The sequence below is a fragment of the Tauraco erythrolophus genome, chromosome 12, assembly GCF_009769465.1.
Source record: "Tauraco erythrolophus isolate bTauEry1 chromosome 12, bTauEry1.pri, whole genome shotgun sequence".
Lineage (NCBI taxonomy): Eukaryota > Metazoa > Chordata > Aves > Musophagiformes > Musophagidae > Tauraco > Tauraco erythrolophus.
In genome coordinates, this window is record NC_141476.1 from 18,608,322 (window position 1) to 18,674,996 (window position 66,675).

At 45.1% G+C, this 66,675-nt stretch overlaps 1 protein-coding gene and 1 long non-coding RNA gene across 2 annotated transcripts; one reads left to right on the plus strand and one right to left on the minus strand.

Moving 5' to 3' along the window:
• The first annotated feature begins 36,667 nt into the window (after nt 1–36,667).
• Nucleotides 36,668–51,358, plus strand: LOC147527997 (uncharacterized). The gene is made up of 2 exons (XR_015222476.1): nt 36,668–36,985; nt 50,893–51,358. It is a non-coding gene; the product is annotated as an uncharacterized LOC147527997 (long non-coding RNA).
• A 1,670-nt stretch (nt 51,359–53,028) lies between these two features.
• CISH (cytokine inducible SH2 containing protein) lies at nt 53,029–59,617 on the minus strand. The gene is made up of 3 exons (XM_009978924.2): nt 58,899–59,617; nt 54,401–54,627; nt 53,029–53,916 (listed from the first exon to the last, which is right to left on the minus strand). Exons 1-3 carry the CDS (start codon nt 58,946–58,948, stop codon nt 53,414–53,416), a joined length of 780 nt encoding a protein of 259 aa, XP_009977226.2. The 5' UTR covers nt 58,949–59,617; the 3' UTR covers nt 53,029–53,413.
• Nucleotides 59,618–66,675: the final 7,058 nt, after the last annotated feature.

Below are 66,675 nucleotides of genomic sequence, written 5' to 3' on the forward strand. Positions count from 1 at the left end.
GTGCATACAACAAATGCTGCTCAGTAAGAAGCTGAAAGCCTCAAGAAACCATAACTAAGATGAATCTATCTCCTTCTGAGATCTTCCACAAATACTTTTGTACTTTCTGTTAATTTAACATAGAAGATATTCTGTATAATGCATAGTCAAAACAAATTTCTGTATTTCTTTCTGTTTCCCTTTCTTCCTCTGCCACTCCATTCTTTCTCTTCTTTCTGTCACAGCTGAAATGAAACCAAACGAGGTGTTTGGTAAGTGTTGTACTGTTTTAATTCAGTTTCTTTGTCACTCAGTTCATGTACGAAACTTTTGTGCACTGAGGAGTTATTTTTGATTACATTAGTTCCAGCAAAACAGCAATAACAGAAACAAAGGTCTCAAATCTTGATTACCTTCCTGTTTTGTTATTGCTTACTCCAAACCAAAGCAGTGGATGTAATTGCAGTGGATGTAAGAGAGAACTGGAAGAATTCTGAAAAATGAGTAGTTGTAAATTTGTGGGTTTTGCCCTGAGTGCATGCTCAGTTTTGAAACTTTCATTTTTGCAAGGTGTTTGAGCTTAGAACAGCAGGTCCTCAAGAGTTTGTGTATTCAGAGTGTTCAAGGCCAGGCTGGATGAGGCTTTGAGCAACCTGATCTAGTGGAAGGTGTCTCTGCCCATGACAAGGGGGTTGGCACCAGATGATCCTTAAGGTCCCTTCCAACCCAAACCATTCTATGATTCTATTCCTATAAATTGTATTGAGAATCTGTCTCAACTATGGATGTTCCAGAATGGCAGCGACCTCAGAGTAATGGAAATGTTTGGAACATGTTTGCTGTGTCTTTTTACCTTGTGTCACTGCCACACCTCCTGTCTGCTGCCTGTACGAGATAGATAGCCACAAAATCATGTTTAGCCTGGCTTACACAACCACAAGGGCTGCCCCACAGATTTGAGAGCTTGTAGAAACAACAGTGGGTGTCAAACCCCACCCTCAGTTGGACAGAAAAGCAGACATCCATGGAGAAACCCACGCAGACTTCTCCAAGAAGAAAAGAAAGTTGAATGGTATTTGCTAGTTAGTAGACATAGCTGGGTTGAAAGAAATTTCAACGTGGGTTTTTTTCTGATCAAGGGATCCTTTTTTGATGCACAAAGAGTCCTGCTTATCCTGTCAGAATTACGTGCTCAACACCTCCCCCAAGCTGAGTTTCAGTCTTTCCACTTAATTGTGCCAGTGGTGAGGGTCATTGCAAAGAGGCTTTTCTTGAACCTGTTCAGCTCTTGTTGCATTAGGTTCAGTCTGACAGTAAGTAGTGAAGTTAATAAAATGAGGAAGAAAGCTGCAGGCAGTGGGGATTGCCCCCATCTTCCCCTTTTCCTGGTTAGATGTGGGCTTCTGCAGTCTTCGGAATACAGAGTTCAGTGCCTAGCTGAGATGTATGGTCCAACTACCGAGGCAGATGTAGTTTTTAGTTTTCGCTTCTCTATCTAGGATTATGGATAATGATACTTCTTTTTAACATCTGAATGCACTCTGTACTGTCTACTGCCCAAAGGTTAGGTTTAAATGTAGCTGAACAGTCAGGGAGGAGGAGGAAGGAATGTTTGTGTGATGCTGAAGTCTGTTCAAGGCAGTAGTGCCTGACTCTGGAGAGGAAATCCGCTTGAGGAAGTGAACTAACATGATGTAATGCTCTGAGAAAAAACGATACCAATCAGGAACTGCACTGGCTTCAGTGTTCTGCCTTTTGATCTGAGTCTTTGCTGCTGTTGACCAGGAGGAGCAATACTAAACAGTCCCTGCAGGTGATGAGGCATTTGCCTTTCATTTCACTGGATGAGGGTAAGGGATATTGATATTGTAGAAGCAGGACATCATCTAGTGAAAGTTAGGTTTAGCTGCAAATATCATGGCATATCACAGTGATGTTTGTGCGAGGTGCTTCTCTTCTAACCTGTTGCTGTGAAGGTGTAGTGTTTCTCATTTTAGCTGCTTTTCTGAAGTGCTTACACCTTCACCATGCTTGAGCCATTCACATTGACCCCTGTTGGAAGTAGCTGAAATGCAACCATGCAGACTGACCTGTTACACAACCTTGGTCTACAACACACCTGTAATTTTCCACCTTAAATCCTAACACTGCTGAGAGGGGTTAATGGTAGTGTGACTCATGACCTGCCTGTTGCTTACCCAGCTCTGATAAAATCTCTGCAAAGAGGGTTTGGATCTTGCTCTGATGGTACCAGCTTATGTGGGCGATGGTCTCCAAACTCCTGTCTCTGCTGGCAGACATCTTATTTGAAGATTTCAAGTTGACAGCTCACACTAAGCTTATGGACTTTTCAGTGACTTTAGCAGAAGGACGTCCAAGAGCTGTATTTATGATGTAACCTATTGTGTCATAGGTTGAGGAGCATAGTTCGGGATTTTTTTTTCATTCTCATCAAGCAACAACACAATGACCAGATGATTTGAAAATATTCTGGTTCATGAGCTTGTGTCTCTTGGGTTCTGCCACAGCTCTGCGGTGAGCGTGGTCCATATTGGGGATGCTTGACCTCTGTAAAGTATTTAAATGATTGGGTTGGTAGCTGGGGGACACCTGTGACAAATGGCCTTTTTACCTGGCTGGTGAGGGCTGCTAAATGCTTGCCCTTCATGCAGGTGTCACTCAGAACCAGGCAGGTCCTCGGTGTAAATCAGGAGCATGTCTCCCGCAGGGAGCACATGGAGCAGCTTGGGCACAGGTCTGCTTTGGAGTAGTGCTTCTTTACATCTCTCTGGCAGAGTAACGGTGTCTCAAAGTAGGCATGAATTAATTTTTTTAATCTCTTTGACCTCCTTTCCTTGCTGACAGAGTAGTAGAGAGGCACTGTGACATGAGGACGAAGCAAATTGATCAGTTCAGGTCAGCACAATGCTGGTGATGAGGCTGCAACAATGTGCTGACAAAATGGTGCTGTATTAATTTTGTGTTGATTTGTTCCAAATGCTAGCACTGCTTGTTCCCGTGTAAACAAGGAAGGAATAAGTGAAAAATTGTGCTTAATATTAATTTTTGGTGTTGCAATTAATTGTAGAGTTCTCTGAAAAGTTAATATATTCGCTTTCTTAGTGTTCCTCCCTCTCTAAGCATGGGTGAAAGCATTAGCTTCTCAAGATAACTGTATCAGCAGAAGGTCATTTCTGGTTTGTCTCACTGTTCGGTGTGTATTAAAAGGAAACAAATCCAGCCTTACTTGTGTGCCTGAAGGATGAGACTTAAATAGGGTTCTCACTTCTTTCTTCAGAAAGGAAAGTCGGACCAACCCTGATGGCCTTTGAAAGCTGAAATGTTTGGGGTTTAATATGTGTAAAAAGAAAAGTAAATCTGCACAAGAAATAGAAAAATAACCATAGTCCTCAAAAATACTGGGAGAGAAAATGATTTTTCACAGAATTGAAAACATTCGATTTGATTAAAAAGGCCATTATTTAAGGCAAAGTTATGATTTTTTATTTTTTACTTGAATTGATTCCATATTATTGCTAATTTGTGGTTTGAACAGCACATTATGTGTTGCACTTAACTGTAAGATGCTTATTGCAGCTTAGATCACTCAGATCTCTGCTTGTCTGTATGTAATATCGGTACCTCAGCCTGGTTCAGACTCACAACAGGCATTTATTTGATAGCTGAGATCAACTCTTGATTCTTTGTGATCTAATAAGAGATATAGAAGAGAAAGGATAGTGTGTTAAATAATAATATACTATAATAATATACTCAGTACAGCTTTTATGTAACAAAAATTGTACAAGGTACGCAGTGATCCAGTTTAGAGTGGAGCATGAAAATGGGGCTATGCTGAAAGCTTTGGGAAGGGAAGAGTATCTGTAGGAGAAAGTAGACACTTACCAGGACTGTATGACAAAGTTACCAATTTCACTTCTGTAGCAGTGGAATGACAATATAAATAGCCATTTCTTTTCTTTGAACAGTGTTGCTGGGTTTTAGCAAATGAGCATGTTTTGTTTAGAAGTAGTCCCAGGTTTCAAATAATATCTCAGACATCTGCGATGAAATGAGGACCTCTGAGCTGCTGATTTCCTGTCTTAGTTCAGATTAGATACTGTGGCCCCGTAAGCCTGGGCAGGCTCAGTCTGTGCTCTCTAAGTGAGCAGTGCTGGGTCTTAGTCTCGTTCACAAAAATGTACATAGTCCTCGCATGGGTTTGTTATGCGAAAGATGCACTGAAATGCCAAACCGGGAGGACTTTACATTATGTTTGTTTCCCAAGAAAGTGCCTCTTTGTGCTACAGGCTGCTCTGTGTTCAGTGGTGTTCATGCCTGACGCACACGAGTGAAACTCTTCCCCAGCGAGTGATCCAGCTGCGGCCTGAGCCCCTCCTGTCTTTCCACTTCCATATGTATCAGCACCTGCTCTCTGTGTTATTTTCTCACCAGAGGCATCTGTAGATAAACTGTGGCTCTGTTTGAGTACTACAGTCATGTTTGCAGGGTGTGGATTGAACATGGAAACAAGAAAGGGCAAAGCACCTGAGCAGTCCTGTACAGTGAGGCTTGTAGGACTCATAAAAATGGGAAAAACTTCTCCTGTCTTTTTTTGGGGTTCATCAGTCTCCACAACAGTAGACAGCAGAGACCCTCTGCTGGCTCAGGACGCTGTGTCAGGCACAAAAGCCTTTGTGGTGGCCATAAGTGCGCAGCCATTGAGACACCCCGCAGCACAGAGGGCACTAACCGTACCTGCCAGTGAACTGCATGGCATGTCTCAGTGCACCACTGAGCGAGGACCACAGCTCTGAGCAGAAGAATTCATTCTGCATGCTGCTTTTGGGAAGTTGCCAAGTACAGTTTATCCTCTTAGGATTTCACCAGGCACAGCAGAGACAGAATGAAAGGGAAGGGAAAGTTGGGAGTGTGGTTCCAGAAGCATTGCAACTCCTTCTTCACAGCACATCAGCAGGTTCTCACCTTTGAGGTGGCAACAGTTCCTGGTTCTCACTGGATGCCTGCAAGGTCAGGAGCTGCTGGCTCACCCAGGAACAAGTGTTTCATTCTTTCCACTTTGATTAAGCAGCAAGAGAAGAGTGTTCTGGGTTTCAAAATGAGGCAGTAGCCATTGTCCGTATCATACAGCAAACTGCAATGTGGGTCATTCTTACCTCCCAGTCCTGGGGGGAATACGTAAGCTCTAGATAATGCAGAATCAGGCAGTGAACAAGGAGCTGCTGAAAATGGGCTTAGCTGCCATGGAGAAAGGAGCAGAAAGAGGATTAAAAAGATTTTTTTTTTTGACTAACAGACCAGGTAGATCAAGCCCTTTGCCTCTGATCTTTGAAGGGACAGCAGGATAAACTTGGTAGTGTCATAGAACATGAGCCTACAAACCTGAGAAACGCTGGATCCTGCAGCAGAGCAGTCTGGGCACTGACAAATGATGACAAAGTCAGATTCAGGTGGAATGTGCCTTTCTGTCACCATTGACTGTCAAAGAAGTTCCTATTCTAAGAATTTTGGTTACGTGTCTGCGTTTAACTGGGTCAATATGGAAAGGACCTATACTAGTCTTGTGCTGAACTAGTTTAAAAAAAAAAAGTTCCATGTGTTGTTTAGTGAATCATTTTTTCCTGGAAGAAGAGATTCCCAAAGAGTGAGATTACCTGTTTTTTACTTTCTTTAAACCAGTTTCAGTGACATGAATAGAGCCAAAGTGGTGCACAAGTCTGGACAGAATCCTCTGTCAGCTGCGAATTTCACTCAAGGTAAGTCATTCCTCTGCTTTAAGATTGTTACTTGATCAGTGTTGCGCTCTGTGCCCGGTGGTAACAGTGTAAAACCCGCAGTCCTGGGGAGAGAGAATGACTCTTTTATGCATTTTCTATTCCAATGGGCCCAACAGGCCTAAGATACCTTGAGGTACCAACCAAATGAAACACAGTGTTTGGGGCGAGCTTTGGCAGGTGGGAATTGCCGAGACTGTTCCTAATGTGATGTATGGTGGGTACACAGCTCCTGCCTGGCATGCTGCTCTCTGAGTTGGAGCTTGCTAGAAGAGACTCCTAGGAGTGCCTTAATGATAAGGGAATGGCGTGCGAGGAAAGAGGGAGGGGATGCTCAAGGCTCTGCTGTCCCCTTCTGCTGTGTGCCAGAGGAGTTCTCTTTGGCCGTTGTCTCTTGCTTTGTTTTGTGTTTTTTATAGTGGGTTTAGTGAAAACACTGCCCTCAGAGTTGTTTCCTGTTGATATGACAATGAAGTAGAGAGATATGGATAAAACACGGATATTCCTTCCCAAGCACTATTGCTGTACACAGGAGAATTCAAGGCAGCAGCAAAGCATCACAAAACCTACAAGATTCTGGTGCTATGTTATAGTATCAGTTGAACGGTAGTTGTTAGTTGTGTTTGGTTGGCTGAGGAGCCAGGAGTTAGCAGCAAGTGGTAAAAAGCCAATCTGACTGAAGGCTAATTGTTTTTCTGAAAAATAAAATAAATTAGAGCACTTATGTGTTTGGCTGGGACTCTTTTGGCTGAAAAAAGAAATCCAATTTGCATTTAATAAATCTGTTTATTCTCCCAATTTCTCAAAAAGCTCTTTAATTTTTAACAAATTCTATGTGTGTATGTATAGTTAAAAATGAATGCGTAATGTTCATTTGAGGTTGGAGTTCATATATTTAAGCTGTAATATCCTTGGGTATCTGGTAAACAGTGATGTAAATATCTCATGAACAAAAAAGTTCACGAGAATAACTTTTAGAAGTAGCTGCAGCTCTCAAGTCTGCAGAGCTCCATGAGAACAGGAGGGATCCATGTGTGACAAGCTGAAGAAACGGGCCCTTTGACTTTAGCCTGACTTCTCAGGATTGGTTAGTGAATGCTGCTTAAAGAATCTGCCTCCTCTTGGAAGTCAGCATTTCAAGTTAAAACTTATTTCAGTAAACACTGAGTAATTTTAAATGAGAAAAAGGACTGTGGCTGTCATTGCTGAAAGCTAAAAGTGCAGCTAGAGCAGAAATAAATAGTCATATCCCCTAAAGGCTGCATGCTGCGGCTCAGTAAGCTCCCACAAAACCCATCTTTCCTCATAAATGGCTTTTTTGTCCCTGACTTCTTCCGGAAAGCCTGGGTAAGTAGGAGACTATGCAGCACATCTCAAAGTTCATCAGACCCAGTTACTGAGAAGAGAAAAGATAGGCTCCAGAAAGAAGGACAAAAGCTCTTTGATTTCCTCCAAGAGGCTTCCCATTATGGCAAGCATTCTCACACCACCTCCTCCTCCGAGTTCCCTCTGCGCAGAAGGGAACCTAACAAAGCGTTGGAACTAATGGCCTTTCTTCTGGATGAGGGGTCAGGGTGCTGATCTAGGAAAACTTATCCACAAAGACTGCTTTTTTACTCTGGGCAGCAGCACGGAATCCCCTGATTGCTGTCGGTAGTGTTTCATTCCTGGAGACCTCCGTGGTCTGTAACTAAGCCGTGGCCGGTGAGTGGAAAGGGAAGATGCCTTGTGATTTTTGTGGTGAATTTGACCAGTGGTGAAAACAGCTCTTTACGTCCTGCGGAGTGATAGCACTGCAAGTAAGGACATATCACGGGTAATGTGTCAGCCAGCTCACCTGACCTCAGTGGTGGTTCCTGGCTAAACCCAGACTATCGTCAGAGTCTCAAGAGATGAGGAGCATTGGGATTTTTAAGGCTGTGGGACAGAGTTACTTGTCTTGTCTCAGATAATAGAGGTTAAGTGAGACCCAAATGACCTAAGCATTCCTCACAATGTTTTTACTGTGTAGGTGAATGTTTCCAGTAGATAGGAACAGCCCTGAATACTAGTGTTCCTGTTCACATGTAGGTAGAAGAGCATATGGCTGTGTTCATGGACACTGGTGTTGCCACAGTTACCCAGCTCCAAGTCACTCCACTGCAAAGCCTTGAATATATTTCAACCATACGTTGAAATCACTCCGAAACCGAAAGCAGCGCAAAAGAAGAGCTGCTTGTTAAGCAGTGCGTCATGGAGAGAACATGTGGCAACAACTTCTCAGAACTCCTACTGGCTTAAGTGATATCTAAGAGGGATTTAGCCTGTGGTTGTAACCTGTGCCAGGGCTTCCCAGATTTGTGCTTCTCTGAGGCACAGGCAGCAGCAATAGCAACCATAGATATTAGCAACAGTCATCATTAGCAGTACTGGAGTCAAGGGCAGATCATGAGACAGTGGCCACTGGAAATGTTTTCTTTCATGCGTATAGGAAGGTGCGCCTCTAGTTTCCTGTTTGCACCCTCCTGTCATATACTTTTCTAATCCTGAAGCTACCGTATTCCTTCCCAGAGGGACCCATCCTCCCTGTCCTGAGTCAAGACCTGCACTGCACCCTTTTGTTTACCAAACCCCATCTCCATCAGCTTTAACTGTGCTCCTGGAGGTGTTTGCCCTGTGGCCTGGGTAGTTCCTCCTTCAATGATTCCAGTACCACAGCTTAGGAACCACTGGTATATGTTTTCATAAGCATATTGAGATGATCTCTTGGCCTCTTCACTTTGGGAGAGTACGTCTTTCCCTGCAACAGGTGGATCCAGCTGAGACACGTTTCTCCGTGGGTTTACACTGAGCCCTTGAGTCCATTGCTGAGAGACACTCACAACTGAGTGCCAGAAATGTAACCCTTGTAAACCACATTGTGTTAGTAGTGAATTAAATGGATCGCTGAGATATCGAAACAGTGCAGAAATATTTGGGAGAAATAACATTTATAAGTGGAAAAGACAGTGGTTAATGGAAAAAGTCTTCAAAATAAATCAAGCCACGTTGCCCTTTCCTGATTTTCTAGGTCTGTTCTGTTCTTTAACACCTTTGTTAGATCTATACAGGTGAGCTGACACCAGCACAGAATTGAAATAAAACCAGTGGTTAGGCACTAATGCTCTGATGCAAAGGTCATGACAGCTTTGGAGTTTGTTGGTGTTCAATCCATGTAAAGCAGATTGCAGTGAAGGCAACTTAAGTGCCTTCATAAAATATATACAAGCAATTACCTTTAGTAAAGCATGAAAGAATTACAGAAATAAGGCAGGAAAGTCTGTCTCTCTTGTCCTGGGGCAAGACCAGATCTTTCCAGATAATCCCTGCCAGATCTCTGACCTAACAGCCTCTCCTGCATAGGTGAAAAGACAGTGTTTGAGTGAAGAAGGACACATTGCAAAGCAGACTCCTGCAAAGAACATCTGCAGCTTCAAAATACCACAGAGTGAACATCTCGGGTGTTTTGTGCTAAAGTTAACCTTATTTACTCTTCATAAAGCTACTGGTGGTGTACTGTTTGGTATGTCCTTGCTTCCAAAGGTAGAGTAGTGCAGTATTCTTCTCCATCTTCTTTTTTTTGTCCTTTTAAGGTTACCTTTGATAATGTAGGCAACTAAGCCAGGGAAGAGCGATGTTCTAATAAGTTGTGAGGCTAAATGACATCCTGAAAGAACCTGAAGATTTGGACTGAAGCACTGGTAGGAGTTAACAGATAATGACTGCAGGACCTACGTACTGTAGGATATACATTGCGTGTGAGTGAATGTGTGCAGCATCCACAGAACATACCTGGGTGGACTATGCATAGAGAGGACTGGATGCTTTATCTTCTGCTGTACTTAACACTGTACTTAGTTCAGGGAATTAAAATCCCAAAGGAAGGTCTTACCTCTTGGCATCCATGGTTTCGATAGTTTAGTCAGAATACAGTGTCACCAAACGTGGGTTTATTTCTCCACTTAGTTCTTTAGTAAAAAACTATTGAAAACCAGTCATATCAGGGTGGTAAAAGACTTACTCAGTTTTGAACAGTTCTCCATTTGCATAGTATGGGATGGAGCTGAAGAGGTTTTAAAAGAAAGGTGATTGTGTAATATGTTGATCTGAGATAATTCTGTAGTGACTTTGTGCTGCTTCTGTAACTCAAATGTATCTAACATTGAAAAGATAAACTTTCAATTTTATTTGATACTATATTATTGCATGGGTTGCCTGTGAGCGTAGTGTACCCTTTGGGAACCACTTACGGAAGCTGGAAAGTCATCAGCGAGCCCTTGGCTGTTCTCCCTGCTGGTAGACTGCCTCCTCATCCAAGAGGAAACACCAGTTTGACTTTTAAGAATTGCAGTTAAACAGTTGTCCTGGTTTGTAGCAATGCTTCCACTTTACAAATAGGAAAAGCCCATTTGCAAATGCAGCAGTTTATTCCAGTATTTGGTCTGTTTGTACATGGCTCCTCTTTTGCAGCCCTAGCGTGTCAGAGCTCATACAGACAAAGTCCTGAGCAACCTGGTCTGACTTGGAGGTTATCTCTGCTTTGAGCTAACTTGATGGACTAAATGAAACCCAGAAATCCCTTCCAGCCTCAATTATATTATGACAGACATCCCGAATTGCTCTGGTGCTTGTTGTAGCACTCACTTCTTAGTGGTTGGTTGTGTAGTGAGAAGGCTGAGAGCCTTCGTTTAGCTGCTGAAAACTGTCTTTAAGTTTGAATCTTCTCCATGGTAGTTTTCAGCAAATGGGTGTATTCTGTGATCTTTGCTATATTCTTCAGGATCTGTCTTTGGGACAACTTGTGCAAAAAGTGAAAAGATAGGAGAGAGAGAGAGAGAGAGGGCTGGGGAAAGCAGAAGAGTCAAAGTCCCAGCATAAGACGAGCTTTCAAAACAACCTCTTTGTTAATTCTATGTAATGGATTTTTGTTTGTTGATTTGTTTTTTACTTCCCTTTGAAGTCTTGGGCACTGTCAGATTTGAGTAAGGATTTGGCTGGATCATAGCCCTGATCCTATGTGGCAATTTGGTGTGGGGGCGATTTTCAAGTTGCCCTGATTTTTGTGGTTAGTCCTGAACACACCAAGCACCTGGACTTCTTTAAGATCAAACCACTAATTTGTCCAGTTAGATTCCAAACCCATTTTTTTTCCTACCTCTTTCTACCCTTCTCCGAGACCAGAAAATGCAGTTCTTCAAAGAACTTTGAAGAATCATTTCCTGCTCTGACCTAGGAATATTAGGGTTTCTGAGAATACCTTGTGCCTCTGAAAAGAACTGGCCTAGAGCCAGAGGTGTAGGCAAGTATCTGTTTGGACTGGGGCCAGAAGTGTTCCCACAGTGAGATTTAGTGAAAAGCCCAGTTTCCTGGGCAGAAGGGTTGATGGGCCTGACATCAGCCTGCTGGAGGTATCTCACACAGTTGAGGTTGCCCGCTTGGAGGGGGTTTGTCATTGGCTGTGCATGGGACAGTTCAGTGAAGGTGCTAGGAGGGAGCAGTTTGACCAAATGGTCAAATTCTGAAAGCAGCAGTTTCTCATTGGGTGACATGAGACATCTGTGATCCTATAATTTAAAAGCTTTTCATTAAATGCCGTTGTTCATCCTACCCTTTTCCATTCTTACTTTTCTTCTCTGGGTTCAACCTAGGGGGGTTCTGCCGCAAAAGAGAGACACAATAAGATATTTCTGCTCCTTTCACTGCTGATCTTTTCCCTCCCCTTTCCTTTTGTCCTTGCTGGAGTCCCCCACGGGCAGCTGGGTCTCAATCCTCAGCTGCCAGACTGCATCATGATCAGCCCTATGCAGAATTCAGGCTCTTACTTTGTCCCTCCTGCTATTTTCCAGCCATGATATTTTTGCTTCCCTTTCTTTCACGCTCATTTTGAGAGTACCTTTTTAAGGTCTAACTCTAAGCCCAGTGCCCAGTCAGAGCGGTGGAGGATGCTCTGCAAGCCATAGAGAGCAGAAATGTTCTTAGTTGGTGGTGGGGGTGGAATAGATGCATGTTAGCCCCTGCTCCCACATTGACTCAGTGACTGTTGTGCAGCTGGAGTCCAGGAATCTGCATCCAGGGAAGATAAGAGCATGACGGTTACACAAATCAGCGAAAGGATTTATGTGCTGAGTGGCCTTAAAGAATTGAATAGTGTCTTAACAGACCCAGCACGTCTGGGAGCAAAGGATTTCAGAGCTGGATTGGAAGTTGGTAGTATCTTCATGACTGTGACCTCCTTAAAGATAAATCTAAGTAAAAAGATACTTTCCCAACTAATAACATGACATATAATTTACCCAAAGTTAAAAGACTTTTTGAGTTAATGTTGGGGATTGTTTTATAGGAAAAAATATTAGAATTGGGTATTCTTTATGAACAGTGCATTATATGGCGAAGAACTGTGATTCTGCCCTCAGGAAAGAGGCATCTTCATAAAAGCTGATTATTGTTCAGTGGTAAAGACAGCATTAGGAACAAAAAATTAAAAGCGACGTGGAAGAGGAGAGAGAGTGAGGCACAGTTAATATAAATTAGAAATTAAATGTGAAAAACTGGAAATTAAAAGGAAAATGTAAAATTATCCTTGGCTGCTATCTTCAAGGATGATGAAGTATTTAAACATTCTGCTTGAAACAGAAAAAGAATTGTGTAAGGCCTCTTTGAAATGGAAATGGTGCAATTGTTAATGATGATGAAAATAAGTAGAAGCATTTAGTAAGTATTTCTGATCTTTGTTTGGATGACAGCAGAATAATATGCTAGAATCACAGGAGGATAATGAATTAATTTCTAAATTATTAGGCCTCAAGAAAAAAGTATTATAAACCACTGACTATAGGAATAAGCATTTAGAAAGTACGTGTTCAGATAACTTGCAGGCAAGAGCCCCAGCGGAGGTGCTAAAACGAAAGGTGGCTTGCAGATGGCAATTTTTAGTACCGAGGAAATTCAGGATGCTGTTTTTTTGGCTGACGTTTCCATATGCCAAAAGGGAGACTGGATTAGTCAAGCAAAACCATTGTATGGGGAGTTTAGAGTGAAAAACTTCTTCCCCAGCTCCTTCATTCTCTGTGGGCTTAGGGACGAGCCCTGAGGCAGATGATCCCTTTGTGTACTTGCTGGATTTAAGGCCTCCCATGACTCTTACAGGACAGAATGACAACTCAGCTTCTTTAGGAATAGCTCCTTTGGAGTCATTGAATAAAAAAAAAAGGCCCTGGGTCAAAAAAGGCCACAAAGTGCTGCTGGTTCGAGAGGAAAGTGAGCTGGCTGAGATTCAAAGCCATCATCCCCTAAAGCAACATCAATTTTGGATTAATTGTCAGTGGGAGGTAGTAGCATGCTGGTTATTCTTGGATGTTCTGTCCACTGGTGAGTTAGGCTCCTGCTTACTTATGAATTAATTTCCTTTGGAAATGTTCTGAATGATGATGTGGACACTGACACGGTAATTCCTCTTTTGATGTCCTAGGAAGGGAGCATGGAATCTGTACAGCTTCCAGCCTCTCTGCTAAGGAAAAGATACGCTCACTGTGGAGCTTTTGTTCTTGCCATGACACTGTCCCACTGCAGGGCTCAGATGCTCTGTAGACAGCATGCTGGTGAGCTGAGGGAATTTTCCCACCTTTGCACCTGCTCCAAAAAAGGAGGATTTATAGGATTAACTATAGGAAGGTCTTCTACATGCTGTCCGTGTCTCCACTAAGACAGTAACCAGGGCTTGCCCGCTGTGGGCTCAAGGCCTGGATGAGATACGAAAGCCCAGACTGCTCCTACGTAACAAATTGGAGCATAAAAGTGCGAGATGTTGCCCAAGGAAGCTCTTCGAAGATACAGGAAAGACGTGTCTGAGTGCCTCTTACAGCCAGTGCCTTCGAGCTCCTCACTGCAGAAGCGTGCAGCAGTAAGGAAAAGCCTGCTCAAAGGAACAGCGTGTCTTTGGGGAGAAAAAGAAGACAAGGCCAAGGGTGAAGCATTAAACTAGTTCACATGCTGATTCTGCTTTGAATTGTAGGATAAAAGATATTTATTGTCTATAAGTCTGCACAGTCTCCACCTCCCCATCAGCTTTGCCTCACAGCTTCTCATTTACCCTCTGGTTCAGCTCCGCTGCCCTCCCCTTGCATGAATTGACCACAATGGCAGATGTGGTAATTCCACTTCGATTTCCTTAGTGTTGCCTTCATAGGAAGGTAACGGCTTTTCTTAAAACACTGGAGTGTGTTGCCCTGAATTGCATTTGACATGTATTTGTCAAATGTACTTACGTCTCCAGTGAGTGTTTCGTAATTTAAGAGTAAATGATTTCTTCTCGGTTTTCTTCTAGGAAATGCTGGTGTCTGTGAATATCAGAGAGGCTTTTGTGCGGTTGGGTTACCCTGGAGGTGAAGGCAGGCAGTTTCTGCACTCTCACACTTTGCACCTGATGTTATTTGTCACCATTCACTATGAATCAGGTTCTCAGCCTCATCTTTTGTTCCTTCTGTCAAGCTGATGTCTTTAATGATGATGTGAATGCAATATTAATTATTAGATGAATGGAAGAAACAGAACTAGAAATGGAATTACAAATGGAATTATTAATATTTATGGAAGCTTAATGAATGCTGTAATGTTTTGTAGACCTTCACTGAGAAAGATCCACACCGTACAAGAAATGTTTTCCCTGATGCAGCTTTACATAATCCATTCTTAGTATCCGGAGCTCGGAGTGAGTGATTTTTTGATTCGTCTTTAGAGCCCAGCGCTGCTTTTCCACTGCAGGGTGACAGCAGGGAGGGGAGCCAGCTGGGCCCTTCCTTCTCAGCTGTCTTGCCTCAGGGTGAATCAAAAGCACAATGGCTGATTTAAATTTATGCTACTGTTGTCTGGTTCCCATACCTTATTTCTCTCCTTAATTTCCCAGTTTCTGTGCTGTGTCCTCATCTTCTGCCTCCTGCAATAGCAGGAGGTGGGAATGCAGTACATGAAACCGGTGCACAGGAACTCTTAATCTTTCTACCCCATCTGTCCTGCTCCAGTAGAGATCCCACATTTTGCAGCAAAAATTTTCCAAGAGGAGTCAGTAGCTTCTATGTGTGGGAAGTAAATTCCGTCCAAAAACTTCATTGGCAAAAGCTGTTTGGAGGATGTTTCTAGGGGCATGCTCTGTGCATGACTGGCTGTTCCGTCTGTTTGCAGAACAGGCAGGGAGAGCAGAAGAGGAGACACAACTGACCTCTTCAAGGGCCTTGCCAAAGCTAGAAAACAGAGCTCCGACATATATTTCAAAAGACCTTCCTCTGACTTAGCTCTGCGTCGGTGTCTTGGCATGTCCGAACTGGCATGGTGAGGCTTCTGATGCTGGTATTGTAGAAATACATGAAAATGAAGCTCCCTTTCATTCACTGTCAGCTGCAAGCTTTGACAGTTTCTGAAGCGTTTCAACACTTAAACATCTGACTATGTTTCTGCTTATGGAATATTTTCTTTTTGTCTTATTCTTCTGGGAGTTGTTAGGTTAGAACGTGACGAGGAGATTTTCCTAATAGTAATACGAAAACTGATGACAGAAAAAATATTTCTTTCAATTTAATTCTCCTGTTCAGCCCCCCAGTAAAAATTAGAAGATTAAGAAGAAAAGGACAGAAAACAGAGTCTTCTAGTTTGTCTTGTAAGACCTATTAAGAGTGAATTCGGATGATCGCAGTGCTGCGGGCTCCTGCCTTCTCTTTGTTGTGAAGTGCTGTTGCAGTGTGCTTGCTGCCACGGCAGCATTTTGCAGTTTGTACAACTGGATTTGTCTTTCGGTCGCTTCTTTCTATACCTGTTGCTGTTCACAAAAGTCGCTGACAGAAACAGACTATTATCATTGCAGAGGGAGGTACCTCAGACCTGTCGTTTCCTTCATCCGTTAAGGACAGGGGTCCAAGAACATTCTCGTTGTACAGTGGATTGCAGACCATGAGAGTTGTATCTCCTCAGTAATTCCTTGTGCAGGAGCTGCACCCTTGAAAGTCTTTCATGCAGTCCCTGGCCTGGGTCATCACTGTGAAGCCACGTTTAAATTAAACAAGGGTACATTCAGCTGGCCTGAATGTGTGCTTGGAGTTCAAACTCATGGTGGTTTCCTCCTGCCTCCATGGGGCTGATTACCACACATTCCTTTCTTTTAATTTCAGCCCTCTGCAGTTCTAGGAAAAGGTCCTTGATTAAGTACTCAGAAACCAGTCTATTTGCGGGTTTAATTTTGTTGCTTCAATTACATTACTGTATGCTAAATATAGGAAGGCACCAAGCAAATCCCAGTTCCTGGACTGAACAGGGTGTACAGGAGCACTGCTCACATTTAAATAGTGCGGCTTGGGCCTCTGTTTAATTCTAGCTAATGAACCAGTTTCTCACAGAGTGGGAATCAGCACATCTACATTGATTTATAGGCAAGTAGCTGGGTCATCACAGTTTCGCACAGCTAAAAATGAGGCCAGTGCCCAACTCTTTGTTTCCTGTTTCTAACCAGAGGTAGCAGAGATAAATGGTGCATCATGCTGGTGGAGTTCAGAAGTCCCGGAGGGAGAGCAGAGTGCTTCAATCTCGTAGCTGGTGTCTGAGAATCTAGAAATCAGCAAGTGAAAAATGTTCAACAACCTGTAGACTGGTCTTGTAGTTTGCTGCTGACTCTACATCACTTTTTGTGCCCTTTTTTGTTGTTTTTTTTAATAGCCCTGAAATCCATTAAGGATAACGATGAAGTCTGCTTGTCTTCTGAACACATGTGTACAGCCTTGGTGTCACAGGGTACTTCATAATCCCGTGTAACCATGCAGATTTGCATTTTTCTTCTGTCCAGCAGATGAAAAAAACCACCCAACAAACAGAAAACCACAGCATTTAAAGTTCATGGAACACTTGTGAATAGGTGAGAGACTGATTGTGCTGGAGACAGGCGTCTTATCTGCTGAGCAGCTACTGTATATCTGCGGGCACAGCTTCTCCTGCAGCGCCTCCGTGGCAGCATGCCATGGCCCTGTCCTGGGGTGACCAGCCGTTAGTGCGAGCAGCTTTGTGGCCCATTCATTCCCGGGCCCGCTGGCTGAGACGCCTGACAGGGCGTGCTGCCGGGTGCTCAGCTGGGGCCCACCAACACAGATGTCACAGGCTTTCTTTTAGTTTTCTACAAGGCCAGACTCCAGTCTGCGTAAAAGATGGTGCAAATTCTCATCCGGCTGCACTGCTGACTGCAAACTTTGCAGCAGGCTTTCTCCTTCTCTTCATAGCTCAGTGCTGCTGCCTTGTATTTCAAAAAATTATTGAAAACTCAGCCTTATTCCTGTTTTCCTCTTTCGTGTGCCTCGAGGCTATCCTCACAGTCCTTACAGCTGGTGACTGCTCTGTTTCCCTGAATCTCATTCAGAATGCTGTACCTACAAGCCAGATACTTGTCATCTCTGAAAGATGTTTGTTTCCACAGAAGAATAGCAATGAGGTTACTGTCTGCTCCCTTCACAGTCAGCCAGGCTGAGAGAAGTCCAAAAATCCAATCATCCCCTGGAATTCCTATTGCCTGAAGATAAAGCAGCCAAAAATAGTTTCCATGAGCTGGATGGTTCTATAGCTTTCTGTGTTTATCTAGCAGGAAAATGTTAAGAAGTACAGTAGGTCATGCACTAAACTGAGCAAAATCATGGGGCATGTGGAAGCTCGCGGAGATGAGCTTACCGTTTATTTGTTTGATTAACTTAACCTTTCTCTGCTCGGGAATTGCCTGCAGTTTTCTTGCATTGCTCTTATGTTTATTTGATAAAAGGAAAAACCAACCCAGCCATACTGCCAGGAATTAGAGATGCTGAAAGAGGCTTTTGGGGAGGGGAGGAGGGAGAGAGGAGAGTTTGCACAGCTCTGCCAGAGCCTTATTTTTTCCTGCCTTCCAAGAACAGGGCTGTGTTCCATCCCCTGCCGCCCCCTCAGCTGGTGCTGGGAAGAGCAGCTGAGTTTAGCTCACTGTTCCTGGAAGTCAGTGAGACACGGAGCATCGAGAAACCATCATTTTCTGTAGCAGGCTCTGCTTGAATGGAAAAGATGAGCTGATTTCATCCCTCTTGTTTGCTAGCCTGGTTTAACCCTCACTGCACCAAGAAAGGCTGCCAAGGCCTCTAATGCGATCTTTTAGAAAAGGATAAAGGCTTTCTTCATTCATTGGGGCCGAGTGTTTGGAAGTCACTCTGAAATACAATGTCACATCATCGGCCCAATGTGTCCCTGGTGTAACCTTTTTTTTTTTTTTATCTTGCCTATCAGAATTGAAGCACGAGCAGCTGTTCAGCTAGGACAGACTGCTCCAGTGGCCACATCCTCCTCAAACTCTGCACTTCAGTAAGGAAAGTGCCTTCTGGAATGCAAAGACCTCCTAAGCCACAGACTCCCCCCGAATTGTCCTGGTTAAGGTGTGCCTTGAGAGGGTAATTACAGCATGGTGCTGTGTACTGGTGCACAAAAAGTTTGATAATGTCCCCTTAGAGCCATGTAAAGACTTTGTGTGCTGTAGGGTTGCTTCCAGTCAGTTAAATGAAATTACTTCTGTGGGGGTCTGCATTTGTGTTATGGAGAGGTAGGAGGAGTTTGTAGTTTATAATCTTGTAATCTGTTTCTTGCTGCATGATTGAGGCCAAGCACTGTTCTTTGGTGCCTCAGTTTCCACTATGCGTAGTATAGGATGTACTAATACTGTGGTTCAGTTGGGGATCATCAAGATCTCTGGAAAGACAAACCATTACTGGGTCACTGGAAACATACTGGCTCATTTGCTTCTTTGTTCAGGCTGACTCAAAGCGTGTTATTCCACAGCTGTGACTGTCACAGCCATAGCCCCAGTGCCAAATATATCTGAGTCTGAGGGCTGTGATGAATCTGATGAGATCCAGAAAATAACTTAAGGTGGTCAGAACATAGCAGATGTAGGCATTTCTATTGCTATTTCTGTGGAGGCAGTTATCTGAAGACGAGTAGTCCAAAGGTTTTTCTCTTTCAATGTTTTTGGTTTTCCTTATTCAGAAGAGAAAGAAAATCCCTTCCTTTCCCTCTGTGCCTAAAATTGGCTTAGACTTGTCACTTGACACGGGTCGTCAGGTTGATTTTGGTCAGCCTTGGGGCTTTGCTTTCTCAGCTGAGCTTTGATGAGGGCTGGCCTCTAATTTCAGCTCCTCAGTGCATTAATCTGGGAAAGAAAGCAAACCTACCGTGAACGCCAGCATAGGCATCTGTCAAAGTGCACACAAAGAAAGAGAGAATGGGAAGGGGTTGGGGTAACCTGGGATGTCAAATTCACTCTTTTTAAGCTGGCACTGGTAGCTGCATGTGATTAGATGATTTTTTGAGATTATTTTTGTGCCTGTGCAGAGTTCATGGAGGTGACTGATTTTTTTTTTTTTCCAGGTGTGGGGGGTGAAGGGAGAAGGGCTGAAGCCCTGGGATCTTACGAATCTCTGCTTTGCCCCATCCTGTCCCCTAAACGAATTTACTGCTGTAAATTGAAATATGAAGTTTCAGGCTTCATAGTCAGCAGCCTGTAGTATTGCAAGGCAGAGAAGAGGCTGTGGTGTGTGAATCCTGTCCGAGAGTGTGGCCTCTTGGGAGGGAACCCAGTGAACAGCCCTGTCCCCTGCCTTCCTCCTGCCACCGCCGTGGAAACTCTGCGGTTTGGTTAGTTGCCCAGATAAACAGCGGTGAGGGGGGCAGTTTCTCCCTGAGCACGTATTCTGGGGAAGTGTAATGGTGTGGTGCTGGAGTCTGCAGAGGTGCTGAAGGTGCTGTTGCTGGTGGTTCCCGCGTGCGCTGCTCAGCCCGACTGTTGTGTGTGGTCTTGGTTTGGTTTGTGCAAATTCTTGCTACAGCGTGGGAAATTGCCAGAGCAGTGATGTTCATGCTGCTGATGAGCCTGTAAAAGTTTCTTTGTTCGACTGCCTCAGTTCTTGGAATTGATCGAGGCCAAGCAGCATCTTGAGAAACAGTAACTGGAAAAAATAAACTCTTCTACCTGATGCTTTCCTATTAGCACAGATTCAAAGAGAAAAACAGAGCCACTGCAAAACAGTGCAGGCATCCTGTGTGGTGAGGAGGCGTCAGCAGCTGAGTCAGGCTCTCAAAACATCATTTAAACAAAAAACCTGTGAGTACCTGCTCAACTGGACCCAGCATCATCCCCATACTGTGCCCACAAGGTCGGTGAGTGTTTGCAGGGGGCAGAATAACTGACACACGCTTATAAAGCATGATACCAATAGTTTCGGTCCTTACGCTGTGGCTTTACAGATACCACCTACAGGAACAAAATCTGGTTGTCCTGTTTCTGAGTAACAGACTGATGACAGTGAAATAAGGAATTACAGTATAGGGTCTCACTGAACCCATGATAACAATCACAAATTTCCAGCAAATTTGTTTTCCAGCAACCTTGAATTTTCATGGGTGAGCAAGAAGAATTTCCTTTGATTTGGATTTTATGACAAAAATGTTACTGTTTTGTTACCAGAAGTTGTAGGGTCGGTTGCCTGCTCCCCTGCACACAGTTCCTATACACAGCTCTTCTTCCCAGGCTCAGTAGTCCTGGGACGTTAGGTCATATGAGCTGTGACATTTGTCCTAGAAATACCAGGCTTTGAAACTTAAAGTACTCGTTATTATTTCCATTGCAGAACCATTTAGCATTTTGCAGTCTGGGGTGCATTTAATGTTAGAGGCATATACTGTTCAGCAGCCAACGCCCAGGGAGCTTGAGTTCGATACCAGTGAGGCTAAAAAAAGGGAAAAAAAGGACCCGGAGCCCAAGGATGTGCAGTGGTTTCTCTCAGGATAGCTGACAGGTGAGGGCAGAACTGGAAATGGGCTTTAGGTCTTCTGAATCTCAGCCAGCACCTTCATTGCCCCTCAGTTGGGTGTAAAAGTCGCTGAAAGTGGTGGTTTGGTCACATCTGGCTCCTGACTCAAGCGTAAATAGCATAACAAAGTTGCAGTTGAAAGGCTATATGGTATTTTTTAGTGCCATATTGTGCGCAGTTAGGACTCTTGAAACAGTGCTTGAAATACAGTTTAGGTCTCCTTCAGATGGACAGAGCCTGTGCAGCTGCAGCCCCAGAGCATGCCTGCGTGGCGGAGCGGGGAGCTCTCCTGGGAAGCACAGAGCAGTCCCTTCTGAAAACGATACTTCCCGAGAGTGAATTTTCTGTATAACCAGGCCTGGATTTCCCTAACTCGTGCTGTGTTCATGATTTAGTGGATTTTGACGCTGGTGAGTTGGGACAGGACGGGGCCTTTTCTGACCCTGATGAGCTTTTGTGAAAGCAGCAGCGTGTGCCCCAGTGTGCCCATGCTCCAGCCGTGCCCGTGCTGGGACAGTGAGTGCTTCCTTCTCTCTGCTTTCATAGGCAGTGTTTTGTTTGCAAAAGTAATTTTGTAGGCACAGTTTTGTCTCCCTCCGGGAGAGGGCAGGACTTTGGAAGCTCAGCTGACATCAAGCTCCCCAAGGTGCCTGGGAGCTTTACTTGTATGGCAGAAGTTTCCAGAAGCCTACTCATGTCCCGAGACACCAGATGCTGTACCGACACAGGCAAAGGGCTGAGTGTGTGAGTGCCAACGCTGCTTGTGCCTGCATTCATGGTGAGGAAACAAGGACAATTACGTATGAGTGAAAAAAGGTGATCTTGTTCCACCTCCCTGCTTTAGGGCTCTGGTTGTTTTTCAGGAATGGTCCTTATGCAGTTAAACAGAGACCCAGAAATGCAAACTCTGCCTCTGGTGTGTACTGAGAACACAAATTGATAACAGCCTCTTTCCCTCAGTGTTTTGGGGTTTGCTGTACCTTCCTCATCACTCCTAAGTGACTCTCCCTCTGATCTTTGCTCCATCCTCTCTGTCTTCCTCGCTTCCCTTGCTTGGCCTACACTCTTCGCTTCTTTCGTCCCGGTATCTCATGTACCTCTCCCCGACTGTCCCCTCACCAGTCCTGACCACACAGACTGTCTCTTCCCCTCCCGTTGCCACCATGTTTGTCCTTTTCTTTGTAAAACTCTCTCTTAAATCCTCCCTTAAGCTCTATATACTTCCTTCTGGTTCCTTTGTGGCTTTCAAGTACTTATGTCCCTACACTCTCTGTCTGTTAAAGGAGAACAAGTAGACTAAACAAGAGGCTTTCCAGGTTTTTGCTGTGCTCTTGATAAATTCAGTGTTTCTGTAGCTCCTCGTTCTTCTGGCAGCACAGGCAGGGAGCCCAGCATCCCCCCTCCCACGCGATGAGCTCACAGGGAGCTGTCGCAGTTTATTCTAAGAAATCAGCTAATGTACAGTACTCAGCAGAGGCACCCCTCCCCTGGGAGGATCAGCAGAATTAGGATGTGCAGCAAGTTATCTTGGGGATTACACAATCTTATCACCTCCTCCAGGGCACCGGGGAGCGGCGAGCACCATGCGCCCTGAGTCACGCTTCCCCCTGCCTGCCATACAGGTTTCCTGACTCACTTCCTCCCAGGACTTCTGTTTCCTTAGGTCTCTGCACCAACATCACAAGCAACAAAAAAAAACAAACGTGACAGAGACAGGGAAGTCAAGGCAGCTGTGGCCTCTGAGCCGTGGTTGTACCTACTCCATGCTCCTGAACATTTTCAGCTGTGTGGCTGTTTGAATTTTTTAACTCTGAAAAATCCCATCGTACATTTACAAATGAAACGCATACAAGTGATCACCTTCCTGTGGGAGGCAGCTGGTTCCTGTATCAACTAAGTCTGGAAGGGAGGGAATGGGTGGGAGTCGGGAGTGGGCAGAGCTGCTGTGGCACAAATCCTGCCCTGGGAGCCAGCTGGTGCTAAAAGCAGGTCTTCTAGGCAACAGTGGTGGGCTTGGCTTGCTGCTGGCTCTTTGAGGGCTGGCACGGTCCTAAACTATCTCCAGCATCAGGGAAATGCTCTGGTAGTTGTTAGCTCTCTGCATACTTCGCTGTTATTCTTCAAGCCTCTGGCTCTAGATTCATAATTTTCTTTCTTGATAAGACGGTCTATGATTTTTATTTTATTTTATTTTTTTTTAAAGAGATGAGCAGGTCCAAAGAAGGGCAACTAAACTGATCAAGGGGCTGGAAAATAAAACTTATGGGGAGCGGCTAAGGGAGTTGGGACTGTTTAGCCTGGAGAAGAGGAGGCTGAGGGGAGACTTGATTACAGCTTACAATACTTGAGAAGGGGTGGTGGGGAGGTAGGGGAAGGGCTCTTTACGTTAGTGATGGGCGATAGAACAAGAGGAAATGGGTATAAGCTTAGTCAGGGGAGGTACAGGTTGGATTTTAGGAAGTATTTCTTCTCTGAAAGGGTTGTCAGTCACTGGAATAGGCTGCCCAGGGAGGTGGTTGAGTCCCCATCCCTGAATGTGTTTAAGAAAAGGGTGGATGAACTGCTTAGGGATATGGTTTAATGGGGGATTAGGGACAGTTGGACTGGATGATCTCTAAGGTCTTTTCCAACCTAGAAATCTATGAAATCTATGATTCTCAGCCATTGTAGTGACAAAGAGGGCTTGGAAAAGATGGCTTCCTAAAGGGTCAACAGTCTGAAAGCCAATAACCAGTCACATGCAACTGTTCCACCTTGACACCCCTATTACTAGCTTTTCAGTCAGTCTATTGATTTCTTGAGACCCGACTCCCAGGTTCAGAGCGCTTGGAATAAGCCGCGTGTCGCTCGCTCACTTACTTCGGTGGAGTGGGAGGGGAATGCTGAGTTACTGGAATAGCTGTCACTTCGATACCTGGAAATAATCTTTCTCTTTGCATCACAGCCTGGTTTTAGAGAGTGCTGCGTGACATAAATGAAGTTCAGGTTGCTAGTCGTCCCCGGGGCTCAATTTTGTCGAGCCTTTATGTTAGAGAAAGGATCTGTATGAGGCCTGTGAGGTCCTGCTTATCTCCACAGTGACCTGCCTGGCAGTGTGCATTTCCAGGACGCATTGATAGGAAGTCAGAGCCCGGTTTGGTGCAGCACTCCCATGCAGAGCTCTAGATCAGACTGTAGCAGCTGGCAGACTTCCTGACATCTGCCCCCGATACCACCCGTGGGTGCTTTTAAGTCGGTAATATGAAGTCATCCTGCTGACCCACTAGCTTGTGTCTCCCCACTGTGACAGAACAAGCAAAAATGAACAGGCCTTTCCATTTTGTTTAGCATGACTTCTCTGAAAACACTAGAAGGAGCTTAAAAGACTAAATGTGACACCCGGTCCCTGTGTTTATTTGTGTGCTTGTAGTTTGGCTGAGACACAGGAGGGAGAAGTGTGACTGTACGAGACCCCGCTTGGGACTCCTTCCTCCTCCCCAGGATGTGTGCTGTTGAATGAGGATTTACTCACGCTGGTTAGTGAGTAAGTTGTCCCAGGGAACTGGACGTGGGTTAGTTCTTTGGGAGGTTTGGCTTTCTGTACCAGTCAGTGGGACAGCATGGGAGGACCAGGCTCCGTTGAGATGCGGGCAACTTGCATTCCGCCTCGCAAATTAATGCCTTACAAGGGATGAAACACTTTGGCCTGGGTTGAACATACACTTTTCTGTTACTCTGACAGCAGAGATGATAGTTTTTATTTCTTTTCTTTCTTTCTTTCTTTTTTTTTTCCCCACTAGGAAGAGCATATGCTGCTCATCTTGTTAGCCATACTAATAGCCTAGGAATGCTGCATCCCAGCAGTGATGGCTCTGTGCCTTAGCCAGGAGATAATAGTCATGTTTTTCCACTCAGTTACAGGTATACAAAGCCAGCAACAGTACTCGTGTGAGAATCACAAAGTCAAGTACTAGTCTGAGAGTCTTACAAGAAGGAAAGATACCAAAGGTTCCCCAGCTTTAAGCTTTCTGAAGGGGAAAAAAAGAGAGCCTGCAGCATGCCTGTGTTTGGAGAACAGAAGTAAGAACGTTGGGCTCTGCTTTGGGCAGAGGGAGATGGTTTTGGGAGTCTCAGCAGTAGGGGAATAGGAGGGCCCTGTTGTGGAATATCCCAGCGAGTGTCAGGTTTAGTGCTGTCAAAAGGAGGGATTATGAATGTGATCAGATCCTAACTCTGAGCATGTGAGAAGACTGGCATCTCCTCTCGGAAACAGGTAGCAGCTGATTACCGTGCCCGTTTTTGTATGCATTATGTGACTGGGGTTTTCCATTTCTTTTTGCCCCCTGTTTATTGACCTACAATCTTTGGCCTTTAAACAAAAATGCTGTAGGATATAATAGAGTGTTGAATTTGTATTAGAAGTGTCATAATCTTACTGTGACTGCTATGACTGTATCTTAAAAGGCCTCTTTAGCAGGAGAAGCCTGATCTAACACAGCTAGTTCTGCTGCAGACCTCTCTTCCCCTATACTCCACAGAGTAGTTTGTGTTTTGGGGCAGGCAGGCAGGAGGATGTGAAGGGCAAGAAATGGCTTGCATGTGCCCAAGTCCTTGTGTGCCCACAGCCTTTCCTCTGCTGAGTTTGGAAAACAACCAGTTTGGCTGTAGCTGTCCCAAGTTCAGAGAGGTGGAATGATTTCGTAGTAGCACCTGGTCTCATTCTTCCTTCCCCCTCTGATATCTCTCAGTACTATCCTGGAGCACTGGGAGTTTATCCTCCTGTCTCTCCAAGGATTTTCTCCAAATATATGATAGTTAAAGAAGTAGTTTTACTGTCTTGTCTTATGCTTCTGGAAATAGCCCTTGCTTGGCAACTTTTGCAATCTAAATAATGCAAGATAAAACCGCAACAGCTAAAAGACAGGGCACGAATCGAAGAAAAGGTTAGCAAGAGGACAATTTAAACATAAACCAATTTTAGACGTACTGAACTAATTTATTTTTCTTTCACTGGAAAAGATGAAGTTAGTGATTTGAGGAGAGGACTTTCCGTGGAGGGTTGCGTTGAGTTTGCAGATCTGGCCGAAATAGAGCCCTTTGCCTGGCTGCTTCCATGCCTGGGTCTGCTAAACCTGCAGAAGGGGAAAGTCTGCGCGGCAAACAAAAGGCAGCTTTGACGTCAAGACCTGGGACCGTTGCCCTGACACTGGGAGGTGGAGCGCAGAAAGGAATCCACAGCTAATAGGCTCTGGACTGGAGTGCACTTTGGCAGAGGGACAACTACTACCCTTCTTTCCAGGAATAATATTGTTTATTTCTATCTCACTCTCTCTGGCTAAAGTTACCCTGGTCAGGTTTCACTTCACCTGTCTCTAGCATAAAGTCATCATATCCCAGGAAAAAAATCTAATCTGCAGACTCCCCGTTCTCCATACACTCTTCCCTGAAGAGCTTCCCTGCAGATTTGGTTTGTTTCTTTGCTTTGAGGAGTTCATGAGCTCAGCTTTCTCTGAAGCTTTTGCTGGTACAATTTAATAAATACATACGTGTGCAGTTTGCGATGTGTAGATGTTCAAGTAAGCATCATTCCTGCCTGCTGAGGAGGAATGGGCTCTGCAGCTGTGTGTTGGACGCAGAATTCACTGTGTTAACAGCAGCTGATGTTTCTGGTTTGCGCAAATGGCTCTGTCCTGAGGACAAAAGCTTTGTTCTGGGAAGTTTCAAAATGTTGCAACACAAGGCGGTAACAACCTGAAGGTCAGCGGATTTGTTGCACAGTTTTGATTGGCTCTGGGTTTGTTAAAAAAGACACTATTTTTACATCAGTTTGAGGTTGCCAGCCTTCCCTGGGCAGACCTTACTAACTGTTGAGTCATGGACCAAACCTGTAGTAAACCATCCCGTATTTTCTGTTTTATTCATCTTTCCTAGCGCTGCAGTTCAGGTCAGTGCATATTTGCCTCCTGTGCACTTACGAGCACCGTGCAGCCTTTGAAAGTTTAGGAGCTAATTCCAGCCTCTGGACAGAACTCAGGCACTCTCAGGTGTAGCTGTATTTGGCTGCGTGTGAGCCAGGGGGAGATGAAGTGGAACTTTATGACCGGCTTTGGAAAGCTTCACTCGGTAAATCAAATGCAAGTTTGTCTCTGAGTCCTAGGAGCTGTAATCCCTGATCACTTGTCCTTTAGGTTGGCTGCAGGAAGCAACCTGTAAATACGCGTTCCCAACACTGCACAAGGCAGGACTGCTGCTCAGGCTGTTGAGTTACAGACTTTTTCACCAGCTCTTATTTAATCCTTCTCAGGTTTAAGATCATGAAAGTGTTTCCACTCTTTTTATGTATGCATGCAATGTGAATGAGAAGTATTGAAAATAGGTCTACAAGATATTAATGGCGTAAGAGTTTATAGCTCTTCTGGGTTATGATATTTTTGAGTTAAATTTCCCCCTTTAAAACACATGAGTTCATTTTTTCCATTTGTGGTCAGTTACTCTAGATTGTCCCTGGTGAGATCTAAGTTGTTTTGTGATGTTGGTCATTTGCTTCCCCCTCCCATCTCAAATTTGAGTGTTAAAATCATGGAGATTACCCATGTCCCCCCAAAAAAGTTTAAACCGAGTGCTTGGCAGCTCCTCAAATAGGAAGATTTAAAAGGGATTGTTTTTTCCTCCTAGTTCCTAGTACAAGCCTGTTGCTCTCATCTTGCAACATGCACTTGAAGATCTGCAAGTTTTCAAGCTTAGTTCAGAGCTGTCTCTGCTTCTCTCTTTACTTCCCTAATCTGAATTCCTCACTGTTTATGTGTCGTAAGAGTTTCCTTGTGTGTCATTCTACACAGAAGCCGGATCCCAAGAAGCAGTAAAAGCTTCTTTTTAAAAAATGAGTTTCCTTTTACAATCTCTTGCCCCTGCTGTGTGATCGGGTGGTTGGCAGATGAGTGATTCTGCTCTTGTCTTGTCTGATTTCCTGGAAGAGCCTGGCTGCTGGCTGAAGTGACTGCAGGAGAGAGGGAGGGAGGGACTGCCTTGCAAAAAAGTGGTGGCAGATGAGTGTTAACGGAGAAGAAGGTTCTTGGATCTAGTTTAATTTCCCCAGCTTTCCTAAGAAAGGGAGGAGAATGCATGCAGTTCTCCAACGCTGCACTGTTTCAGATGCTTTCTGCCCTTCCGGATAGGCACTAGCTCAATGTTTCCTTGTTGAGCAACAGAGAAGATGCTCCAGCCTGCACCTAAAGCATCTTAATGCTTTAGATCATACCATGGTTTCTCGCTCTATTTTCCACTGCATTTTAATTAGAGCTTATATTCTGTTGTTACTTAGAGGCTTTGTCATCTGTTCAAACTGCACTGTGGGAAGGGAAGAGGGCACCCAGATGTTTCGGCAGCAGAGGAGGGCAAGGTGGGGCACTTGGAGACAAAGGAGAGGACTTGACAGATGAGCACAGTGGCTGGGTGCTTCTGACAACTGATTGGCAGTGAAGTAATTAGCACTGGCACACTGCCGTCACTGAGCATTGATGCAATTTGCTTGGATCAGGCTTTCAAGGTTTTTTTCCTCAAGTCCGGTTCCCAACAACCCCACTGGTGAACTGCAGTTTGCTGCAATAGAGGGATACTGGTGTGATAAATCGTGTGGCTGCCCAGCTATGATCGTTGTAGCTAGGGGCTGAAAACACGCAACTGGAGAATTTCTGAGTATTGATAAAGGCAAATCCTGGCAATCAAAACCCTGTTTGGAAACTAGCTCTGTGGGAAATGGCTTTGCATTTTATGCTAGCTGGAAAGAAACGCTTGCTGCTGAACTGTATAGAATTAAGCCCTGAGAGCTGAGCCTGTGACACAAGTGGTTTGCTGGAAAAATGCAGCAGTTACCTTAGCGGTGGCTGAAGAAGTTAATTGAGAAATGGGCTGTGTCTGTTTGGACAGACTTTCAGTTGGTTGCGTGCTCAAACTCTGAGAAGAAACAGGGAGGGGCATGGACAATAGCAAGAAAGGGAAAGACACTTTTGAGTTGGCTTTAAAATTATTATTTTTTTAACTGTGCAGTGGTATGAGGTCAGGCAAATGCGGACCTCTGCATCTGCAGTAGCTCTTCCTTTTATTTCAGAACGTGTTTGTGTATTTGTGTTGGAACCAGAAGAAAACAGGGGAAAATAATTGGGGGAAATAAAGGATATTGGAAATCCTCTGTGGAGAATGGGTGAGAATGGTGAGGGAGTGTGTGATAAAAGAATTCAGAAGCTGAGGGAAACTCTGAAGTGTAGAAATCAACTGAGGAGCTGCTTTCCTTTAAAAAGAAAGAGTGGAATCAATGCAGGGAGTGAAAAGGGTGAAAACAGCAACTGTGAAAGAAGAGAGCGAGTGGAATATGGTCTGAATAAAATGAGGGGAAAGAAAGCAGAAAAAGTCTGTGAATTGATATGGTTTTTATATCTGGTTCTGTATTTTATTGAATTTCCATGGCACCAGCTAATGTCAAACTGCTTACTCCTTTTTGTGCTTTACGTTGTGTGTCGATGTGAGGGAGCTTTTTTGAAAACTGCCGGATGCACATTACAACTGGGGTCGCTTTGACCTCAGTGAATATTCACAAAATCTTGCCATCCTTGGCAGGGCTATGGAAGGCTGGTCAGGATGCAAACAGCTCCATCCTCTGTGCTGGGGGTGAATCCTTTGCTGGCTCCTCAGGAATTCAAGAGAGTAGTTCCTGAAGCCTATAGCAGACCTGCTCTTCTCTCTTAGATGCTTCCTTTCTTACACCTCCATCACATGGGACACAGTGTAAGAGGCAGGTGTCTGATGCTGTAGCAATAATGAATGAGTTTAATCACCCTCTTGAGGACTAGGTGTTGTTTATAATTTGTGCAGTTAGGCCTTGGTGGCTGCAGAACCAGTACATCCAGAACGAAGAAGGAACGTCTTGTGCAGCTGATCAGCCATTCTCTGGAAAGAGGTGGAAGCTCTGTGGTCCTGTCGTAGGCGAGACAGCGTAGGGGCGCAATTAAAGTTGTAGAAAAGAAATTAAGGACAACCATTTCCCAGACTTAAGTATGGCTGCGTGTGCAAATTGGCAGCAGTGATGGTACTTTCTGTCTTAAGAGATCAATACGCAAAGGAAGGGTTACGTACTCAGTTTGTGCGGTTTTGCATCACCTGGAGGGTGGAATCACATCTGTTTTGTTTTTCTTATATTTTGCTGCTGGGATTCAAAACTTGACTGTTTTGACTAGCAGAATTGCAGTGAAGAGCAAGGATGAAAAATAGCTGATTTTCTAAATAGAAAGAGAAAAAGGGTTTTCTTTGAGTGTTTCCTGCATAAAGGGTTTTCCTGGAGTGTTTCCTGCATCTTTCTTCTCTCTTATCAGTAAAATGACCTCACCTGCTTTGCCTGAATGGGAGCTGAGGTAGCTATACTGTCTATAACTTAATAGCGGTTTGAGTTACAGCAACTGTAACTTAGATGGCAGTTTTAAGACATTTTCTGTGTTGCCATATGCTTATTACAAATAGTATATATTTATACTTCGTATAACAAACATTAATACTTAATAGGTAGATTTCTACTAGGCTTGTCGTAGTAGAGCTTAAGAGGCCCAGCTGCTACCTTCTGCTAAGAATTGTCCTTAAAGCTGTTGCCCAGCTCGTTTGATGCTATTCTCCTGTCACTCAAAAAGGGATTTCTGCTTAAATAATGCTGGTGCAGTCAGGGTGGGCTAAGAACATGGTTAACCTTTTCACATGCCTGTGGTCTGGGGAGAGTTTAGGATCTGTTGTTATGGCTATCACCCAGCTGGCTTGTAATTATCTAATTAAGGTTTAGACCCTGCCTACAAAACGTGGGCCATTTCCTCCTGGCTGTGGAAGATGCAACGACATCCTTGGAGCTGCAGCCTAGGCTGGTGAGCAACAACTGGTGACCCCGATGTGATATCCTCACAAGAGACCCTGAAGATCATGACCCCGACTCCCTTGCCGGAGCCAGAGCCCGAGCCAAGAGCCCGAGTCAAAAGAGCCGGAGCCAGAGTGAGAAGTCCTTCGATAAAGAAGGTAAAGCCGCTACCCCAAAAGAGGGAAGCGAGCTGGAGTTGGAATGAATGAATTGGGTCTCTGCTCACCATAAAGCCTTCCTGAAAACAACACAAAAAACAAACCCTACAAAACAAAAAGGGGGAATTATGGCTATCACCCAGCTGGCTTGTAATTATCTAATTAAGGTTTAGAACCTGCCTACAAAAGACGGGCCATTTCCTCCTGGCTGCGGAAGATGCAACAGCATCCTTGGAGCCGCAGCCTAGGCTGGTGAGCAACATGTTGTATTGTAGTCTCAATTTTAGAGATGATTACTCAAGGAAGCTGCTTGGATTTGAACAGAAGGAGCTAAATTAGGGAGGAATGAATGTAAGTCAGTGTGCAGGTGGGAGGAGGAAGAGCATCACCTGTCAGCCCCCACCCAAGGCATTCAAACACTAGGAGAAACTGTTTGCTACTCATCACCTAAGGGTACTGTCTGTCAACGCTTTCAACATGAGTAACTCAAAACTTTCCATCAGAAAGTTCTCCTGACAGTAGACTTCCTCTAATTAGTCATCTTTCCTGAATGTTAGCAGTAATCCATGGAAACCCTCAACTTCTAAGGACTGCAGCTTGAAAACCACTGATGTAAGACAGCTTGATGATGCCTCTGATGATATTGGTGTGTATTTTATCGTATTGTCTTCCCTTTCTGTGTCAGAAAGGGGCTGAGGGAGATTGGACTCTGTATTTCTGTGTGGTCACTGTAGTCATGGTGCTGCTGGGTCAAAGACAGTGGCAGTTTGTCCAGAGATAGTTTGGTGGGACTTTAGCATCAGCTCGTGTCCTTCCCTGCCCAACATGTTCTGACCTCCAGAAGTGTCTCAGGAGTGTGGATTTTTGCCATTTGTTCTCTGCCTGTGCAGAGAGGAATGATTTCCTTTGCAGTTGTTCCTTCTGGAAAAGTGAGACCAAGTTGTGGACCATTGTCAGACTCCTGCTCCTCTTGATTTCTGTCTGTTTCTGTAGCCACTACAAACAGAAAAAGGATGGTCACCAAATGGACTATGGATGTGGAGAGTAGGACAGACTCCCTTTTGGGTAGGGTGCCTGCTTGATGGCCTGTTCTTAAAAACCACAGTGCAGGGTGTGTAAGTACATGAAGTTCCAGCACGTTGAGGTTTCCAGATAAAGTAAGCTGATAAGCTATGCCAGCGTTTTTTTTGGCTTCCATGAAAAGGGCAGTGTTGCACATGACTTGCTTACTGCAGCTTCTGCCCACCTGTTTAAAGTAGTACAAGAACACAGTAGCCCCAGGTATGTGATCCGTAATAACAGTAGTTACTGCTGGAATTCTTCCGCACAGATCAGTGTGAATAACTCCCTGGATGTGCCCTGGGAACATTGTGAGGTCTCAATCTTGACGTTTTCTTCTCTTACATCTTGTGTGTAATAAGTAATTTTTTAAAAAGCTGTTGAGAAGGGCGTGGAATGAGACTGAAAGCCTTCTCTCTTCCAAAAGCCCCCACTAATTTATGTAAACAGCAGTAAATATTTTTCATTGCAACTGTCACACTTGGTTTAAGATCATGAAGGTGAAAGTCCATAGTAAACTTTCTGTGTTACCCAAAAGCACTTCTTTGACCTTATGAAAACCAAATAAACACACTGCATTGTGGCCTTGGGGACAGGCCAGGAAAAACTCTGTAAATGGAGCAATATCCTCACCTTTCATTGCAGCGCGGATGATGGAAGGAAAAACGTGTGCTGTCAGAGCAGGGAAACCCATTTAGTTTATTTACTTTCTTTCAGCTCCTAATTTTCATCCACCATGTTCTGGGTTTTTCTGACTCTCATTTTTCAGCCAAGAGCTCAGAGAGCTTCCTTCTGAAAACCCTGAGTCTGTCTACAGCTAAATGCTGTGCTGGGGAGAAGCCAGGCTGTGGGCCAAATTCTTTCTCCATCACCTTGGCACAGTTTTCTTGAAGCGAGAGAAATTGCCTGTGGTTAGCCAAGAAAAGAATTTGGTCCCAGACGTGTCTGGCTCACACTAGAGACATCTATTCCCTAGAAATAAATGTTGTAGCTAGGTGTGCGATGGGTGGTACACACAGCTGCTTAGAGTGGAGTTAGGAGCCGAGGTGGCTCCATGAGAATTCCTGAGAAAGCTGTGATGTAGGAAAGCTGTTCCATAAAGTAAGCACACTGTCAGAAGTGTGATGTACACAGCCGCCGTGCGAGGAGCTGGTAATGGAGATCATTCCCAGTGTAGATCGCCTGTCTTAGGCTTAGCCTAGTTGGAACCTCCCTGTCGTGTGGCAGATTTCCTTCTTAGTGCTGTTTTGTCACTCTTAATGTTTCCTGATGTAACGTGTGCTGATGCTTAGAAAGGAGTTTCGATGTGATACCTGGGCATGGCTGCCACCTCTCGTGGAGTCGTCTTCAAATCCAGGAGCTGGAATTACTGAAAGCAAACCCGAGATATGGCAGGAGCTGCTGCTGACAGTCCAGTCTGGCCGCAGCTGGACTCATCCCTGCACTTGCCAGCACTTAAAATGTGGTAAAAATAATCTTTCTGGGATTCACGTGAAAAAGAAGAGGGGAACGTCTGGAGCGCTGAAGGATCTGTGCAACGTGGCCTCTTTCCTGTCGTCGTTCCTGCCCCTCCGCTGCCCCTCTTCCCGCCGTCCCCCCAGCCCGAAGGCCCAGCAGTTCTAGGAAGCGCGTGAGCCGAGTCAGCAGCCGCCGCTTCTGGGAACTGCAGCCCCGGCCCCGCAGGACGCTTCAGGGAATTCTCGCTGCTATTCCAAGGATGGCAAAAGAGCTCGTCCAGTGACCTGGGGCTCCCCAGTGACAGGGGGCAAAAGTTTGGCCTCACGCCGCAGGACTGGGAAGATTACCAGACACAGAGGGGCCTGGAGATTTATGTCCCGCTCAGAACTGTGCTATGAAAGTTTTTCGGCTTCCTGGGGGAGGGAGAGGAAGAATTTGCTACGCAGGAGATACCAATAGTGACCGTAGGAATTTAGAAAAGGGATATGGAGTTAAAAGGTCAAAATTTCCCGCCATCAGTCATCATCTCCTTGGTAGGAGCTGGAGAGGGTGCCAGAAGCTCAGACAGGGATTTCGAGACCCTGAAACCTCCCTCAACCACATGACCTTGAATTAATGAAACAAGCAGCAGCAAACCGAGGCTGAGCCTGGCTTGTGCTGCTGTCCTGCCCTTTCTGCTCGCCAGTGCCATAGCTCTCATCCGTCATTCGCCTGTTCCGCCTTCGGGCCTGCCACACGTTCCCTCCTTCCAAAGCAGGAGATGATGGGAACTTTTCTCCCAAGCCCTGCAGAGCTTCTGGGGAAAATACTCAGCATGACACTGGCAAACTAATGTTATTCTTACAGCCCATTTGCAAGATAAAATTATTTCACATGCTGCTGGCAGCCTGGGAGGAGTGAATTTCTCACAGCGCTGGCCTTTAAAATACATCTTCTACGTGCAGTTACTGAGTTGCTCTGAGTCAGCTTCAAATTAGCAGAGATCTGTAGGGAGGAAGTGCTGAAGTTGGACATCGGCTTCCAAGATACTTTTATAAGTCACTGCAGCAATGCTGCAGGCTGCAGATAGTGCCTGCTTTTTCTGTGCTTGTGTGGAGCACACATGGAAGGGTCACTCTCCTGGAAGAGGTGGGTTAACCCATTGTGAGTTGTTCAAAGAGAGGAGGCAAGGAGTCGCGTTTTCTGGCCTTCTGGGCCAGATCAGACAGGTTCCTGAGGCCTTGACATTGTCAGTGCCATGAATTTTGTTGGGATATTACCATTCTGCACACTGTTTTGAGTCTAGTCCTGGTCTTTGAAAAGTCCTGTGAACTCTGTTCCAACTCTGACCCTGAGTTTTGCTGCACTCTTTTGACTCGAGGTGATAACCACAGCTCTGTCACGTTGTGCTCCAGCCACCAAGTGCGTTGTCTTTTGTGGTTGTTCATTTAATGCCCTCACTTTTCCCCTAGACATCGTAGCAGATTGTTTCTTTGCTTTTACATTTAATGCCTTTCGAAGGTATCAGTAAGCCCCAAACCTCTTTCTTCCCATGTATTTATTGTGATTCTGCTCCTAGTGTTTGATTCAACTTTCTGATACTGCCTTTGGGCCTTTCCTCTTTTTTTCAGTTTTGGGGTGTTTTTTTTTTGTCTTTTGCTTTTTTCCTGCGTATTTTTCCACTGTGGAGAAACTTTCATAAAAAGAGAGCTAGGAAAATCTTTTCGGCTCATTTATGTCCTCGGTTTGGGAAGAAGCATATGCGCGTGTTTGGGGAGAGGCAGCTGTTCTTGCTCTTCATGTAAAAGACCTTAATGTGTTCATGGGATTATGCTGCTGGAGTAGCTGTTCTATCAAAGCTGTAGCAGCTTGCTTGTTGCCTTTCATTTTCCTAGTCTAACAGATGTATTTGGTTTCTATGAGCAACTAATTAAAATGCAGAAGAGTAGCTCTTTATTAAGGTTTTATTAACATTTAATTTGCTTTTTAGTTTTTGGTAGGAGATCAAAAGGCTTAGCTCTTTCCTAGAAAGGTAACAAAAGGATTGCAGTGCTGTGCTGGGATGATCTCCTTCTAATAACTTCATGCGCTCTACGATGATGCGGGCAGAGTCCTTTGCCATAGGGGGTACCCGAGAGGAAGGTGCGGCGGGGGTGTGTGCCCCGTGGCCAAACCAGAACCTGGGAATCTCCCGGTGCCACAGGCAGGAGCAGCTCTGCCAGCTGCACTGAGACTGTCCTTGCTGCCCCTAGCTTGGAGGGGGTCCTGCGTGTTTCTTGCTCACCTGGAAGCATCTGAAATCCTGAGTTCAGGCCCTGCAGAGCCTACTCTCCCTCAACCCATCTCCCTGTACATGTTGCTTCCTCCCTGTTTTGCTTTCATACCACAAGGCTGAATGCTCAGTAGAGGGTGACTCCTTGTCACAGCTTCTTCTTGGTCTCCTGAGGTTTTGCTGGTGTGTGGCTGATGCAGGTTCTGATGAATGATGGTGCACGTGCTTAGCAGCTGTCTTTCAAAGATTGCTTGTAGACTCTTCCTCTAGAATCTTCCTTTTTCTCCTAACAGGTTCAGTTTCTTTTTAGTTGCCTTTGTGTGCTAAGTCCTTGAGGAACTTGGCAGACCAATATATTCAGATTGTTTGTAGATGCTCTGCTTTAATGGAGTTATTCCCAGGCCTTTTAGGGTGTCTTCACTGTGCCTGAATGGAGCTAGAACAGTGTAAGTAGCTTTTTCTTTCATGTCTCCATTTTTCTGTCCTTCACCACATATTTTCCTTTTGGATGCAGGCACATGTTTAAAAAACACAGTGCTCCTTAGTTTTGTGACTTGTTGCTCTGCTGCAGCAAAGAGACAGGACAGAGCTGAGGGAAGCCAAGAAATTCTATAGGAAGTTAAAAAAAAGAAAAAAATCTTTATTGCTTCTCCTTCTTTCCATTGCTGTAACTGGCATAAATAGGTGCAGGTGCCACATTATGTCATTATTCGCTCAGTTATGTGCAATGTCAGCAGCTGCTGCTGATGTGCATAGAACTTGCATTTCAGATGTTGGTTACTGCCAAGATAGAGAGGGTTTTTTTGATGACAGAAACTTCTTGCTGCCATCACAGGTCAACAGTAGGGTAGTAGAGCAATTATCGGTTTTGTTTGTGAAGTCTTGAGTGATTTTTTGATCCATCCATTGTTGCGTTTTCTGTTTACTTCTAGGAAAGGCGTGGTTTGAAGTTCACACATAACTTGTTTATTATGTGTGTCTCCAATAGCTGAAACAAGTCTCTACTTTTCTGTCTGTTAGCTTTCAAACAAGCTGTGCAATGATTCCTTAAAGTAGCTGTCAATGAGTTAACTTTTTATGAATTAGTCACCTAATCTGAAGGATAAGGAACATAACCAGCTTGCTTTTCCAATGGGAAACTGGTAACGTAAAGCAAACAGATCCTACCTCTTCCTAAACACACAGATATATTGCTGTAATCCTTCTTTATAAACCCCCTCTCTTCCAGACTTTGGCAGCATAGTTATTTCCTGCCTGAGCAAGTTTCCTTGCAAGTGATGAGCAATGCCTGGAATTGAGAATCTGAGCATGGCTGCATCCTCTGCAACTGGGACTGACTATCCATGGCACTTTGGCTGACTGAATTGTGCCACATGCTGTTTTGGCTCCTAGAGTAAAGCAGCTTTTGCCCTTCCTTCTCCTGGGTGTTCTCTGTGCCACACTGTCATGCCAAGAGTTGCAGTGGAAAATCCTGCTTGCTGGACTCCATGGAACCTGCAGGCTGACAGCAGGGACTGGCACAGCAGGGACTTTGGAGCAGCTGGAAAGAGGTGAGAATTGTTGCAGCGTAATGTTTACAAAATGTTCCTGTCTCTTTGTGGTGACCTAGGAAAGGTGCAGAAGACATGAGACTCCCTGTTTTGTTGGCCATAGGAGACATCTGTCCAATCCGAAATTAGCACTATCATTGGAAGAGGCTTTTCCCTGCAAACTGGCTCTCGGTAGGAGTTTGAGGGAAACCTGCACAGATTTATTGCTCAGCAGTGGATGGGACGCTTCCAAAGGTACTCACAGCACCATACGGTTGCAACGTGATCTAGTGCCAATGTATTAATTCTCTCCTGATAGTGCATATCTCTCCCTATTTGTTTGCCTTCTCACTTGTTTGTTTGTTCTTTTGATGCATGAGACTATCTGGGAGAAGGTTGGAGGGAGCAGAGGCAGGTGAAAGGTTTAGGAGCAACGCAATATCCTGGAGTGACGCATTAGTAATGCGTTAGCAGTTGTCTTTATTGGTGCTTCTCAGTCCAAAGGGGATGCTTAAGCAGCTCGAAGGCTGTGCAAACCATCTGTGATAACGGCAAATCCCAATGCAGAGGCCAAACCTGAGCCGGTACAGCCCTCACTAACCCCACAGCTGGAGACGCTGGGCCTCTAAAACTGTCTGGGTGTAAATGGGGTGTGTTTGCATGATTTGCACCCCACCAGCAATGGCTGACTTTGGCAGGAGGACCTACTGGTGCTCCAGAAACATAGCTATGCTGCCTGCAGCCCAGAGCAGGAGAGCTCTTGCAGTATGGTACAGTCTGGTGCCTTTGCAGCTGGATAATTTGCTACAGTGAGAACATCTGCACTGAGCTCTCCTTCACTACTCCTAGGTCTTCCTGGGGAGGGCAGCCACATCTGCAATGGGCCATTTGTGGTGTTTCCTGCTCAGAAATATTAGGAATTTGATAATGCTGTTTTCTAGCTGCAACTGCTGGAGGATTTTAAATAGAATTCCTGAATCTGGCAGCTACACACGCCTTTGTGTGGATTTATTCCCATAAATAGAAAGTATCAGGGAGACATTGAAGAAGATGTCTCAACCCCGTTCATCCTTCACCTTGATGGTTATGTGCCTTTCAGCTGTACGTGAGCCCTTCACCTTGCACAGGATCGGAGATCCTCTGTTCAGAGGGGAGAGATGTGCACTTAACAGTCAAAGGGCCCTAGACAGTATGATGTAAAAAAGTGAGCAATAATGCTTGCATCCTGTCCATCACATTTGTGGATAGTGTGTTTCACTTCCCTGAATTCCTTGTGAACATTTCCTGACTTTCATTTCCAAACTGTAGTTCAGAGGTGCTGCCTAGTAATGAATTGCTCTTTGTTTTGTGGGATAGAGATGTATGGATTAATTCCTATGTATCCTTTAGAGACTTGTGCATCAATGTGTTGATTAAGGATAAGTTCTAGCCATGATAAAATTATACCTGTGCTGATTTTGGCACATTTTCATAAAGCCTTTAGAAAACCTCGGATGAAAAATCTGTAGAAGGCCATTTGATAAAAATAACTGTGGTAAGTCACTGCATTTCTGTTTGTCTTGCCATTGCAGTGAGAGCTGTGGTGTGCTTGTTTCCTCTCTGCTCCATCTTTACATCCATACCTGTGGCCTACAGCAGTCAGAGACCTATTCTCTTTTTAAAGTCCGGATAAATGTTTGTGTACTGCAACAAGTCATGTTGCAGAGGTGCTCAAACCGGAGCTGATCTGAGTGCCTTTCAGTACATGCCCATGGTGATACCAGCTTGGATCCTGAGAGCAGCGTGGTGAGTGTTCCCAGGCTCGTGAGGCCGTGGCCGGTGCCCAATGAGTGCCTTCCTGTTCAGCCCCATGTGTGCTCTGGTCCCTTCTGGGGTAGCCTTCCACTTCGGAGGGGGATTGTAAAGATCATAGGTGGGATTGAATGGGGTCATGATGTATATCCCCTCGCACTTTTTAGGTAATCAAAGTATGACTCTCCCAACCTTGCAGTGCTCTGTGTCCTTGTAGTGTTTGGATTAATTCCAGAACCTCGGTGCAGCAGGAAGATCGGTTGCTTTAGGAGTTATCACAGTACAGAAAGGGCAACTGGAGCTCTACAAATAAAGACTGGGTGCTTGGCGTCCTTGGCCTTGCTTCCACCACTTTGGTGTGCTAATAATCACTGCTAACGGGTTTGCGTAGTGAATAGCAAGTCCTGTCACGTGGCGAATTCTGAGTCATTGTTTGCCCCGCAGCTCACACGGAAAAGCCTGCGTAGAACTGCCACCTTACCCCTTTTCCAGGCATTGATCCCCAAACTGAGACACCCCTTCGACAAGGTGTAAGGTGCAGGCCAAGCATGGGTCTTGATGGCCCTTCCAGACACCAGAGAAAGCTCCTCATCAGCTTTGTCTGTTTCCCTAAACAACATTTCGAGCTGATCCTGTGCCTAGCACCTTGCCCTCTGGGTTTTCTGTGTTTCAGAGAATTTGCCTGTAGAGCAAAGTGGTGGGTGTTGGTTGGCTGGTTGTTTTCTTTCTTTCTTTCTTTTTAATAAAACATGGTCAATTACCTTCCTTAGAAAAACCTCCCTGGGTTCTCTGATTGGGTGTCTGGCAGAGGTGGGACTGCTGTCAGTGTGCCTGAGTTCCTGGAAGAGCTGAGGTGCAATGAAAATGACCCCAGGGAGCAATGGGCTTTCCACAGAAACCCGGCAGTCTGGGGGAGGGCTGACTGAGACTGCATGGTTTTAAAAGCTCATTTAGTTTCCTTTCTGCAGCGTGACAGAGAAATGGAGGGAGTGACAGTGCTGCACACAGCTTCAGTAGCATCCTTCATCAGTAGGGTCCTAATGCTTCCTGCAGCATCGCACAGGTAAAGGCACTGGGCCACCCTTCTGTGGTTTTTCTGTGTGCCGCAGGGCACCCTGTGGGTACTGTCAGCTTCCTTCTCGTTTCTGGAGACCCAAAAGCTCAGCAGATGACTTGTCCACCCCTTATTTACACTATAGATTTTTAATTCTAGATCATATTGCCATGTTCAGGAGCTTGTCTTTATCAAGAAGTCAGAGTGCACTAAGCCAGAGCATGGATTGACGGTGTGCTTGCTGCTCTCCATGTGCTCGCAGCGTCTTGCAAGGGGTCGATTTTATGTAACTTACTAACTCACTGAAATTATTTCATTACCTTTATCTGAAACTGAGACCAGAACCGTAGGGGACTCGGAGTGCTCTGACGGTGCAGGGTATTGCCATCCTCCTGCAGGTTCTGCCAGGCTCTGAGCATGACAAACCATTGCCCTGAAGAGTAACACACTCAGGATTTATTGCCACTCCCGTGGCGTAGGGCAGCATCATCTCAGACTGCAGGCTCCGTTGGTGCTAAGACCTAAATTATTTCCTTGCCTGCGCAAGTGGTTCTTCAAAGTTTCAGTAGAACAGAGGCATGCTGCTATTGATGTTACGCTTGATCTGACCAGCAGCAAATACAACTCTGCTGCTTGGCTAGAGAAAAGTCGGAAACGGCTCTGCTTTTGTTTCCCACCCTAGGATCCATGAGCAGCCCAGTGACATGAGTTTCACCCAGTGGCCCCTCCATTGCCCCGTCAAAGCCTTTTCCTAGGCTGTCAGCAGTCGCTGCTGCATGTAGTGGGTGTGACACCCCTTTCACGCACACTTCCATAGCTTGGGTGACTTCACTGGGATCTGCACCATGCTCACCATGATATGAGGGGAAAATCGAGTCCAAAGTATTCTGTATAGGTTACAAAGTGTTAGTGCACCATATGGAAAAGGCAAAAAGTACTTTTCCAAGCAGGGGAGGTTGAGTACAATTAAAAAATTATCTTTCTGAGCTCCTTTGGACTGCTTTGGAGACTCAAAACAATAAGTGTACACATAACAAAAGTACTTGACATTTAACAGTACAGGGAAGTGAAACTAATCAGCTATGGTGCATGGAGACAGCAGGAGGGAAGCACGCTTTTGTGGTTGGTTTCTTTCCAAGCAAATCATTTTAGTCACCTTCTCTCGAGCAAACACAGGGTGGAATAGGTGTTTGTCATAAGAAGGGTGTGGCTGGATGTAATTAGTAACAGAATCCAACTTTCCATGAAAAGCTTATTAGCTGCCGTGAGGAGTCAGACCTGTTCAGGTACTCTAATGATACACCGCTCCTGCTAAACCAGGCTGAGTTTCCAAAGAGCAACCATGATTCATCGCAGTCAGCAGCGAGCTGCCCACCGCGCCATGGGGAGAGGGGGCCTGGCTGTAGCGCTCCGGCAAGGAGAACGCTCGTGTTTGTGCAAGAGCAGTGAAAATACAGTGTGCGAGCTGTCAGGCAGGAGGTCAAGTCGGAGTGTTTTCCATTTGAGAGGGAGAGGACCAAGGGAAGACCTTAAATGGTTATGAGCCCAAGAGTCGGCTTTAGTTCCTGAGCTAAGAAAGCCAGGCTTAGACATGTGGGGGTTTTCTCTTCATGTGTGGTTGATTGCCCGAGGGACGAGAAAAAAGATTTACTGAAGTCACTTGTACTTTCCTTTATCGTCCTACCAGTCTGATGGACTTGTCTCTTCTCTGGCAGTGCTGGGGAGGCTGGGCCACTTACAAATAGTTCTCACTAGGATTTGAGGCAGCATTGCAGAGGGCAAGAGAAGGTCACCTTTGTACAGAATGGCTTTGGGCCCGACTTTCCCTTTGTGAAGGTTCCTTGTATCGGTGTGACCTCAGCGGAGGCGGCAGCGCGGAGAACCAACCCCGTCGTGCGCCGGCTGTAATCATTTCTCCAGAATTGTTTTTGAGGTTGTTTTCAAATTGCACTGCAGGAGACTCTTCAGGCTTGGGTAGAGCCGCGTTAATTTTGGCGACGGGCTTTTTGCCCATTGTTCCTAAAGGCCATTCCCGCTGCAGCGGTTCCCGGCGGGTGCGTGGCCCGGGGCTCTGCGCGAGGATTCGAGCCGAGGTTTTAGGTCAGAGAAGGAAGTCTGGGGGACTCGAGCTCAGTTTGGTTCCCCGCGCCCCTCACCCAGGGGACCTCCCCAGGCCGCCCACGGGCAGCCCTTGTCTCTGAGCTGCCGTGTGTAAATGGACTGGCCAAATGTTGATGTAGTCCTGTGTCATCCCTGGAAATAAAGGAGTGATTTGAACACATCCTCTATCCTTGGGTTGTTCAAATGATTTTCAGTAAGGTGCACAGGGTTACTTTTAGCTTAAGATAGCAATAGGAACTGCCCGATAGCTGGGATAACTGGTTTAAGTGAACACAGCTATGGTCTGTCTGTTTTGAATTTGACATTGAAGAAATGACCTACTTTCTGCAGGGAGAGCTGTCATTTTAAAACAGACATTAAATTGTTACTTGGTAACTGTGTAGGGTTTGAAGTACCTTTAATAGTCCCACTTTGTCCTCAGCTGCTGAATTTTGTAGCTGCCTTTGTGTGTCTCAAGGTCAGGCTAGTCACCACTGATAATTTTGTGTCACTCAGATATTTTCTGATGATGTGAAAGCAGATCACCAGTACAGGGAACAGAAAGGAGGAACAACATGAAAACTCCACTCATCCAGGCACTTCTGTCAAGTACCATGTAGGAGATGTACATTCAGTCCTTGTGTCCTCAGCCTTTTCGTTCCTCCCTCCCCACTGGAAGCCATGGAGAGGACACACAAAGCCCCAACATCTCGCTGCCTCAGAGGAACAAAAAGAGGTAACTTCCTTTATCTGCCAGTTTTCCTTATGTTCCCTGAACGTGCACACTGCTCAGCTGGGAAAGGAGGAGGAAAAGAAGAAAAAAAAAGGTAGCTGGGGTTCACAGATTCAAAGTAATCAAATTAAAAAAAAAAAGTAAAATCCAGAGACTTTTCTATGCAGATTGTCGATGTCTGCCATTTCACTATACTGACTCCATTGCTTTAACTATTTATAGGTTTGCTGGTATCTGTGTACCATCATCCTTTTCCTGTTGCTTTCAAAGAGTGACAGCCATGATTCTTTCAGGATAGGAGGCAAGCCAAGTGGTGTGTGTCCATGGAGTAAGGCTTCCGAGCATGTTTCGTGTTGATTTTTAATAGAACCATCTCGACATACATACTGAACCTGAGGCTTAGAAACTGGGGCTGGAAGATGAAGCTGAAGAGAGCCTTCATGAATGATATTTGATCACGAGCATTCTTCACACAAACACACATGTATGATTTTGGGGGTGTCTGCCTCAGTAACGAGCTGGGCTCTTTCTTTGGCAGTGGTTCCAACTGGCGTGAATGCCTAATGACAGAGATGGTAAAGGGCCTGCTTTTCCTCCCTTTTCTTTTGCTTGATTCCATAACATATAAACGTCATTTGACTTCATGTCCCTTTGCATCAAAAAGCCATCTCTACAAGGCAAAAGATACATGAAAAACCAATGTTCCCTGACGTAATTTGAAGTGCTTTCTTTTGTAGGCTTTAATCATCAATTGCCTCCAAACCAGCACTGCTGTACTACTTATATCAGCCGTGGGAAGGCTTGAGGGCAAGGGTAAACAAAAAACAATAATTCCTTCATACTTTGGTTTCCTGAGACATCATCTTTTGAAGTGCCCATCTTAGAAAGCAGACATACTGGAACAGGAAGGCATAGGGAATATTTATATCTCTGTAGCTGGTCAAGGTAAACCCTATGAGGAGTGCTGACCTCAGCTAGCTATGTCATCTGGTGTTTGTTGGGTCATTACATGAGATAGCTGGCTACCTGGAATCCACCAGTGACTGTAACATGTTTCCTTTTCATTAAGTTGTTTGTTTTGTCAGTAACTCCAGAGAAAATTTTGGAGCTTTCTGTTTCTGCTCCAGCAAGAATTAATGATGCTAAGTATAGGGATCACTATAGGATATACAGCATTTGCCGTAAGCCTTCGGGGTTTTAATTCTGCCTAAGTAATAGCCTGAAAAGGGATGCTGGCTGCTGCTGCTGGGAGAATGGGAAGAGATAATTAAGAAACAGCTTCTTTGGAAGTTACCTGTTTCCCTTAAACCAAAGCATAAGACGAGAATGTTTCTTTTAGCTCACAGGAAGAGGATTGTCCTTGGTTTAAGAAGCTCTTTGACAGGAGTGTTGCTCTTCCCTCAGCTAATTCTCTAAGAAGAGCTGAGATGAAGGGAGTAATTATTAGAATAATAGGCCAAAAGGAAAATACGAAATAAACTGGAAAATTAACCTACAAAATCCTTGTCGCTTCCTGCAAATGGGATAAGAAACATAAGCAAGATGAAATATTTATTTTTATTGTTTGTTAGTCAAGTAGGACTGGATTGATAACGTGCGGCAGAGGTTATCTGATTGTGTTCTAGAGTGGGCTGTCTCTTTCTGAACTCACCTCTCTTCCCATCCAAGACTGAAACTCATCTCTCTTCCCATCCAAGACTGAGTGAAGTATTTCCCTATCCGGTGGTTGTGATGGACCCTCCCTTCGAAACCATGATTTATATGAAGAAGTAACACCAACATGATGTTCAGTCACAATCTGCTAATAGACTTCTGTGTTAGGAAACAGCAGAAGTCAGCACGTGACATTTTCACTTACTACACAAGTCTGTGTCACACTGTGACCTGACACTAACGTGAGTTATTTTGTTTCCAGCTGGTTTGTACTGTTTTGTGTAATAAAGGCTCATCTTGTCAGGTGAGACACGCTGTGTTATCCAGCCAGGCAGCAGAGAGCTAAGGGATGCAAAAAATAATAGCCTTTAGGTACCATCTTCATGTGGCATATCTGAACAAGAGGGACAAGCGTACTAGGGAGTGTGTGGATCCAGTCTCCTCCCTGCCTGACACACGGATGGGCAAGGCACAGTGAAATGCTTCCCTTAACCCAGAGCCAAGCTAGAAGTTTATATGTGGCCTGAGGGTGCATGAGTGTGTCGGATGGAAAACAGTGTGGATGGGGAGAGATGGACCGAGTCGAGTAACAGGCAGCTGTAGGAGTGGCATACCAGTTTGGTTTTGTCACCTGAATGATCTACACTGGAACTGGAAAGTGCATCTCTTCACTTTGTAACAGAATCAATGACTTCTGCAGCAAAGTTTCCCCTCTACCGTAATGACCAAACTCTTCCTCCCAGCTAGTTTTCTGTATCCTGAGGCACTGAGGTTATTACAACATTTGCACACTCTTGCTTGGAACTTGATTGTGAATACCCCTGAGTCAGCAGCGTGGCAGGTCACCCCAACCCCACTCCTCACTCCCAAGGATTTGATCAGCAAGAAAAGGTTTTGTGTGCACTGGGAAGCCTTCAATCTCCTGTATTCTCGGACAGAAGAGAGTAACATGGAGTCTCCGTGTTGGCCCCATGCAGGGGACTGCTCAGCCCCCAGCTGATCAGCCTCACTGCAGCAGTCTTGCAGTGCTATTTTGTACATGTACTTTCCAGAATGTTGCCCAGCACCTCTTGGCTCAGGTGACTTTCCTAGCACAGGACTGGAGAGAAGGGAATTAAAGAGGGGTGAATTGCAAAGAGTCTTAAAAGAATGTAAGGAGTATTCCAAAAGCAGAGGCTTAGAAGAGAGGGATGTCTTTTCAAAGAGTTAGAGATTTTTTCCAAAAAGTTCCCTGGAAATAATATTAGGTCATGTTTTAGGCTTTTTCAGACTCACATTTTAAGCCTAACACCTTCTATTACTATTTAACGCTTTCAGACATGTGCAAACACATAGCATGTGCGCTGTGCAACGTGTTTCTTCAATGGATTTACAGGCTTGAAGGTAGTGTTTGAACTCTGCCTCTGCAGTGTTTGGCAATGACTGCAATGGCACTTGCATGATGGGAAGAATCGTTGCCAAGTTGGGTAACTTCCAACAAGTATAAACACAACTCTGCCTTCTGTAAACTAGATTTCAAACCATATTGCTGTTCTAGGGAAGAGACAGTCCTGACATTAAAGACTCTGTAGTCTCTCTGATCAGCTATTCAATCTCTCTGCTGGTTTGCATTGAGTGATCCCAGAAAGAACAAGCAGCAAGGGACGACTGGATGGGATGGGCGTCCCAGGAGCTTAGCACTGGATCTTGGTGTCTCTTTGTCACAAATATAACCCTGTTGTTTTTAGAAGTTGTCATTGCTGAAAGCTCTGTCTTAGCCAACATGTAATGAGTTTGCTGAGATCAATCCAGGTTTGTCTGCTTAGTTTTCCAGACGTTTACATCCCAAAGTGGCATTGCAAATGTTCTGACTGGCATGTTTATTGGTGAAGTCAAGTGAAGGCAGAACTTAACTGTACAACACATGATGAGCTTTTGTTTTCTTTTAAAAGGGTAATGTCCAGGCTAGGGCTTATGGATGCCGGTGGGGCAGTGTGTGAAGGAAGGTTTTTCTTGTGTTAAGTAAGTTGCACTTCAGTGTTATAGTTCCCTTTAATGAGGAATTCATGTCAGAATTACACCAGGGATAAAGTCCTTGTCTGTAAAACTAGGAATATTAACTGGACCAAATTCAGCCCTGAAGCAGATGAATTGGGAATGGGAAATGAACCTGGCTTTAGCCTGTTTTGTTTCACAGGTTTCATAGGCAGGGCTGCTTCAGTAAGAGCAGCGCTTCTCCAGCAGCTGCAACTGGAAAATTTGCAGCGTATCTTCTAGAAGAAGGCAATCACATGATGGAGTTACGCAGGCTGCTAGGCTGGAGTCCAAGAAACTTGAGTCCTGGCAGAGCTCTGCCACTGATTCTTGGTTGACCAGCTCTTCCTTTGTCCTTCCATCTGGCATATTTATATCATAGGTTCTTGAGAAATACCGAGTCTCTGATTATACGTTTGGACAATCTAATGCTGCAGTAGCCACTATTATTTCAAGTTTTTATTGTCCCTGTAGTTGCATGGGGGTACATTAGAGCAAATGCCTTTCCTGCCGAGATAGAGTGCTCTCTTAAAATAGCTATTTTTACAAAAACTGACATTGTGTTCATTTTTGTAACTCACGCCTGAGCCGATGCAAAGTGCAGTTACACTGCGTTTAGGAAGTAATGGCATTCAGGGGAAAACCCTTGCCAGTGAGGTCTGAGAAAAAGGAGCAAAATGGCGAGAGTAGTTCCTGTTGGCAGAAGGAAACCCTTTTCTGCAAATCTAGGTTGGTGTCAGACTGGGAACAGTTCTGACTGGATCCTTTCCTTTGCTGGGGCAGGCTGCTTTCTCTGGGGTCTGGTCTTTTCCATATTTAAGTTATTTGAATGATGATTTTGCAAGAACGCAAGACCAGCTCTAGGTGGAGCTGGCCTGTGGGCCATCTAGCCCAACAGTGTGTCTGCGGCTGTGACCACTACTACAGCTGCTTAAAAGGAGATTACAAGGACTAAAGCCACCAATGATTTGCTGTAAAATTTCTTTTTTCTTTGAATCTTGTCTTTAATAAATATTAGCTAACATTTTGAAGCTTTGTTGTATTCCCTCCCCTTTCCCAATCCAAAAGCACTGTATTATGTAGAAGCTGTTACATTATTATGTAATACCCAAATTGTATTTTATTTACAGGAATCCTTTTCATAGTTTCCTTTTGATGTTTATTGCCCAAGCTACTAGTGAAGCTGTTAGAATGATTTTTCTTCTGTCTGGTTTATGTTTGGCCTACCAGTAGCCTTTTCCTTTGAACAATATAACCTTTTCCAAGTTAAAAAACCCACATCACATTCTTGCTAAAATTTGGAAGAGAGTATTTGTGTGTACTCATCCCTCTACATGATGTGAATACTGAAAACCGCTGATTTAATTTTATTCCTAGGCGCGCTTTGCCGTTGTTCTTTGGACTTGCGTTGTGCTGTGCGGCAGGGGTGCTGATGGATGCCTGACAGTGCTGCAGCATTGTGCCTGCTCCCGAAGGCCACTTGCCTTACTTGTTTGTGCAGCGTGTAGCTGAAGCCGCACAATCGTGTTTCTCAGGAAGCCTAAGTGGAAGATCAAAAGAGGGTTCACATGAGGCAGCATTAGCCTCCAGATAAAGCCATGCCTCCACGCGTTCCTATTCCCTGGCACTCTGGCACCTGTGATTATTAAAAAAAAAAAAAAAAATAGGCAGGACTGGGTGTGGGCAGAAAATAGGCATGTCTAAAAAGAAATTAGTCTGAGTCTGAACCTGTTATCAACGCACTTAGCAACAGCATAGCTCTATTTCTGCTGTGATGCCATTAAGCGATACTGGCAGGACTGGGTTCCCTTGTACTCCCTCTTAAAAATTCCATGCTAGGTTGCAGTGAAGAGAAAAAGGCAAAAGGATGGATGTTTCTGCACAAGGACAGGGCAGATCTCTTTAAGTAATATCTCATTTTTATCTTTGGCTGGTTTGTTTCATAAGGAGCTGCCTATTCTGGTGTTTTTTTCTTTCATCTCCTGTGAATGGTGGGTGGGGCTCACTGAAAATGAGACACAGATGTTGTGACAACGCTGCTAGAAACTGAGTTGGAAGTTGTTACTTGGCATCCAAGGTTGCTCTGGCACATCTTTACTGGATATTGCTTTGCCTTGTGCTCCAGACCTTTGGACTGCTGATGAGTTGAGGGGTGGGGAAGAGGATAGTGCATTTCCATGAGGATTGCAAGTGTTTCAGCAGTCATTAGGGAGAGACAGGAAAGGACTGTGATAATTGGCTTCTGACAGATTTGAACATGAGAACATGTTTCAGCAGAGCAGAAGAGTCATACGTAGAGTGTCCAGTTAATTTTGATTTTAATTTTCTTAATTCATAGATAGATAGCAGGTAAGACTGACCATGGAATTTGGACTAAAAATGTCATGTGATAGGTCAATTGCTTTAAACTCTGACCGTGTCTGTTGTAAGACAATTAAATACACTCTGCTGATTCACTTCTTGCTGGTTCATTTGGCTTGGGCTAAGGGACGTTGTGCACTTGAGAGTGTCTGGGGAAAGGAATAAGATTTCAGTAAGTTTGAGAGGACAGGTACATGTGCACGTAAACGGGTTATTTTTCCCTTGCATGTGTGGCTGTTTCAGAAAGCTGATTATTTAAGAAGATGATACCATGTGTGCCTGACAAACTGCAGGGTATTTCTGCTGTGGCAGTGAGCCACGGTAGCATGGTTTTCATCATGGACTGGGATTTCTATTCCCTATCCTATCAGTCTGCTTTTCAGACTCTCAGTGAGGGCTTCACATCCAGGTGTCCAGCTATAGTCAGAAACTGCAAAGCAAGAGAGAAGCCAACCAAATTGTCCTGCATTGGCTCAGCAAACTGTACAGGTGTCACCAGGAGGGGTGTTGCAGCTGTACTTCAGTGATTGTAGAGGTCAGTCTGCATTTCCACGAACGCATCCAGCGATGTGGAACTCAGTTCAGTGTGCAGGAAGGTTTGGCATAGGAGTTCTCAGAACATGAACCTGTTTGCTTTAACAAAATGTGCTGAAGGTGCAGGAGAGGGAGTCGTTAAGATAACAGTGGATGCAGTAAAACCATGGGTGACTGCAGTTATGGATCGGCTTGGCTCATGCCGATCGTTTCTGCCTTCCGTCTGCGGAAAGTGAGCCGTAGGGTTTCATGTATGTAGCTAGGGGAGGAGTTAAGAAATTACTTAATAATGTGTCAGAAATGCTACATCTTCCTTTTCAGTTATTTTCCAGGGTTTTCGAAGTTCCCTTTTAAAGGTGGATGCGGCTTTTCCTTCCTTTGTTTTCATTTTTCCACTTATTTCATTGTGTTTTCTTTCTATCCCATCTAGCTCGCATTCCATTTTTCCCATAAAACCAACAGGGATGTGATTGTTTTTGTTTAACAACCTAAACTTGAGCAGATTATTCCATTGCCAACGTTTCCTGGTTGGTTTGTGATGGAAATCTACCCACGGACTCACATTGATGAGGTTGTGCAAATCATGTTTGCTAGTGAATGCCGACCCCACAAGTGGCACGGAAAAGACAGCACGTGCTTTAGGAATAATTTGCAGCAGTATTTTGAACTTTGAAGCCAGTGGATTCCAAAAGGGAGAATGACAGAGAGGAGCTAGTTGAGCTTCTCTACTTTTCTGAGCATATTTTATTGTTTTCAGTGGTTAAGAGCACACCATGCTGCGCTTTGGGCAGGATGGGGGGCTGTGGCATGAGCATCTCTCCTGGGAAGTGAGTGCGAAGGGACCACAGTGGAGTCAAGTGCCAGTAGTCGGGTTGCCTCAGGATATTCCCTGCGTTTCAGAGGTGGGATAGATGAGGTGGCCTCTGTCTCTCTCTGACACCACAAGGCAGATCAAGCTCCCCAGGGGTTTCCCCACCTGCTGTGTCTGTCGTATGTGGTGAGGAGAAGGGGAAAGGGTGCTGGGCTAGACTGCAAATATGGGGAGGCTGAGGCCCAGTGGCAGCAGAACATGGAGAAAAAGCTGATGCTGTGAGTGTCCCATCTGAAGCATGGTCTGCCTTTCACGAACTTGTCTTTCAACACTACTATGAGCAGTTTTCTTTGGGGCCAATGTGAAGCCTGCTGTAAACAAGTTACCAAACTTCCAGTTACATTCCATCTCCTTTCCCCTAGATTGTAATGGTTTTCTATGGCACACAGAAGCAATACGAAAATCATCCCTGTTTTTTTCTACATCATTAAAGAACGTTCCTTCAGCCCTTGGTAACTTGGGACTTGAGGTCTGCCACTGCTCGTCTGTGTGCAGTAGAAACGAGTCCCACACTAATGATGATTTTGGTGTTAACTCTCATAGTATCTAAAGGACTTTTCGTTAAAATGTTTTTTCTCTCTTGTTTGAAAAAAAAAAAAATGGTCAAGAGTTTGTCTGATCTTCTTGGGGAGGATTCCTGTGAACAGCAAACGAATTAATCCATTTGGATTTTACCAAAGACTTCTACATCGAGTGGCTTTAAAATATATTTAAAACGTTTATTTAAAATCCAAGTCAAATGATTTTTAACAAACTGTCTCAAGATAGAAGAAACTGACTTTTTGGAGTAACTGTATTGTTTATTCTTTGTATTGCAGTAGCACCTGGACAACCCTTTTGTGCTAGATGCGGAACAAACATACAACAGAGCTGGTCCCTGCCCATATGAGCTTACAGCCTTCAGCTTAGCCTCTGCATCGTCCTGCTGGGAGATTAACCAGGTATTTATCCTCGTTACATGCTTCTGTCATTTTAGCTGGGCTCTCTTGGGGCAATGAGGTCAAACCTGCAAGCTTGCTTTCCTCATTACCCCCAGCAAAGTAAAGATCAAGTAGGAGGCAAGTTTCAGAGCGCTGAACAGCTTGTCCTTTCCTGCTGTATGTTTCTCAAACTGATTTTTCACATGCTGTAGATACCAAGCCTGTGGCTGAGCCAAGTGGGCTTCCTGAGATCACTGCTGCTCCTTGGAGAGCTATGGTTTCCTTGTTCCCAGTGTCCTCAGGCAGATAGAGGTGTTTGGATAAAAGGAAGCCTTTTCAGTGGTTTATGGTTTATATTATTTAATTAAAAAAAAAAAAAGTTTTCTTATTTGTTTTGCCTTCTAAGTTTTCATTCTCATTCAGTACCTTCCCACAGTTGCTGCCATATGGGGCAAGGGGGAAGGATATAATAAAAAGCAAACCTGACATCACACATGCACGCTGTCAATCATCAAAGTATCAAAAACAAAGCTTGCAAGAGCACAAACTTGTATAAATGTGGAGTAGAAAAATAAAAAGGACACTGACTAAGCACATCAGGCCATCTTGTCCCTTTGGGCAGCTTTAAGTTAGGGTGGAAGAAACTCCACCTGTTTTTTGAGCTTGTCTCCTGGGTCACCATCCCATCCTTTTACACCTTTTGCTCTCAACCCTCAGGTATAGCTGGGATTTGTCTCTTCTAATTTTACAGAGCCTTAGAGAGACAGTCACAGGGAGGGATGAATGAGGAATCCTTAACATTGGTTCGTGCTTGATCAAGTTATGGGATCTTAGGGGCAAAGAAGCCAAAAGATAATTTCTCTAGACCTGTCTGCTCCCTTTTCTACTCAGTGGCATGGACTGGCTCCTGCAGGCTGGGAAGGTGATGGGATCATGCGACTGACGAGGAAGGGGCAACTTCTCTGTCTATGCTTGATTTTGGGCAGATCCCATCTGCTGTTTAGCCCTCCTATCTGCAAAAGAACGAGGGAGAGCCATTGTGCTTCATTTGCAGGGGATGGGGTGCAAGAAGGAAACCAAAGCAAAAAATCCAATTAAGGATAACCAACATGCAAGTCGGAGAAAGGGAAAGGAGAGGTCTGGACCTTGGCAAACAGGAGAGTTGAACTGTGGTTTCCAGTGTGTGCTAGGGCCCAGCTCTGACTGAAGCCACATGGCTTGTGAATAGTGCTGGCAGAAGCAGAACAACTGGCAGTTTGGCATTGTGTTAGCAGAGGAAGGCAGCTATTTCTACTGAGGTGCTTCTAACTTGTTACTGCCCCCCCCTCCCTCCCCACCCCCCCCCAATAAATAAATAAATATCCTGAAGCTGTGTATGCCTTTGGTGCAGTTCAGCAGAGCTCTCTCTGAACTCCTGCTCAAGGAGACCTCATTCTTGCCCCCGTCTCGCAAGGCAAGGGCAACATCAGGGAACAGCACTTTCAAAACATAAGCCAAATGCAGGGTGCTCTGAAACCAAATCCCTCTGCCTGCAAATGAGAAAGTTGGGTTTCTGATATTACTTGTTTCTAAATGTTTTGTCACAAACTTCCTTTGAAGATGGGGAAGATGAAAAAAAATGGGATGAGTGCTCCCTGGCCCAAGCTCAATATCCAGATTCTCTGCTTAGAGCTCTCAAGAAAGAAGGGCTTCCTGAAAGAACTCTCCTGTCCACAAGCTATGATGCAGCACACGTGTCTGGCAGATGCACAAGCTGCTACCAATGTGCTTTGAGGTTACAATACCCAGCCCCCTGTAGCTAAGGAAGAAGAAGAATATTCTTTACCTTTGTAGAGGTGGGTCTAGATGCAGCCATCTGAGACCCAAGAAGCCTGGGGGAGCTTGGATGTGGACTCCTGTGACAGGGACAGGCTCAAACAGGTACTATTTGGATGTGAATCCAAATCCAAATTCCCACAGGTTTTTGGCTGCCAGTTGGCTGGGAGGCTTTATTCTATCTCTAATTCCACAAAAGAAAAAGAAACAAAAAACAAAAAAGTAAAAGGTGCTTTTAAAATACCATGAGGAGAGAAACTACCATGGAAATAAATAGCGAAAATAACGACGTTAACATTTCCGGTGTCACAGCAACTCTGAAATTCAAGTAGTGTGCACATGCCGACAGCACTTTCTCACAGCCACCTTCGGCGCGGTCTGAGGCTCAGAGCTCAGATTGTGTCCCGTTGTTCACTGAAACAACCAACTCCTCCTTGGCGCTGGAATGGATCTGGAGAGAAGGGGAGAGGAAAGATGGATGCAGTCTCTGCTGATAATCGGGTCTTTACTGTGCCCACCTGATGCCGCACTTTAGCGGGACAAAGACACAAAGTTCTCTGTTTTCTGTCCCTGTCTGTCATGCCTGAGATAGAATGGCCGTGCTTCAGAGCTGGAAAGGGTATTGCTTCAAGTAGTCCCCCATCCGCCTGGGCAGAGGGAGCTGGTCCACGTCAGCTGTAGACTTGTTAATCCTCAGCCGGCACAGGTGCTGCAGACTGGGGATGTTGTCTTTGCGGCCCAGTGGCCGGATGAGCTTCAAGTGTACTGCAGCTGCTGCCATCTCTTTTTGCATAGGAGGTAGAGGAGATGGAGGCGGGTAAGGAGCCTCGTTCTTGCTTTCCATTGTGCAGGACATGACATAATGCTGGATAAGACTGACCACGTCTGGGAAGGCCAGGATGCGAGGCTTGGACAAGTAGTTTGAGTCTAGCCGGAATTTGCTGTCAGTGTATTCGATGCGCACGTTGGTGGGACCTCGATTTGTCTTGACAGAGAGTGTGAACAGGTAGCTGGGGTGGGTGCTGTCCCGTACCAGGAAAGTGCCCTCAGGCATCTTTTGGAGATGCTGCTTGGCCTCACTGGCAGTGATAGATCCCCAGTACCAACCTGGAAAAGCATCCCAGAGAGAACTTGTTAGGGGAAAAAAGGTGTTAAAGGACTGGCAGTGTATTTAAGGAAGGCTTGAAGCCTACTGAGTTCAGAGCCTGGGAATTAACCAAGGCCAGACTCAGTAAGACCTTCAAGTGGGTCTTTAAGACCATGTCAAGTGGGTTTCCTATCCATGCTTGTCATTGCTGTGCCAGGGCTTGGGATGGGGATGACTACTTTTGCAGCTACTGCAGTTTACAGAGAAAGAGGGGCCTTTTTGCATTTCTTTCTCCTGATTGAGTTATAAACAACAAAGCTTGTGCTTACACTGGTAATAAATTACGTTATGATAAAAGTTTGTAGAGTCTGAAAATACACTTGCCGCATCGCAAGAGTCAGCCATGTCTGCGACAGAACCAGGTTCCTATCTGAAGTGGGATCACAAGATTCTTCCTGGAGCTCAGATCCTTCTGACCTCATGACTTTGTGAGTTGAGCCTTACCAGATTCTCGCAGATAGGAGAAGGTTTTTGCAATGCAGAGAAGGTCTTCTTCAGGGTCTCGTGTCTGAGGTGGGTTGCTGTCTGGAACTGGTGCTGCAAAGGCAGGCGCAGACTCCTCCTGGAAGGCCATAACTGGGAGAGGCTGCATGATCGGCTCTGGCAGATCCACCGCAATGCCCCTGAGTGACAGTCTCCTGATCTTCTCCTCCGCCAGCAAAGGATGAGGTCTGAAACAAAGGGCATACTCTGCTATTTTTCCTGCATGCTCCTTTGTACTACAACATGCTATGTTTCATGAACAGATCCTCATTATGATTATGTTTCAGAGAGAGGCAAGGGGAGAAAAATTACATAGCTAAAGATGAGCCTTCAGAAACAGAGAGCTGGCCTCTTTCGCCTTGTAAAAGGTGGTCTATCTTGCTATTTAGGTTGATTTGAAACCTGGTATTTTCAGATGTTGCCTTTTAGTATGTCGTTTCAGAGGCAATAAGGTTCATGGCAGCATTACAGCTCCACTTACATTATTAGAACATTAGAGCATTTCTTTTTCTGCCAGTGGGTTTGTTAGTCATTTACTGTAACATAATTAGAAGCAGAGCTGGGAATGAATAGCTTGGGTTTTGTCCTACCTGCTTTCTGCTGAAGGTTGACCCGATCCTAAATGTGTCTGTTAGAACTCAGGGTGAGCTGATCTTGTAGTAGAATAATGGGAATTCTTGTTTCAGCCAAGCCTCTGCACTACACAAACCCTAGCATTCAATGGCACGATGGAAATGTCAGTGCAACTGTAATCCCTGCAGGATTACAGCAGTAGGAGGTTCTGCCATGACTGGGCTGCTGTGAACATTAATCCCTGTGTGGCCTAAGGAGAGCGTTAGTGTAGCCATTCAGTATCTGAGTGCAGTTTCACAAAGCCTGGAGCTCTCATGGGCCATGGGTGCTCTTTCTCTGCAGTATGGAGATTCCTAAAGGAAGGCAGAGCTCCAGAGGGAGGACGCATGTTGGAGGCCAGGGAAGTCTTCATTCCCAGGTGATCTCCTGAGCAAAAACATTAGTTTCTGTCTTTTCTCCTAGGCTTTTTGCCTTTGTGTGCCCTGTACTGCTGCATGTCTGTGTCGTGTCCCTCGCATGCACTCGCTTGCTTGAGATGTTCTTTCAGACACTTAAAAGATAGCTGAGTTTCCATAGAAATACAACACAGTCCTCAACGTGAGACCGTCACAGCACCATTGGGACTAATGGTGATTGCAAAGGCAGCAGCCACCTCCTCCCACACCACTGAAGAGAGAAGTGGAAGGAAACTCTAAAGTCATCAGCACGTCCCTTCCGATCTTTGTCCTTGTCTGTGCTTTATGTGAACAGTGGCACTTCAGGTACATACATAAATGTGTTGTAAACTGCTCTGCACCTGGTCGTAGCTGCACTCTACCTTCTCAGGCTGCCAAGTCTCACGTACGGGGCAGGGAGCAGGAAGAAGGGATTTTGGGGAAAAGTAGGGTAGAGAGAACCTGAAAATGACTTCACAATGATTTGTGAGAGCCATGATCAGTTCTATGACTCTGCATTTCTAATAAAACCACGTAGGTTTGGAGTAGGGTTTTTGTAAAACCACTGGTAAAATTGAATCTACAGAGAGACACTTCTTGCCCATGAAACGCATGGCAAACCCCTCTATTCTGTTGGTATTTAGAAAAGAACATTCTTCAGTTTTCCATATGCCAAATCACATTTCAGAAGCAGGATATCTACTTGGCATTCATGACATTTGATCCTCTTTTCTTAATTTCTATTCATGGGTAGGACGCCAAACCTAATAAAGGGGTTGCTGGCCCTTATCTTCACCAGGCACCAGGGACTGCACTGCGTTTGCAGGGGCTTTCACAGAACAAGTGGATCTGAATATACTTTTATACCTGGAGATCGCTGTTGGAAAACCTTTGAGTTCTCTTTTAAGTCCCACCTGAGCTGAAAATGACTGTGGCCAATGTTAAGTAAAATCAGTCCTGCACTGCTCACTGCCCACTCACTCCCTAGAACTTGAATACTGCAGTCCAAATTCCGAATCTCTCTGAACTTCTTTTCTCCTGGAACATCTTTCTGGCCAACCATTTGGGAAGGGTTTTGAACATGAAGAAAATTTTTCTTGCTCCTAGCATGGAACTACTTGGGGTTTTTTCTTTTTATATACCTGCTTGGGAGAGGAAATTAGGAATTGGCTAAGAGACTGGGAAGGAAGGGAGAGATAGCAAAGCTATGTGAGGAAGTGTACTCCTGTTTCATTGCAGAAAGCTGCTAATTTCAAGGGCTGTACCAGTTCACGGTTTGGTCCTCTAAAAGACACATCAACTCTGTGAATTTGTCAGTAGGTTTCTTTTGCAGAGCCACTGTAGGTCTCTGAGGCAGAGCCCGTGTGCTTGAGATGAGGTTTCCCACTGTGCTCGTTCTCGGCTGCCTTACACCTTCTGCCACCTGAAGCTGAAGGAGCCCAAACTCCATGCAGTCACTGTGGAGATTCTTCCTCTGCAGCCAGAGAAGGGCCATGCTTATACTCTTCATATTTTCCTTCTATATACCTGTGTTTTTGTGCCTCTCTCTCCCCCTACAAAAAGTCCTAGTGCAACTGTAGTCTCAAAGCAGCATGGCGGGATTAGAAATTCTCAGACTGGGAGGTGCTGGTGTCCTAAACAGCTTTGTACATAGGCTGGAGAAAAAAGAGCTGCTGCTGTGACCAGAGCAGTTCCAAGTGCAGGAAAGGAAGAGCAGGGGGATCAGTGAGTAATGGCAGAGTACAACTTTTAATGCAAGTACTTTTGCAAGAGGGATAAGAAGACTTTGCTGGCATGAGGACACGTTGAAAAAGGTATGCTGGCATGAAAAAGTCAGTCCTTTAATGGGGCAAAGTACCTATTTGCAAATAATTACTGCTTGTAAGAAAGAAGGTAGAGGAGAGATGTGGAGGATCAGGACTGAAGAGAGTAAAGTGTTAGTACAGCAGCTGCGATGAGGAAGAAAACAAATTTGTAAAGTTTGGCATGTCTAGCTGGTAGTCTGTGCGGAGTCTCTTGTGGAGAAACAGCAAATGAACTTCCCTGTGCTTTGGCACCTAGTGTTTCAAAAAGCCTTGGAAAACCAAGAAAGTTCAAGAGAATCAGATATGTCCGATATCATTTAGTGTTAGCTTTGCAGTTACTTTGCTGATAACTTTGCAACACAGTACAAATAGTAAAAGAAAAAGTGTGTTGAGCTGCTCTCCCTTCCATCAGCCACGTCCCAAGACTCCCATGGGAGCTTGGTCTGAATAGGAGACAGTATAGAGTCCAGGATATATGAAATCCTAGAGGACAGTGAAAACTGAGCAATAAATGGTCATAAGAAAAGATATTAAGAGACAACCATCTACATGTCTGGCTACATAACAAGTTCTTAGTGGGTGAAGGGAAGCAGTAGCTCTGGCATGCTAACCCTGGAGAAAAGTTTCAGATAAGGGTTTCACAAAGCCCAAGTTGAAAAATGAATTCGTTTTACTATGGCTATAGGAACTGCAGCAGTAGACTGAAAATGAGAGCGAAAATGAACCCACTTGAGTAGTAGGAAAGTATTAGTAAGCATCTGTCTGTCTGTGGAACAGTTTTTGAGGGGAAATAGCAGAAAAATCCCCGTGCTTTAGTCATTTAAAGCAGACAAGGCTTTTCCTCATTGCCTCTGAGGAAAATCCACTGAGGGCAGGAGGGATGGGCAATACTGACGTTACGGCTCAGGCTGAAAGAGATGCTGACACTTTCCAAATACGCAGCACCTGAAAATGCTGGATGCTTCCTGCAGACCAGGTATTAACGCATGTTGATGACCTGAGCTGATCACAGAGACACTGAGGTGCCAAGACACCAGTACCGGAGAAGGGTCTCGGATGTGACCTGTTTTACTGAACAAAGGTGGTGTAACTGTGCCCCCGTGGCTTTCATTCTACAGAACAGTATGTATGGGTAAGTCTGTGTATGTGTACATACATTTAATCTTACCCATAAAAGCAACAGAAAACCAAAATTAGGTGTTTAGCATAAATATTTAATTAGAACTAGACAAAAACATCTGAAATCCAGGGAGGTTTTTCCCTGTAAGTAGTTTGTTTCCACTGGGACATTAGAGAACACCTACAGTCTCAGGCTTGTGTCCCCGCTGGTGCTGCAGACACACCACTGAGTAACACACTCCCAAGTTTTTACTCATTTTTACTCCCCCAAAGACTTTGAATACCAGTAGCTGTTTAGCAATAGAAAGCACAGAAATCAGGAATACTTTTTGGTCCCATGATTTTTGGCCATGGAGTCTAAAAAGCAGACACAGGACACACACGTACAACTCGGCCAGTGTAAGTCGTTTCCCCTTCCATAACAATCACACATGGCAACTCACACGAGCTGAAAAACTGTCCCAGAGAATCTTACTAATTACAATTTTCAACCCACAGCTTTTAAAAGAAGGCTGCAAAGTGTCTTACCCCTGAACACAGAGGATCATGTCACTCCTGGACCAAGGGAAGAAACGCATTAAGTCTTCAAGAAGGTGGGAAATGCTTTCTCCTCTTCTCTTGTTCCCTTCTCGTCTCCTTTTCCTTTGCTTCCCAGAAGGAGCGAACTAGTTCCAGCCTCTGATTAGGGGTTCACGGTAAGGGAAGGCTGGAGAGTCCCAGCAAACCCCTTCCGCAGTAGGCTGTGCTTCAGACACAGAAAAAGCGAAGCAGGAGGCGAATCAGGCTGTCCGAGAAAGACTTCGCAGATTGTTTAGCAACTTTGGCCAGAAAAACGCATGCACTCTCAGTGCTTTAGAAAATAACGTGTTCTTGTTCTGCGTTTCAGAAAACGACGACAAAAAAGTGTTAAAAATAACCAGAGAGAAGGGAAATTACATCTATTTAAAGAGGAACTGATCTTCCTTCAGAGCAATCTTTTAGAAAAAAACATTCCATGTGCTCTGAAATAATAATAAATAGATACCAATAAATAATGTCTCCCCGAACGCCCGGGGGAAGAGAGCCGAGAGAGCAGCAACCTGCTTTTCCACTGACTCCCGAAGTAATGAAGCTCCGAGGGAAAAAACCCAACCTACTAAGTAATCTTTTGTTTGCCGCTTTTAATCTGTTCCAGGAAGTGAGGGATTCCTGGAATCGTATTGTGTCCGCATCACCCTTCCGATGTCAGCCACGCGGAGAGGAAAAAAAAAAAAAAAAGGGGGGGGGGGGAGAGAGAAGGTATAAATAGCTGTGTCCATAACGGCCGCGTTGGTGTCAGCACCGCTCGCCGGGGGATGGGAAGGGGAGCGGAGCCCTCCCGGGTGGGCTGCGCCGAGCCGCCGCCGCCGCCGCGCGTGTTCGTGGAAACGGCTTTGATCCATTTCCAAGAACTTTCCAGGAACGCGGGGGCCGCGCTGCCAATGGGCGCCGCCGCCGCCCGCCCGTCCGCCAATGGGCGCCTCCGCCGCTGGCCCCGCCCACCGCATGCGCGGGGCCGTCGCTCCCGCCGCTCCCCCGCGGAACGCGGGGGAGCGGCGGGAGCGGCGGCCCCGCGACAGCTGCCTGGGTCGCAGGAGCGCTTGTGCCGAGGGAGGAGGCAGGCCCTGGGCTGGAGGCACCGGGGCGTTTCCCTGCGATGGGAAGCGACGAGGGAGCGACAGATCGGGGAGGTGCAGCTGCCAGCTCCCGCCGGGGGAACGGGTCACGTTCCAGGGAAACGCGGGCGGTGGGAGGATGTAGTCCCGACGGCGAAAATACGGTTGTCGCGCTGCATGGGGTGGCCCCGTGGCTTGGTCATCTGGGAATACCCCTGGATTTCAGCTCGGCGAAGTCTCCTGGAAAAGGTTGCGCCACCACTATTTTGTCCTGCGTTTAGAATCATAGAATGGTTAGAGTTGGAAAGGACCTCAAAGATCATCCAGTTCCAACCCCCCTGCCATGGGCAGGGAAACCCTCCACTACACCAGGTTGCCCAAAGCCTCATCCAACCTGGCCTTGAACACTGCCAGGGATGGGGCATCTACAACTTCTCTGGGCAGCCTGTTCCAGTGCCTCACCACCCTCTGAGTGAAAAATTTCTTCCTTATATCCAATCTAAATCTCACCTCTTTCAAGTTAAAATTGTGTGACCCTGGAGGCAATTTTTCAGTTACTTTCAGGGTTATTGATCCTTTTATTTTTAAACACTTTATAACAAAATCTCGATCATTCTTTTTCTGCCACGAGCTGCCACTTCTTCACGTATCAGAGATACGGGGGAATGTGAGAGTGAGCTGTCTGTCACCTCTGCTGAAGCAGACTGAATATTTAAAAATATTAGTAATAATTGTGCTGTTCAGAACCAAATTGGATGGGGCCAGGAGGCGGGGGGGGGAAGATGATGATAAAGAAAAGGTTAGAAGGATGTTCTCGTGTCAGCTCCTGACTCAGCCCTTAACTCCCTGCTGTTTCATTTAGCAGCCTGTTGGCCTTCTGCATGCTGCTGGTGGTTGTCTTCACTACATCAGGGACAGTGCAGTAATGACTGCCACTGCTGACACCGAGCTATTCAAAGAGAGAGGTGCTGAGGCCGTCTGTGTATCCAGAGGGATGGGAATGTCACCATGCATGCATCCCTTGACCAGTTTGCTTCCGATGCTAAGATGGATGTTGGCTGATGCTTCATGTGAATACACGTGAATTCACAGGAGAGGCGAGGAGATAGCAGAGGAGAGAGGAATTTCAATCCTCTCTCTTCCTGTGCACAGCAAGCACACAGTCAAACGACCTTCGCCGTTCTGGTGCAGGGTTGCAGGGGGACGCCCGCGTGCACGTGTTCCTTCATGTCTCAATTCGGCATTATCTAAAACCTTGTGTTGGTGGTGCAGCAGCACGATGGGTTTGAACAGAGCTGGACTAGAGAGTAGGAGGTGGCTGCTGTCCCCTGCGAACTGAAGTTAACCTGCACGTTCAGAGGTATTTCATCTTCAGCCTTGGAGGGGACACTGAGGTGTGTGCTGTAGGGACGGAGTGCTGCAGTCCAGCACAGACATTGAGAAGCTCTCTTCACATAGGTTTTTTACTTAGAATTGGGCTCCATCTAGTGATCTTTTGGAAAAGTCTTTGTATGCAGGCTCTGTGCTGTTGTTTGAGTAGCTATTTGTGCAGGAAAGCAGTGCTAAGAGCTGTACAGTGGAAACATCACAGATTGAAACGGGTGTCCGTTGGCAGCTCTGTATTTTTGCTCTGTGGAAGCAGCATAGGTGTTCACACCAGTTGTTATTCATGTGCATTGCATTCCGTGCCGTGGTTTTCCACCTGCGATCACTAGATCCGTGCTGCTCTTTTCAGGAGTTCTACAGGACCCTGAAAAGAGGTCCTGTAGATACATACAGAAAGATGACCGTTAAATCAAAGTCGCTAACATGTATGAGAATTACTGAAAGGAGCTTTCATCTTCATCAGAAACTTTTGGAGGGGCCCACCTCAAAAAAACGTTCAGGCCAATGCCTGGGATATTTTATGTACAAAATTAGTGAGCAGTTTTACGTCAGGAGTGTTCAGTAGTACTTCATCACTCTACCTGAACGTTTTGCCCTGCATTGGCATTCCTTGTGCACATGGCAATGCCCTAAGTAGGAAACAGAACAGTGTGCCCCCGGCCTTGTGCAGTTGGTTACTCTGCGCAGTCAGTGTAAATTGCTGCCATCACAACAAATTATTTGTTTAAACCCAGTTTATACTGATATAAATGGCTTTCCAGGGTTCAGCGTTGAAGAATTAGGGCATTGCAGAGGCAGTTACAACAAATATTGTTGAGCGATTTTGTTGAGCGATAGGCTTTGGTTGCGAAAGGTATCAAAGAAAGGCCACAATAAAGTCAGGGAGGTAAGAAAATCCAGAAATCGTGAGCCAGTTAGTCCCGTAGGAAAGTTCACCAACACAACAGCACCATCTACTGATAAATGTGTGTTTGAGACTCAGACAGGCAGCCAGAGTCCCTGTTCCACTGAGGGTAGGTTACACTGCTTCAGCTGTCTGGTTGGACATTTCCGTAATCTTGTAGAATTGGTGTAAATGAAAAATGACATCCAAAATCGTAACTCTTGAGAGAGGGCTGTGTGTCTGGAAACTAGATTTGCCTTCACTATGAGCTTCTATATGAAAGACTGAAAGAAAGTTGCCCCTCTGGTGCCGTGTGGCCATAAGGCCGTCTCTAACTCTTACTCTGTGTGGTACTGTGATAAATAACATGTGACAGAACAAACAGGAACAGTAACAAGGATCTATTCCTTGTTTAGATGGGCTGTCTTGTTATTTGAGTAGGGCACACCAATTTCTGTAATCAACAGCACACAAGAGGGTGAGGAACTTACCGTTGTGGTTCCTGGATTTCCCAGCCTGGTGTGGAGCAACAGAGGAGTCTCCAGGGCATGGGTGAGCTGTGCCATGGACTCAGGGGCGTCCCAGCTGGCTCCACGAGAAGTAGGGTGTGCAGGACAGCAATGGGCTTCATTTCAGGCTACAAAAAAATACCTCGGTGCTACTGTAAGGAACTCACTGTGTTCGTTGTCCCTAGGCGTGCTGGCATGTGGTGACCTAGATGACTGCAGTGTGGCATCTGTTAGGAACTTTTCTAATTGTATGAAATGCCGTGTTTCTGCAAAATCTGTGTTCCTGACAGGACTGTCACACAATGTTGCTATACCTATTAGTTGCAGGATCTCTTTCAATGAAAGAGAGAGATTAATTTCTTGTGCTCCACTGCAGCATAAAATGAAACTGCAGACAGATTGGAAGTTTTATGATGCTTTTGATTTATGGTACTTCTATGAAAAAACATTTTTTTTTTCTCTCTGCTGAAATGGAAATGTCCAGCTGGCATCTCTCTGTCTCCCTCTGTAAATAAGCTGTGTCCCAGAGCTCCTTCTGCTCTAAGATCCCTGGACAGCAACCCTTAGTGGAGGAGCAGGGAGTGAGCCCCTCAAAACCTTCTTGATGACCTACAGACAAGGTATCTGTAATAAGTTGTCTGAGTCCAGGATTATAAAAGCAATTGTTCTGCCCTTTTCTGTATTTCTGTAGAAAAATACTTGCTGAGTATGTGCTAACAGGGAGGAAGTAATCTTAAGGAACTAAGTGAGGTATTAGGACATGTTCTCCAGACTGTGGGACCGGTGCTCCTGAGCCTTCCCTTTCCTTCACTAGCAGCTGGTTCATAGCTAGAATTTGTAATTCCTCCCAGAAACCATGTTATAATCTCAGGTCAGGGCAGAGGGTGTTGAGAATAAATGAGAAGTTGTTCTAGATTGGTGATCACAAAGCATCAGGTAAACATCATTGCCTATGAAATACCTCTATAAACCTGTTCTTACCTCAGCAATGGAGAGAAAAAAGCTAGGCTGTTTGCTGATGAGCTTTCCTAGTTGTATGGGTAACAAACTATTTCAGTTTCTGGCTTGTTGGGCTTTTCTTTCTCCTTTTTTTTTTTCTTTTCTTTTTGGTAAGTCTGAGACAGGCACCTCCAGAGCAGAACTGAAAAACCGGTGAAAAAAACGCGCATATAGTCTCTTCTTCAGGCCACTGTGTACATGAAAGACTAAACTAAAGATCCTACAAGAAGCTTCTTTTCTTCTTCATATCACAGTACTGTTCTGTAGAGCTGCCCTTTCTTTCTTCTAATATCACAGACGCAGTTTCTGAAGAACTTCCTGAGAGATTTAATAAGGTTGTTGCAAGCTCCCCGTCAGACGAAGCTGTCCTCACTTCAACCTGACAACACAGAGGATTTTCTCTTTGGTAACATCTATATAATGCGTGCCGGAGAGTGGATTTCTCATAACACTGGAAAAAATACATAGCTGTTACTGAGAGAAAGCAATGTTTCAGAGAAACAAGTCACTATATTTCCATCTGGTGGTGATATTTTCTTTATTGTAGCTGATGTGATTTCCACAAGACACTGCTGTCGAAGGACTGACTGTGCAAATCACTCTCGTATATAAACAAACTCAGGTAACTGTGGCGTTCAGGTATCACTTCTCCAAAATGTGCGATCCCTCAAAGAACATTTGATGACATCAGCTTTCCTAGCTCTCCAAATGAGAGCAAACTCGGATATTTCGTTTTCTTTTTGTTAAGAAATGAGATATTTGAAAGTCTGAAATGTCTTTGATCCGAGATGTTACTGCTATTGAATTGCTACAGCATGGCAAAAAGGCAGTGAAAATACCCAGTGGGATAGCCAGAATAAACCTTCTGGATTTAAACAGCAGTGCTCTCTGTGTAAACCAGGTGTCTGTGATATCCAAGGCATGACAAAATCGGGAACAGCCTATCCAGACCGCATGCTAAAATATGAAGCTTCAAAGTGCTGATGCACTAGCTTAGAGAAACGGGGCTGCTGCCCCAAAGCTTGTTGCAAGATTAGGGCCTTATTGTTTGGTCATTTTCTCCTCTAAACGACTCTTCTTGTCTGGGGCAAGGCAGGCGTGGCTGAGCTACTAAATTCTCTCTTGAAATAAGTTGGTTTGTGTTGCTGCTGTTGGGGATTTTTGGTAAAAACAGGATTAATATTTAATTTACAGTTTTAGGGATTTTTGTGAGGATGAAAGAGCTTCTGCCATAGTGGGCTCTTATCCTGTAATAGTAGTGGGTTTTTTTTAAAACTTCAAAAAGCAAACATCAATAAATAAATAAAAACGTCTCTTTCGATGAAAAACGTCCCCGGCATCGTAAGCTGCAGTGGGCCTGTCAGCGTGTCCTCCATCAGCATCTCCAAAGGACGCTACCGTGGCTCGACCTGCCACGAGCACAAAGAGAAGCCGCAGGATCCGCGGCGTAAGTTTTTGATCATGAGATGTAACTCCCAGGGAGATCTAAAGCTGGCATTTGAAAGCAGATGTTGTGGGAAACGCTCCCAGAGCCAGACAAGGACAGCTGCAGCCGAGGTGACCACACTGCGCTGCCTTGCCTTTAGGATGTCCCAGGTGTTGGGGTTAACTCCAAGACGTGTGCCTGGACCCAGCATGCTTGGCCCTCTCCAGAGCTTGTCAGAGAAATTATAAAACCTTAAGCAGCTGAAGAGAAGGACATTGCGGAAGTGAATGTTCCCGCCTCTGTACACACTGTGTGTGGGTTGCAGAGGTTGGGATTTACAAGTGTGAGAACTCCAGAGTGAGTACCCAACATGGATTTGCAGACAGTCACTGGAGACACTACACCAGGTCACTGTGGCAGAGTCGTTCCACTAGCGCAGCCCCCAAACCAGTCTGCTTTTGGGCTGCCCAGCGTGGTCAGAATAACACCAAATGAAAAGCGTCAGCTAAGCGAAATCAGGAGAGATGTCTGGTGGAAGAGATTTAGAAGCTTAGTACAAGAGCACAGGTTACTTTTGGCTGTTACTTACAGTATGAGCTCGCCACTGTGTTACTGGTGAAAACACTCTGTTGCAAAGACTTTTACATACTGAGAAATACCGTCTTTGTTACTGGTTTTAAAGATTTTCTGCACCTGATATTCGTGTTTTGCCTGGAGTAGAGAGAGGTGTGTTTTTTGCTCGCACAGCCTAAGACAGAAAATGAACACAAAGAGCAAGGGAATATGTTCGCTTTTTGTTCCTCAGCTGCGGTTATCCCTGTGTGCAGGGAGGTTATTTGATACTTGGGCTGGTGCTGGAAAGGCTTTTTGGAGTTTATGGTGGGTGAAATTAGCAGAGGGTTGGTGTAAGGCCTTATTAACCATGATTCAGACTGGATTGTTAAGGTCTTTGCTCTGTTTAAACTTATTGCTAGTTGCTGGTAGAATGGTGAGCTTTGCTATAAGCATGTGTAGACAGTATCAAGTCATGAACTCAAACAAGCATAGCTTTCAGTAAGATATCATCTCCAGCAGTGACTTGAAAAATGTGGTTTGTATCCTACCAGTTGAACTCTTCTCAGTGGGAGACTATTTGTAACTGAGATGTGTAGAACCAGCTAACTTCAAACAGAAGAATCCTGCCTTATTCCCTTATCTATCCTTTCTTTCCACGCAGAGCTTATTTTGTAGAAGCTCATTCTTGTAATAGTTAGAAAAAGTCATAATTTCTTAATGGAATTCCTTGCTTCTGACACACTCTGTAAAAAATAGCAATCCCTTAAGCAGGCATCTGTTTGGCATATTTGCAATGTTTCAGATTTCCCAGAATAGGGCCATAAATTGCCTTCTGCTAGCTTTAATGTGCTAGCCGCTGTAACGACTGCTTGCTGTGGTCAGCTGTAGGCTTTTGTGTAAGAGTTACAGGGAA

What these genes read in the sequence shown, in the direction of transcription:
- CISH (XM_009978924.2), bottom strand. Translation starts at nt 58,948, where the DNA reads ATGCGTTTCTTCCCTTGGTCCAGGAGTGACATGATCCTCTGTGTTCAG. An exon ending in ATGATCCTCTGTGTTCAGGG is followed by an intron (nt 54,628 to 58,898) that starts GTAAGACACTTT and finishes CCTTTGTTTCAG; the next exon opens with ACCTCATCCTTTGCTGGCGG. An exon ending in CTCCTATCTGCGAGAATCTG is followed by an intron (nt 53,917 to 54,400) that starts GTAAGGCTCAAC and finishes ATGCTTTTCCAG; the next exon opens with GTTGGTACTGGGGATCTATC.